Source organism: Onychostruthus taczanowskii, unplaced genomic scaffold (genome assembly GCF_017590055.1).
Source record: "Onychostruthus taczanowskii isolate IOZ18803 unplaced genomic scaffold, ASM1759005v1 scaffold32, whole genome shotgun sequence".
NCBI lineage: Eukaryota > Metazoa > Chordata > Aves > Passeriformes > Passeridae > Onychostruthus > Onychostruthus taczanowskii.
The window spans coordinates 1-66,589 of NW_024500572.1; the positions used below are offsets into that span (position 1 = coordinate 1).

General features: G+C 47.1%; 1 protein-coding gene across 1 annotated transcript; it reads right to left on the reverse strand.

The window, feature by feature from the left end:
* Positions 1-2,291: 2,291 nt before the first annotated feature.
* On the reverse strand, positions 2,292-52,964 carry MMP17 (matrix metallopeptidase 17). Its single transcript, XM_041410422.1, has 10 exons — positions 52,834-52,964; positions 23,547-23,679; positions 21,736-21,862; positions 15,427-15,710; positions 12,425-12,601; positions 12,198-12,297; positions 10,504-10,586; positions 6,861-7,013; positions 4,457-4,714; positions 2,292-3,259 (listed from the first exon to the last, which is right to left on the reverse strand). The coding sequence occupies exons 1-10, from the start codon at positions 52,960-52,962 to the stop codon at positions 2,934-2,936; spliced, it is 1,770 nt and encodes a 589-aa protein (XP_041266356.1). The 5' UTR covers positions 52,963-52,964; the 3' UTR covers positions 2,292-2,933.
* Positions 52,965-66,589: the final 13,625 nt, after the last annotated feature.

Below are 66,589 nucleotides of genomic sequence, written 5' to 3' on the forward strand. Positions count from 1 at the left end.
CTCTCTAACCTGCAGATGTTGTCCCTAGGTTTTTGCAGTGGGTCTTGCTGTCCTCTGAGGGTTCTGTACTTGTCCTGGTGTGAGGGTTGCTCTCTTGTCCCACCGGGAGGGTTTGGCTCTGCTCTCGCTGTTAGGATTGCTGGGTTGTGCTGCTGCTGGGGGAAAAGGCTGTTGTTAGAGGGGCTGGTTAGGGTGAGGCTAGGGCTAGGCTGAGGGGTGCAGCACCTGAACCCTAACTTGCCTCCTAAACTGTACCCTGTAGTCCTAATCTCCACTGGACTGTCCAGCCCTCAAGCCCTCTCCCTTCACCCCTCAACCCCTCCCTCTGCTCCCAGCCCTCACTCAGGCTCTGTCACCCTCAAGCCCCCTCTCTGCTGCCCCTCAGCTCCTGTGTGTCACCCTTAATCCCTCTCCTTTGCCCCTCAGCTCCCAGCTTCTCTGTGTCACCCTCCAGCTGCCCCTGCCGCCCTCAGCATCTCTGTGCGTCACCCGCTGTCCCCTCTCGCTGTTCCTCCCTAGGCTCCCAGCCTCTGACACCCTCAAGCCCCCACAGGGCCCCTCAAGCTGTCCCTCAGCCTCACTGTGTGACGTACCATGAAAAGACCCTAAAAATTCCCTAAAAGACCCCTAGTCTTCAAATTGTCCTAAAACCTCCAAAAAACCCTAAAAATAGCCTCAGAATACCCTTAAAATACATTAAAAATAACCTACTCTTTAAAAACACCTAAAATTCCCCAAAGAACCCTTAAAAATCCCTAAGTATACCCTCAATAGTCCTAAAAGGGCTCTAAAAATACTCCAAAAATCCTTAAAATGCTCTGATAAGACCCTAAATAAACCTAAAAATTCTCTCAAATACCTTAAAAATACCCTAGTCCCAGAAAAGTCCTCCACATATCCTCAATAGTCCTAAAAAAGCCCCAAGAACACCCAACCCCCACCCCTGTTGTGATAAGGCACGAAATGATGACACAGACACTGCTGCTCTCGAGTGGAACAAAAAAGAAGCACCTTTATTTTCTGACTCCAACATTTATAGTTTTCCAAAGGTGACAGTGGATTGGAGGGTGACAGTGCCACTTCTCCAATGCCACTGGACAGACCAAGGGTCCATCAATTCTCTCCACCTCCATAAAGAATGCAAAACATAGGTTATTTACAGAACTGTGTGTGAGAAAGTTTGTTGAAAGAATGCAAACATCAGAAGGCTTAACAAAGTCTTACAAAATCAGGGCGACAAATAAAACCAAAGGGAATGAGGAGTTAGTATTATTTGTGAGGATAGCACAGCAGGCAAATGGCTGCTTCCCACAGGATCACCATAAAAAGCCACATAGAACAGCTGCTCCAAAATATACCCAACAGGAGCAAAAGAAAAAGTGATCCATGGCAACTTTGGGGGCAGCTCCACATTCAGGTGAAGGATGAGCAGGCCGTGGTACAGATCCAGCATTGCTCACCCTCCAGGCTGCTCTCTGCTCCTGATGAAAGACCCTTGCAGGACTGTGGCCCCTCTCAGGGCAGTGTCAGTCACTCCCAGAGCTCTCAGCTGAGCCACTGGCATTTCCAGAGTGACATCCAGGCACAATCCTACTGCCTGCTGAGCATCTGAGGAAGGTCACCCCGAGTCCCCCGACATTATCCCTTGGCCCCCTAACTTCCACCGTGCACTCTCCACCCAGGTAGGGGTGGTTTTTAGGGTGAGGTTAGGGGTGGCGTAAGGGATGGTTCACCTGCCACCCTCATGTATCCCCCACTTTGCCCCTCACGGCACCTGCTCCCCCCCAACCTCTTCTTGTCACCCTCGAGTTCCCTAGAGTAGCCTCTCGGCTTCACTGTGCCACCCTGGAGCCCCCCAGTTGCTCCTAAAGACCCCTTCTGCCTCTCAGCTGCCCCCATCCTCTGTGTCACCCTCCACCCCCTCCCCTCAGCCCCTTGTGACACCCTGCAGCCCAGTGATGCTGTCCCTCCAAACTCCTGTCAGATGCATCAAAAGGAATTTGGGCTGATCACACAGCATCTTCCCTGATCCACCCCATCCTATGCAGCACAGGTATGGCAGAGTCACAGACCAATGGAATACATCTTGATTCCTCCCAAAACATAAGCCAACCCGACACAGGAATTCTGTGAGACCAGGAGTTTGTGTGCACATATTAGTCTGGGGCAGTGGTTGTAACTGTATCTCATTTGGCTCACCTCATCCAGAGGTGAGAGGCTGCTAAGAGCCTCAGCAGACAGTACCTTGCTGCAGGTATCAGGCTTGATCTGGCACAGGACTGGGAGATCTCCATGTAGGCGGCCAAGGTTTATTAGAGAAATTGTTAAATTACAATGACTTGTATACAAAGATAAGCTGCAGTGCCTTCTGAAAGGCAAAGGTGTTTCTGACGCATAGAAACTGATACAGGTTACCCAGACACCAGTGACAGGCTTGACAGTAAATAACAATCACCTTGCAGTTCATCTTAGTGGAGTCAGTGTCTTCTACCTAGTACATCCAATGGGATGTGTACATTGTATCCGCACATAACTACTACCTCCTGCTGGCTGCCTTTCTGTCACCATCCATCTCAGCAGCACCTCTTCTGTCCCCGCTCCATCCCGGGAGCTCTCCCCTCCCTCGTTTGCTGTGTTTAAAAATCCAGAGCAACACATCTCTATGAAGCATTTCTAAATTCAACACGAGGCTGCTCTCATCTTTAACTGAATGGGGGAATAGGAAGATGCAGAACTCAACTCTGTTATTAGACCTTTAAACTAAAATTAAGAAAGAAAACCCCAAAACAAAAATCACTGTTCATTTCTCATGGAGAATTCAAATCTTTCACTGGTATGTTCCTAGGACTGTTTTTTTTCTGCTTGCACCAGTTAGCAATCACAGAGCTGTATCCCGGAGCACCGTGGCACTGTCCTGCTGGTGAGATGAGCCGTCAGAGGGCCACACAGACCAGTGCTGCTGTCCACACAGCCAGCATGAGGCTGGCAGTCAGTCTGGGTATGGGGTGAGGGTGCAGGGATTGGGTGCCTGAAGTGCAGGAGCAGACCTCGTAGCCGTTCTTCGAGCGGCTCTCGTTGTGCTGTCCTGGCCTGGAGCGCGCTCCTGTCCTGCTGCTCCCGGCTGCCTCGGGGGCGTCAGCCTGCATGTCGCTGCACACCAGCCAGTCCCTGGCGATGGACTGTGGGTATCTGGGCTGCACCTCCAGCTCACTGTCCAGCACCTTCCAGTACTCCTTGCCCTTGAAAAAGTAACTTGCACCTGCAAAGAGACCAAGACCCAAACAGGAGGTGAGTAGCGGTGGATGCCATCCTAGAGGAAGGTCAAAGGAGCACTTGGAGCAGTAGAGGAGCATTCCCACCCCAGCTGAGGCCCAGGGAGCAGATATCACTGCTTGTTGTCAATATCCCCTCTCGCTGCAGGAGGGATGCTCCAAAAGGGAAGGTAATGCTGTGCCTGCCCAGAATCTCTTACGTCAGCAAGCAGCCACCAGTGGATGGAGGTGGATGGTGAGCTGCCACCTGTTCTGTGCCGAGGCCCGGAGCAGATATGCCTCCCAGTGCTGTGGGTGTGTAGGATCAAGGCCCTGTGAACCCACAGCTGGACACATCATGCACTACTCTTCTTCTTGTAATAGGGCATGGTAAAGCTGGAGACCCCACTATCCATTAATGACCTGGGGTGTGTGCTTCTGACCCTGGGCTCAGAAAAATAACCTGAGCCTGCCAGGGCCCTGGGAACCTTCTGCTTTCAGGTGCGTGTTTTCCACTCTGAACCAGGAGGCTGTGAATTCTCTAAGCAGGCCCCATGTTCAGGAGGACTCCTACCTATGGGAATGTCACTCTCAATAGCTTTGGAAATTCAGCTTCAAAAGTCTTTGGAAGTGGCCTTCCCCTCTGCCTGGTTTAGTGATTGCCATTACACTGTTAGGTAGCCAGTAAATAAACCTTCAAAGTGCCACTTTGTTGTGAGTGAATAGGTGATTGTAAATATCTCCTGTGACAAAATTTTTGTGGTCTTTTCAGGGGGAAGAAACCACTGAGAAATCTCAACAGAAAAAAAGTTGTAACTCTGGGAAAACATCTTTAAAAGTATTTTCTGTCTGCATCCTCATATATGCAGCTAAAAATCCAATGATTACAAGACCGGTGAGGAACAAATCAGCCCATACTAGGACAAAACTCACTGCGAAACAGTGCATGTCAACTGTGTTCTTTTAACAAAGTGCAATAATTATCCCCCCACAATATTTTTGTTGCTCATTTAAAATAACAAAGTCCTCTAGTGAGCAATATGGGGAGCTCTGCCTGGAATCACACCTCTCTCTTCAGCTTCCAGTCACCAGGAACATCCCATCGGGCTCAGCATTTGCATTGGCAGGCAGGGTAGAAGGGGCTACAGCTCAATAGAGCACTGATTTTCTTTGCTGTGCTTTTTTAAACTGCCATACAGACTCACCGTCTGACCACCTCATGGCATCATCTAAAGGGCTGGGTATTCCCTTCCACGGAATGGCCTCTGAAGGATAGCCGGGATCCATCCTCCGCTCATGGTCATCATAGCACCAGTAGAGACTGTCCTTAAAGAAATAAGTCTTGTCATTGTGAGCCCAGGAGAAAGCAGCATCAATTCCTCCCAGAGGCAGGCCGAAGTCTGAGATGGGCCGTGGGTACCCTTCCTCCACATTGTTGTCTTTGAAGACCCAGTATCTGTCTCCTGTGGAAAGGAAACAAGCACAGAAAAAAAACCCCATTTGTTTCACAGCCTAAATGAGTATTTCCACACAGATGAGGTGAGCTAATATTTTGTTATCTACTGCGGTACAAAGTCTCGGGGTTGAGCTCTGGGCATTTAAGGATGGAAATAAGAAGGGGTCAGCCCGTGGGGGTTTCTGGTTTCCACCCCCCCTCCATGGGGGAACCTCTGGCTTTGAATAACTTTTTGTCAGGCTGTCCATGGACATAGCCCTGCTTTGCTGCTGAAAGCGTGACTGTCCCAGGACAAGAACACACTGACAACATCAGTACAGCTGTCACTTTTATATATTTCATGGAGGCATTTGATTTTCTGCCCCTTGGATTTCTGCCTGATATCCAAAGAAACAAAGCAGCTTTTGTGGGCAAATTGGGCAATTTCTGCAGACTATATGGCTCCTGAGAAGCCAAGTGTAGTCCACTCTGGAAGAGAAATAACCACTTTCTAGGGCCAGATGGGCTGAGAGACCTGTGCATTATGAGGATGCACAGGGACTGGATACATCCCATACAAGCAGCTCACTGCTCTTCAAGGGTCTTACACAGCTGCCCCTTTGGCCTGACTTTGGACAAGAAAGAACAAGCAAATGAACCCAGATGTCTCAATTTGTTCATAGTTCTCTAACCACTGGGACAGTCTTTCTTCTTTTACAACACCTATTTAGGAACATGCAGTGCCCTTTTGGGTATCGCATAGCCTATTTTAAGGAACAGAGTTTCTCCTTCCTTGGTTTTCTAAAATATCTGAGGAGGCCCTTAAATGGATGCCCATGTATCAGCAGCAGGACCTTAGAGGCTAAGGTAATTTGTGTTCTTTGGTTTCAGTCCAGGGATCAATGAAACAGCACTGGAGGGAGAGAATGAGTCATATTTTATAGCTGGAAAGAAAATTCTGAGATTATGTTGGGAGCCAGGCAGGACTAACACACACAGAGAATGCATGTCTTGGAACAAGATGTCAGCTGTGGCACATCTGGAATTCCAGCCTCCTGAGCAGCTTGGAGGAGCCCCCAGGAGACCTGTGCTCCTGCTTGGTTGTATGTTCATTCCCAGCAGGGAGAGAAGGAAGTGACTGAGGACCGCTGTGGTCTGCAGACCTGACTGGGAGGATCTAGAGCCAGGCATAAAGGGTGGCACACTCCTTAAGGTGGCCCCATTCCCTCTGGGAAAGCAGAGTAGGGCAGGCTGCCTGAGGCAGACCCTTCCATAGGCTGTTCCACGGAGAGATGCAGGGCTCAGTGTGCCGGTGGTCCAGGAGGGTGTTGGCTGCACTTGGAAAGGCCTTCTGCAAGCCTAGGGGCTTGTGTGGGACATGAGCCATCTCTCTGGCCTGGCTGGGGGAACTGAAATCAAATTACTGCTTCCAGAAGTGCTTGGTTCAGCAGTTCTGAAACCGATAATTGCACCATGTTTCAAGCAGAACGGTCGGGAGACAAAAAGCAATTTCCAAATGGGAAGAATAGACGGCTGGGATGTGTTTAGCACTTCAAGTGCACAACCTTGGTGAAACGAGAGTCAGGGCTTGCCAGGGTCTTGGGTGACACTGAGTGCATGGGTGGCATCTAACCAGCACAGGTAGATGGTCTCGGACATTTGTATAGAAACCAAGAGCTAAACTGTTCCTCCAGCTCTTCTGAAATCAAAGCTTGCAAGTTTTTTTAAATAAAAAAAGAGATAATTATACTAGTAATTTTAAGAAAAAAACCACAGTAACAGAAATATAATTATTAAAACTGAAGGTCTTCTGTTTCATTTTTATTCCCTCTCTGGCTTTTTCTTTTCTCAGCAACAAATACTGAAAAGAGAAAAAGACAAAGGAGGAATGCACCACCTGTTAGTGTGTGTAGGGGTGGTTCCTGCTTCTGTTTCATTCTCGAAAAGCTCAGATTTTTGTTACATTTGGCTGAACTTTATCTTCAATGACATTTCCCTCATTTTCTGGGGAACATGACCGTTACCTTTTGCTTGCCCTCCCTGCCAGCTCATTTCTCCTGGCCTTGCACACGGACAACAGGATTCAGACCGGCACTCGAGTTGTTTAACATGTGGCACTGGTGTCTCCTGCCTAGCACCACATTCTATATCTCCAGCACCATGTTTGCTCTCACCTTTGAAAAAGACAATCTTGTGGTCACTAGTTCTCTCGTAGACTGCGTCCAGGCTGTCCAGGTTGAGCGGCAAGCCCCGCCAGAAACGGTGAATCTGAGCCGGCTGGAGGGAGACCAAGTGCTTATTGCGAGTCAGTCTCCAGAAGTACTTGCCTGGAGGGACAGACTGGACATTACTGAACCACACTCAACCCACCTTCCCCGGGGGGGTGAATGTCAGGTGGGTGGCAGCAGCAGGAAGCAAAGCATGTGACATGGGAGCCAAGATTTAGAGTCATCCTACTTTCCAGCAGCAGCTGCAACTGCTTTCTATTTCTGGCAGTCATTAGAAGAAATCCCTTTCTTTTTTGGATTAAAATAATCCTCTGGACATTGAGCTGGAGCTCTTATACCCCTGGCCACAGCATGCGGGTCCTCCCTCCCTCTCTGCTCGGGACCTCCTGCAAGCTGGTGGGGCCAGGCACTGACAGCCTTAAGCAAGAGCTTCCAAAAAAAAAAATCCCTGTTCCTCCTCTCCTGGAGCAGCCACAGCTTCCTGCACACAGGATGTCCAGCTGCTTTCATGTTTGGAAATGTCTAGGATGTTACAAAGAAACACAAATACCAGACAGGTTGTTTTGTAATGAAGAAAAGGAGTGAGAAAATAAAGGAGGAGGAAAACATCTGAATAGATCTGGCAGGGTTGAGGTGGGGAAGGAGGCAGTTAAGGACTTTAGTACCATCTAGAGGTGCAGGATACTAAACAGAGACTGCAGTCCTGTGGAGCTTTGTCCAGGACAAATGTACTGGTGGTGCCACCAAATGCATTTCAACACCTGCAGCAGCACTGCCCCAGCTAGGAAAGAGTATTTTGGGGATTTCTGAAATGTTTTGGATAGTGTAAAAGAAAACAGATTTAGTGGGAAGGATGACAAACATCCTTCCTTTGTGGGAAGGATGACAAACTTTTTCCTGCTAAAAGAGCCTTATACGGGATTTCCCGAGGAGTCTTCGTGGTTTTCAGGGGCAACTCCAAACCCAATTCTGTGTTGGCTCTGGGATTCTCAGCCTTTCTGCAGCACATTTCATGCTGTATTGTCTCCAGAGAGCTCCACAGAGTGACATGAGCCAGAGCAAGATGTTTAGGAGGCAACTCTCAACTTTGTCTTGTATTTGTTATTGTCCATTAGAAATTATTGCACATTATTTGAGTCTGGTCTTGCATGAATTTCTGGGGGGAGATAAGCAATAGAAACCAAAGATGCATCTTCAGATTTCTATGCCCCACACACTCAGGTTTGTTTTCTCCAGGGCTGGCAGATTGTGACACCAGCTTTTAAAATTTTACAGAAATTGGGTCTTAGCCTAATAATGCAGGATGCAAAACACTTTAACATCTGCAGAGAGGGAGTTTTATTCTAATTATAAGGCTTTCTATCATAGTCTCGTTCTTCTGCTCCAGTGTGCTTATTTGCTCTGTCTTACTGAAACAGAAATTAATAATATATTCCAATATGGTAGGAATTGCCATAATTACGGATTCTTTTTAAGTATATAAAAATATCCCGAGGATTCAAATTTGGTGGCCTTTTTACATCAATGGAAACATATGTAATTAAATAAAGATAATTGCTGCATCTGTAATTAGCAAGGCACTAGACAAGGTCAGATTTCCACTTTTTTAGCAAGAAATACAGCTCAACTTAATTCCTTCTTTAGCAGATCAACACCTAAACTTCCAAGTGCCCTGGGCTCATTGCAGACACAAAGGGAAGCCTCAGTACTTTTGACACTTTGTCCCTTTGTAAGTGATGGGCTCAGCTGGTTAGCCACTGCAGCAGAGAAACCTTAAATCTACCCCAAAAGTCAGGAATAAATAGCCTGAGCTGTTGGTGACTTTGGTTGGGTTTTTATAAGCTATCAGAAAGAAGAAAGAAAATAAAGCACTTAAGTAGCAAGGAATTCTGAATGAGAAAGCCCCAGTCTGCCTGGGCTCATGATCTGCCACGGCCCAGCCTGCTCACCAAAGTGCTGCTGTTGCATGGATGATCATCAGCCGAAGCCAGCTCCATTGGAGAACTGCTGCCATTAGCATGCAGGAATAATTTAAAAACCAAAAGCCCAACCCCATATTAGTTTAAAAAGCTCAATTTAAACCCTTCTCTGAGCTGAAAAACTGAACACGATGAAAGCCAAGTGTGAGGTCCTGCCGCACCAAGATGTGGACGATGTGCTTCCTGTAGTTTCAAGTTATTTTGATCCCAGCTGTGTTCCACACTCTCCAGACTTTGGCAAGACTGCTGCACACACCATGCAGATGCACACACAGGCCAAAGGTTTTTAAAACTTTGTGAGTCTGTGGTGAGGCACCTTCATCAAAGTAAGCGGTGATTCCAAAGAGCAGAGAACCACCGTTGCCTTCGAAACAACAAGCCTGTGAGGTCTGGGGAGCTCCAGTCCCGGTGCCTTTGCGGTGGCTTCTTTCCATCTAGGGAGCCAGCAGGACCAGCTCATAACAAAATGCCTATTGAGGGGCAAAGCTCAGCACTAGAGATTATTTACTCTGCCCTAAAGGTGACATCCCCTCTCCTTGGTGCACAGGATAGTTCGGGGGGGCAACAATGTGGGCTGCAAGTAAAGTGCTGGTGGCAAATGTGCAGTTGGCATCCGCTGACCCAGTGCTCTTTACATCTGCTTTTTGGCCTGCAATAAATATATCCAAAAATAGACACAGAGATGTATTTCTCTTTACTTCATCAATTTTTCTCCTCTGAGGGACAGACAGCCGTTTATCCTGACACCAGTTCATGTCTTTGAGTTTCCCTTCTTCACTGTGTCTTTTTGGAGCTGGCATCTGAACAAATAATGTCGTGGAACAGTCCCCATATTGTGCTTCAGAGCACAGGCGACAACAAATTCTCTGGAGCACTTTTGCTGTTCTTGCTTGTGACCCAAGGCTCACGCTGTGATACCCAGATGCCAGGACACTGCTGCTCATCCCTGGAGATGAAAATACTTCTGCTTACCTGGTGGATGGCTTTGGGGTGGCCAAACAGTGGCCAGGGATGCAAAGAAACTCCCATGGGCATGTTTGCATCTTGGAAATATGAGAAAACAAGCCCAGAGAGTCCAGCCTACACAGGCTCTGCTGAGCTCAGAAGGCACAGATGGGATCCTCATCAACAGCTGGGCATCTCAGGAACACAGTGCCAGCAAGTGTTCACTGGTACAAAACCAGATGGTCCTCAATTGTGTGTACACTGTCTTTGAGAGATGTGCAGCAAGCAGAATTAGGGAAGGTGAAGCGTGGGAGGAAAGGAAGGCTGGAGGTATCCAGGAAGAAAGCAGTGGAGTGTTGTTGCTGCTCTGCTCATCCTTGGTTCAGCCTCAATTTTGACTTTTTGATAGCACAAATATCAGATTTTAGTCCTTCACTGAGCAGTCCAGTGTGATGAATCGGAGTAAAAACTGCTGTGCTGGATTGTCACTAGTCCGGCCACACACTCAGGTATGAGATGCCTCCCTGGGTCTGTGGAAGCAGCCCACAAACCCCAGCCAGCTCATTCTCACCACCCACTCCAGCCCATCCCACACTGCACTGCCTCTGGTGCTGCCACATCAAAGCCACCACAGCGTGGCACAGGCAGAGACCCCTGGCGCTCACCTTTGAAGAAGAAAGCCTCTCCCCGGATCTGGGCCACTGCATCGAAATGTGTGTTACACCTGTTGGGCACGTCCCGCCTGAGCCTGTGGAGAGATGCCCAGGTGAGCAGGGCCCAGGCAGGCAGTGAGGCATCGTGTCCCCCCTCCATGCCTCCCATCCCAGAGACTTAATCACCCCTGCTCCTGGAGAAGTCTACAGGCTGTGCCCATCTGTCACTCCTCATGCTCAAGCCCAGCCATGTGCACAAGGATTTCCAAGGCGAGGTCAGCCAAACCTCAGCCTGAAGACAGCTTGGGTTGACAACCCTGAGCCACTGGACACCATTGCTGGGAGTCGAGTGAGGACACGCTCTGCATCCACCAGCTCGTGTAGCTGGTGAGGGCTGAGCTGGCTTCCTGCTCCCGGTGGCACAGCGTAGCTGGGCCAGCTGCCCCAGGGCAGCAGGACATGGAAAACAGCCAAGCAGCCTCTCACTCCATCAGCTCAGGATGCCACTGCTCCAGGGCTGAGCTCCAAAGTGCCAGTGAGAGGTGACAGAGTTGCAAAGGAGAAAGCAGCTGAGCTTAAACAGAGGGACCTGGAGGAGCCATGTGATGTCCCGTGAAATCTACCGGGTGAAAGCCAGCTGGCAAGTGGCAGCTGAGATATTGAGCAGCTTTAACAAGATGGGTGGGGAAGGCACAGAGTACGAAGGACTGAGAGAGCCACAAAGCCCACATAAGAAATTATGACTGACGGAGGAACAAGGAGAGGATGCTGGGAATACTCATGGAAAAGCTGCTGTGGGTGACAAGGAAGCATGAATCTATTCTGCTGATAGAAAAATTGTGCTGGGCTGCCAGCAGCAGCTTCTTTGCTCTTTGACCACAAAATGACAGATGTGGAGGCAAACCCCATCCACTCTCCCAGCATACAAGGCAGGAACAAGGGGATAGCATGAGCAAGTGTCCTGCTGCTCCTGCTGCTGGTATGAGGTGGTGGCCTCTTACAACAGCAGGGAGAAAGGCTCTCGTATATCTGGGTCCAAACATGGCCATAAGGAGCCTGGTGGACAAGCGTCTTTAGAAGCTACGTGCGGAGAAATGTAACTAGTGGCATTTGGCATGTTCAAACAAAAGGAGCACGAGGTGAAGGTGACATGCTCCATCTCTGCCGCTCTCAATTGGAACGCTTTTGGTGTCTGGCAAAAAATGTGTGTGACCATCACCTCCTGCCTTTTTGTCCAGTGTCCCTTCTTCTCTTAACTGTCCTGCTGTCTTGGTCAACATTAAGGAGCTATGTCCTACAATTCCCTTAATGAGGCCATGCTGGTTACTTGATGACACTCAGTGTAAGCAGCCCTTTGCCAATGCTAACCTGCATTGGAATAGGGCTATCGGTCCACTTGTTCCAATATTCACTCCCTCAGGTACATTAGGCAGTTGCTCTATGTGGTACAGTTCAGGTAAGTTATGTTTGTGCAATTCAGGATACTGCCGAGGAAGTTTGTTTAAAATTCCAGCAAGGATGAATTTACCTAAGGGTGATGGTGACAACTTTCCACTAATATTGAATTTTCCACTAAAATTGAATTTTAGCAAAATATCCAGAGATCCAGAGAGGAATATCAAAGCCAGAATGAGCAGGCAAGACACGGATGAAGCAGAGCTTCACTACTATACATCCTTTGCAGGAAAGGAAGAAATTTGACTTACGGGACAGTGGAGCGGTTCTCTGGCAGCTCTGGCAGGATTGGATGGTCATCTATTTTGCTTACTTCAGGCTTGGCTGTGGGGGACACAGATTCCCTGACTCCTGTGCAGAAAAGAAGCAGTAATGGGGAACACCATCCTCCCTACCAGCTCCACTCACCCCAGAGAACAGCTATTCCAGTGCGTCCTACCAGGAACAGGCTGTAGCCAGTTGAGGGACACAAACTTACCATAGAGTTGCCAGATCCGGACTTTGTCCTCGTAAGGCAGGTCATACTTCAGAGGATCCCCCACTGGACCTTGGTAGTAGGGTCTCATGATAGACTCTATGGCAGAGATGTGGGTCAAGCCGATGGCATGGCCAAACTCATGGACAGCTACAGCAAATAGGTCCATCCCATGAGTGTCTGGAGATAAGGATAAAATTGAAGTAAAAGTCACTAAGTGCGGAGAGTAATTTGGGTGGGCTGCAGGGGCAGTAAGAGAAAGTGTAGGTTTATCTCACATAAACTGCAAAGAAGAGCTTTTGAATAGGTAAAGTTTGAAAAAGATATTTTTTTACAGTTGGAGATCATATGAAAATGGAAAGCAAGCCAGACTTCAGCCTACACCCCTCTTATTTCCAGATCACTGTCGGCACCTGAGAAAAAGCTGGACAAAGGGCTGAGACAGCAACCGCATCGCCACCATCTGCTGAGCGGCACTGCAGAAGCTGGGCCAGAGCAGTCACTCCCTGCGTCTCATGCCTGCTGCAGCTGCTGACATAGCCTTTGCATTGGCCAGAATACTAGATTTCTGCAGCCACCAGCCAGGAGCTCATCACATCCTGTGACAATGAGCCAAGCCATGAGCCAAGGAGCCCACGGCGCTCTGCGGGGCTTTCCCTGCCTGGCCTCGCACGATGCTGCCCCGGCCAAATCCATCCCTCAGCCTTCCTGTATGCACACAAACGCAGGAATGTTCATCTGCTTATCGACCACCAACCTGCTCATCTCACTGCTGCCCTGACACAAGTAGGTGACTGTGTTCAGCTTGTTTTTAGAGGATTTACCATCTTCTCCTGTTACACATCTTGTGCTGATGGGACTGCAGCTCTTGTGTCTGCTGCCTTTGGCAAACACTTTGATCCTCACACACTACAATGGGTGTTAGGGAGACACTGTTCAACATCAATATCTCGAGACTTTGGTGGCTTTTTTCTTTCAGTCTGGGCTATCTCTACTATATTCTCTTTCCCCAAATTTCCTTATTTGCAGTCCAACCCCCAGTGCCTCACACCACACCCCACATACAGACCAATCCAGACCTCTCCAGAGTGAGACAGTCATGTAAGGGATTAATGCTCATTTCCAAACACACGCCACTGCTACCAAAGCAAAGGAGGAGCTGCTCCCGGGAACTGTATAGGACTGAGCCTGCTTGGTGCATTCTCACCACCCAGACAGGCTGGGCCATATGCCCATGCAATTTCTGCCCCTCTCTGCACAGCAATGTCCTGCAGGGCGATACCAGAAGGCAGCAATGATTTTAAGTGTGGTTCTTATAAAGATCATGATGTCAAGTATTGTAATAAAGAAGCAGTGAGTTGTAAAGATCCCTGTGGAGCTTGGGGGAGTGTCACATTCCCTGAGAATGACTGGAGACGAAAGATATGAGATGGCTGCTTTTTTGCACAAAAGTAGCCATAGCTGATCCTGGCCAGTCCTTAGTGCTCCTCACCCAGCTCAGGGTGCTGGAGCAGGGAGGAGATAGTCTTTGCTGAATTTTGCCTTTTCCTTCATGACTATTATTTACAGTGTCTGTAACCAGACGAGATTTTTATAACCTGTGCTGTTTTTCCTGGCAGTAAGAGAGAACAAGACATATGCTGTCTGACATTTTAATGCCAGACTGACAACCTTGGGGATATTTTTATTGTTGTTGTTTTTGAATCAGTGGAGAGAACAAAATAAATAAAAGATGAAGCTTGGATAGCTCCAAGATCTTCAAAATAGAGGGCATCTTTTTGCTGGCAGGCTCATCCCCTCATCCCTTGGTGGAGCTTGGAGGGGCACTCCCTACAGGAGCGCTGGCTCTGAGCTCGCTCCTTCACTGGAGTTTGTTTCACAGTGAGCACTCCCAACCACTAACTGCAAAACTGACTCCATCACTAAGACATTCCCTGTGGCAAACTACTGACCGCAATGCTTGCCTCTGCGCTGTATGTCTGCAGATCAAAATTGCTGTTTTTTTTTTTCCTTCCTGATAAGAGCCACCAGTTGGGGCTAGAAAGATGAAACAAGGAGCATGAAACAAGGAGCAGGTGTAATTCTCAAGAATCAGCCTGTCCAGACCTTTAACCTTCATCTCAAGACCTCTTACGGCACCCCTGGTGAACACTCCTGCCCATGAACACTCAGGGGGACGGATGCAGGTCAACCGGTGGGCAGGAAGAAGGTATTAGCTTGTTTCAGAGAAGACAGTTAGGTTTAAACAAAGCCATTAAGCTGAAGCAGCAGGATCCCACTAGGAGGCTGGTGGAGGAGGTGGCATGACACGTAAATTAGCAGCTGGTGGCTGCAGAGAAGACTTTCTGTCAAAACACGCCTGACACAAAGGCTGGGGACCTGATCCCCACAGACGGTTTTGCAACTGAGGAGCACTTGCCTCTGATACTCTCTCTGCTAATTAAAATTCTGCTTTGGCCAGATGAGATGAAGATAAAAAAGAAAAGAAATGTAGCTTGTAACCATCCTGATGCTAGGTAATGGACAGGAGATGGCAGGAAAAAACTAGGCCTTTTTCCCAGCACAACACAGAGCCCTTTACACGTAGGTCAGCTAACAGTACACTTTAAAAACAGGAAAGTGGGACATGTGGCAGTGAAGGCACCCATAAGGTGTCAAAGGCAGAGAATGCAGTCCCCATCCAAGAGTTCCAGCAACCGCATACCTAACCTACAACCTTCCAGGTCTCAGAAGAGATGGGGACTGTGGCTGGGTGATGGTGAGCTCTGCAATTGCTGACAGGATGAGAAATATGGAGATGCCATTGAGGCTTCCAGGAACATAAGAGTGTCCTTAACACTGCCTGGGTTGATTTTGCTTGCAAGAGGAATCAGATGACTTCAGGGATCCTGAAGCCTAGGGTGAAGGTGGGGCAGAGGCTAAACCGCTCTGAGCCACCAGAGCAGAGCAGAAGAGGGAAACGATGAGCCCTTGAGCTTGGCTGCAGCTCTCCCACCCTGACCTACCTGATGATCGGAAGGTCCAATATTCGTCATCATCAAAATGAGTGTCCCCTGCTGTGTGATGGTCTCCGGGGAAGAAAGCATGTGCCACCGTCCCACCAGGCCCATCAAAGGGATAGCCGTCATTGTGATCTGCCTTGGAGAAGTCTATCTGGATGTCAGCATTGTTTCCGGCCACTTCATGGAAATTCAGCGGAGTGATGTCACTCCAGACCTTCAGGGCATAGTACATTAGGGCTCGGACAGTGTCATGGCCCAGGTGGGACTCTTTTGGGAAGGTGCGAACTCTGAAACAAAGAGGGCAAAAAAGAGTATGAGTCAGTAGCACAAAAGATCTCCAAGAACAACCAGAACTGCAGGTGCCTGGTGCCTCAGAGCAACAGTGAGGGCTTCAGAGTTTTTTGCGGTTTTGGGCTGAGCTGGAATAGAAGAAAAGTCAATGTTTCTTGTATAACCCAACTTTGAAAAAGAATTCCTAATATTGTTGATTTACTAGAGGAGATGAAAAGACAAAGATGCAACAAGGCACCTTGGCTTCTAAAGGAGTATATTTAGATAATCTTTCGTTGGCAATTTTGACAAAAATATACACACTTTCCAAGCAAATGTACTGTTGACTGAGTAATGATTGACAAAAGCCTGTTTGGATGGATAACTGCTGGCCAGCTCTACCCCAGTAATAACAGATACTTTCTTTTTTGTGCACCAGCATACCAGCCAAAGTGTTTTCATGGTTTGACAGATTTTTAAAGGCTGAAGCAACAATTATGACCACATCACTTACCCTGCTGCGTAATACGGCTGTGACAGCATCACTCAGTACCACACCACTTCCCGTCACCAACGGGCAGTGATGACCTGACTGCACTTCACGAGGTAATTACAAGCATCAGAAGGGGATGTCACACCACTCGAGCTCTTCCTGAACAGTGATTTGAGTGCTGGGAGACAGCATGGATGTGAAAAAGGGAGTAGGAGCAACTTGCTTGCTGAGGTTGGGAACACATCCCACACCCTCAAGAGACAGGCAGCCCAAAGTAGGCACCACCTTCGGGCTAGCGCAAAACTAGTCAGGGTTGACTCTCTGATAGAGCAAAAAAGGATTCATGAAAATAAGCAGAAATCTCACTAACAGTTCCTCTGAAGCACTTGGGAAGCTCATCCTAGAGACAGTGGGAATGAGTGGGTGAATCAGGAAAAACACATCATAGCCAAATGAGAAAAAATCATTCTTATCTTTGCCTTTGCTACCCCTTGACTCTTAGGGCAAAGAAAAACCTTATTGACTAATCTAAAGGAGTTACATGCATGTAACACCAGATGATTGTAGGGCTTCAAAGAAAACACATTTGTAAAGGAGACAGCACAGAGGTATGAACAGTATTAGCGTGGGATTAGAAAAGACAATTTTCAGGCAATTTTTAATTTATAGAAGACATTGTGCCAGGATGTAATCCTCTATAGTACAGAGAAAAAGGCCACCTGGATTCCAGATATTCATTAAATAGCTGTCTTCATCTTTCATAACACTCCTTGGGACTTAGGTAAAACCTTTGCTGCTTCAATTTATACTAAGTAAGTTATTATACATGTAACACACACCATGTTTAGCCCAGGAATTATGACCTTTCTCCAGGATCATGGTGCCTAAGGCAGAGTGCCAGAGTCACATTTAGGGACATTATCTGCTCTTTCCTCCCTAAGCCCTGTTCACCATGTGAGCTATTTTCCTTTCCTTTTCTTTCCAGCTGTAGAATGAAGATGATAAATCAGATCTCCCTTGTACAAGGTTGGTGGATAAAAAACCCTGTCTAAAGAAACAAATATTATTAATATTCATCCCAAGGTCTGACCCCAGAAGCATTAGATTAAGGCAGAAAGAGAATCAATACCTACTTTACTTCTTCTAAAAAGTCCTACACCTCTGAGCTGATCCACATTTTATTCATATGCTGCAGGTGTAAGTGAAAAGTCCCTCATCCTTTATTCATTATCACTGTCATTTTTTAAGATAATCCCATCAGGGTTTTTTTAATTCACCATCTAATTTGATTGCTGGAGCTCTGCTAATTGTTTTCAATGAGATTAGGAAAACACTATTATGCTGATAATAGTTTGTTGGCCTTGCGTCACCCAATTTCACTGAAAAGGAGGCACATTTCTAACACCATGCAGATAAAAAAAGCTTCCTCCTACCTTAAATTATTACTATTTCTAGTAGTAGTAAATGGTGCTTAGGTTTCCATTGAAGAGAAATACTCCTTCTTCTTGGATGTCAATCGCTTCTGAGATTCCTCTTACAGAACTCAGATCTTGGGCAAAAGCCTGATGTGAGTAATTGGAGAGAAAGCTCTCTGCTCCAAACAGCCTCTGCCAGCCAGAGGGAGGATGATAAGGACTGGACTGCTCAGTCCCTCCAGCTACCCCACCAACACTGCCCTAAACTGTAGGGTCAGTCACATCCCTCTGCAAATCACACTCTGGGGCCTCCTGAGGAGTGTCCATCCCTGTGGCGGATGGGGCTGCAGGAGGGAGCATCAACCACAACACTGGAACTGGCAGCTGCCGAGCAGGATGTGGTGCTCAGGGACATGACTGGATACCAAGGAGAAAATTTCCCCTCTGTGTTTAGTGCTCAGCGAGGCAGCAGCACTGCCATGCAAAGAATGCTGACTCTCACACAGCGCTGCCAGTCCTTCGTGTGTCCCCTGAGTCACCTCCTTTGCTTGATCCATTCCAAACAGACTGAATGGTTAATAAGTAGAATGGTTAATAAGTAGAGACTATAAGAAGAGACTATAAATACTATAAGCAGAGACTATCTAGAATGGTTAATAAGTAGAGACCAGAGAGGACTGATCTGCCTCTCTTTGCCACTGAGGGGCGCTCCGACCTATTTTGATTTCTGGGCTCCTTATTGGTTTTTGTCCTCCAAAAGACAAAAGTGGGAAAGCATCAGTGATGGATGAGAAATCAATAGCTCATTAATGAAGGCACTCCTTTACTTTCCCAGCCCTGAAACCACAGACAAATAAAAAAAATGCACAGAACTACCAAATATGGCAAGCTAAGGAGTGCTTGATAAACCCACACTGATTTTTCTTGGAAGGGGAAGGAAGAGGGGAAAGTTGAAAGGTAGATACTTGCTGCCTTGGCAAAGGTGCTTTTCCAGCTGCCTAGAGGCATCCACGGCACAGCAGCCCTGATCCAGTGGTATCCTGGCAGTGCTGCAACACTGCCATTGTCTGCAGGAAGAAGGCAGCACGTGTTGGAACCCTCCATCAACCCTCTCCCAGCACTTAGGCTATCAACCAAAAATGTTCAGTTTTTCATTCTCCTGCCCTTTATCACAGACAGAACACCAGTCACCCCCAAGCCACTGTGCCTCCACACACCTGCCTGCTCTCTGCCTCAACTGCTCGGGGATTTTCCTATGAGGGTCTGAGTTGCCTGTGTCAGGGGCATTACAATAACCTAAGGAAGCCTGACACTGACAGGTGACAGTCTGCCCACCTTGGGCACCTGTCAGCCCCAGACATGGGGGACAAAGCAGTCTGGGCTTTGGATGGGAGGCCCCCATGGCAGGATGCCACTGATTAAAGGAGGAAAGCAGGAGGATCAGAACCGTTGTGGGGATGGGAGAGCAGAACTGGGGGTTGCACCACCTTTCTCTTGACTGCCACCCCTCCACGCCTGAGTAAATCCACCTGGGCTCAGGCAGTGGCTCCTCTCCTTGGGGGATGGCTAAGGACACTCACAGCAATGGTGGGCACTGACTGACTGGTGTCACTGCTCCTCTGCCAGTGGGCTCTGCTCCCAATCCGGCAGCCCACGGCCTGAGCATCAGTGTCAAAGACTGCAGCTCTGATCAGATGGCACAAGGGAGTAGTCTTTAACTACACACAGATGAAAGCCAGCTCAGTTCAGCACTGAAAGGAAAAAACTGGGCAATTTTAAAAGCTGAGCTTCCATGGCTCCCCGTTCCCCAGGGAGCTCGAAGCGTGCAGAGATGGGGCATGGCCCTGCTGCTGCACTTCCCAGGACTGTGGAGAAACAGCAAGCACTGGGAAGAAATGGAGATGTGCCAGCTATGAACTCCCCTTCTGTGGGGCGTAACCAGAAGCAATAAAGCAAAATCAGCAACTGAAAAACAAGGCTGCTAACATGAGGGGGAAGTGGCTGGGGGCAGCTCCGGTGCTGCTGCTGGGAGAGGGCATCCGCAGCACGCCACTCTCTCAGCAGCTGCCTAGGCACCTGGGGAGAGCACAGGGAAAATAAAATAATAACAAAAACAATCCTGTGAAAAGAAAATTTATACGCTGTAATATCCCAGAAACTCTACATGGAGATGAATCACAGAAAACCATCTATTTCTGATGAAGTAATGGGATACTACAAGGCTGTACTGTGAGCTGTGTAGGATGCAGCCTGTATCGTTTTGCTCCTTGGGCCCTCCAGTCCCACGGGTTGATTGTACTCAAAGGTAAAAAGAACCCTGAATGACCTGTATACCTATACAATTTTGTTTGCCCAAAACTGCATTCTCAATCAGTGCATGTGCCTGTTTTGAGGCCCTCCTTTCCTACAGCTCTGCTTACCTGTTTATTTCAGCCTTGCAGCTGTTCAGGTTTTTCATCAACTTTTAAATCCATGTAATAGTAGCATTTAGTTTTGTTTTCCCCTTTTAAAATCTTCAAACAATGTGTAAAAGGTAAGCGAGTAAAACTTTTGTGCCTCTATTGGCCGACTTTCAGGGCAGTTTCCAAAAAGCCAGTTTAATCTCAAGTGTTGGATATAAATACTACATTGGAGTTTCTGTAATGCTATAGTGTTCTGCTGGCTACAACCTACCATTGTAAAATACAGCCCTTTCTTGGACAAAAGACAAGATTCTTGACAGGATCGAAGAATAAAAAGCAGAAATTATGTTGTCAGGAGATGGATTTTTTTATGCCTTACATATAATATCGTCTCAGACCTCAACCCCTTTTTATGGCAATCCTTGCTGCAGCATCAGTTTCCAAGGGGGTGGGAGGTGGGGGATATGCCAGGGCTGCATCCACCAGAACAGCTGGACCCCATTTCACCTCCGCATTTCTCTCCAGCCAGAATTTGGGGATACTTTATCAGCACATCTGAAGTCCTGATGGCACCTGCAGTGCCAGTTCCCTGACCATGCTGCCCAGCCACAGGATGTCATTCAGATTTGTCAGGAGCTGCTGGGGTCAGCTGCTGTGCACAAGCTGTGCCCCTGCACTGGCTCTGGCAGCTCCCAGAACACCAGGGCAGGTTTTCTTTTTATCCCCAAAGGATTTTTCTCCTTTCTGAAATGTGAAGTTCTTCCTCTTTCCCCATAAAATCAGGCCTGGGCAACAGGGAGACAGACTGAGTTTTAATAACACAGTCACTTCACGACATGAAACCATTTATGAACCAAAGTTGCTTCTTACTGAAACTGAATTATGTTTATCTTTTCTCAAAATTAAGTCTCAAAGGAATCTGGAACATAGACCGAATCTCTGCTAAGTTTCAACATGTGTCGACAGTAACAACCAGGCTGAGATTTGCTACTGCAGTAGGAAGAGGACTCTCTCCAGGGGCTATGCCACGATCAAAAGAAAAACTTATTATTAATAAGGAGAACTTTTCGCAAGATCCACATGTGTTTTCAGGATGGTACAAGAACCTCGTGCTGCACACTGTTCTTAAAGGAAAAATCACTGCAGCACACAGTATATTTGAGGAAGGAAAAATGAGTCCCAAAAAGCACAAATCTTGGTGGGACAGGGATCAGTTTGCTTGCCAACCCTGACCTGCAGCACATTTCTGAAAGCTGGACCTGAACTTCTGTGTGTCAAAAGTGCAGAGGGAACCTGACACTGAGGGAAAAGTACTCACCTGTGGCAAGAATTAGGAGGAAAAAAAATTACTTTATTACCCAGAAAATGCTCCTACCCTTGGACTCAGATGGGGCAAGAGAAGAAGCTTCAGGCTTGGCAGCTGTCTGAGAAATCACAGAACTAATGAACTCAAGAAAAAAGATGCTCTAATAATCATTGCAACCCATCAAAAAGCTCCCAGCTAATTAACCAGCCAAATCTGTATCATTCTCAGGCACTGCCAAGTGGGTCTAAGTCACTGTGGAGACTGTCAGGAGAAAAGTTAAAATAAATAGTCTGTGGGGTCTTGAGAGGCCATAGGGACATGTTTTAACCATCACCCTAAAACTCATCTCAAAGCCATATTTAACAAAGGTGACTGTGGAATTGGTCTTTTGCTGCAAGATTTCAGCAGGGGTAGATGAATTCCTACCTCCAGGACAAGTTCCTTTTGCTCCACTTGGTGACAGCCTGGGCAAATCTTTTCCTCCTGGTCTCTTCAATGGTGAGGTCAGGCAGAGAACAGCGAGGGGTCTTCATAAGCTCCAGGGTGGCTTCATCTAGGGTTAGAGAAAAAACAAGAAATCATGGGAATGGTGGGTTAAGAAATCCCAGGGGGACAAAGAGATGGGAAGTGAAGTGCTAAGACTGAACCAGAAGAGCAAAAGTGGATACTCTGGAGCCCACTGGGGCATGTCACCAGCCCCAGCATGTTGTGGTGACACCCACAAAACACTGATCCCCTATGTCCCACAGCTGCTTCCACCACTGGACAGCAATTCCTGCTGGAAGCCCACCTTTGGCCAGCTTTGATCATGTTTTTAAACATATTTTTTCAAATATTCTGTTTTGGTCTCTCTTGATGGATTTCCAAGTATTCCTCTGTCAAGGAGAAACATTCACATATAAATAAACTCCCTATCTGTTCAGCTAGGAGCTTATTTGAAGAATGTCCATGCTCCTTCTTAATAATTTTTTTAATGAATGAAAGCTTGAAGTGTCTATTCTTACCAGCTGAAATGCAGAAAAGTTGTTTCATTCACTCATTTCCCTGCTGACTTTACCTCTCAAACTCTGTTTCCATGAACAAACTCACAACTAAGTCCTGCGCAGGGCAGCCATCCCTCCCACCCCCAGACTGTTTTGCACACCCCCTCTGAAAATACAATTTGAATGGCCACTCCTGTTCTGGGGTCTCCCGCAGCTTGTGGTTCAGTGGAAGAGAAATTATTGCGCAAGCTCAATTAAGACCAGACAAAGGAAGTCCCTGTGTTGGGATGTAGCTGTGCCTTCAGGGGACCAGCAGAGGGATGCTGGGGTGCTGGGATGGATAGAGACTCGGCTGCTAATAAGCTACTTAATTGTGTCCCGAGCAGCAGAAGTATGCTGGGCCAATGGCAGGAGGGTCACGGAGGGAAGGAGAGCAGAGAGGCACCCTTCTGCAGGCCGGGATAATGCTGGTTTTCTCCTTCCCTCAATGACAGCTTTGAGAGGAATTACCCCAACCACACTGGTGAACTTGCGCTGCTTCAGCCTGCCCTTGGACTTCTCCCTCCCAGGCAGATGCGCCTGCCACACAGATGCCACTGCCTGCCTCTGCTGGCCTACGGAGCTGCTGGAGCCGGTGATGGGCTCCCAGCTGGCTGGGCATGACTGGGGAGTACGTGGAGCTGCTGTGGCTCAGTGAGATCCCAGGAGAGCCCCAAAGAGCCTCCTGGCTCTATGCACTGTGGGCAGGAGCAAACAGAGCTGGGGTGATGCAACATCATCCTTCTCCCTTCCTTGCCTGTGCCCCAGCAGCAAGGAACCCAAAATATCTACGCATACAAATTGGGAGGTTTAATCAGGATTTTTGTTCAATTCAATTTGATGCTGCAAGTAAGGCTTTGAACAGGACAACTTTTTCCCCTTTTTTCCCCTTGTCTTTTTAAAATTTTTTGTGGGTTTACTTTTTTTTTTTGAACACACCAAGAGCTATTTTAATCACACTGAGAACCCCAAGGGTCTGTGGGTCTGTTGAAATAATTGCTTGCCTCAGGTTCTTGAAAACACAAGGCAACAGAACACCTGAGCCATGTAATTACTCTTACAGCTGCAAACTGGGCCGTATGTTCCACCCACGGTGGAGCTTTTCCTGCTGCTGCTCCAGAACACAACACCAAGTCCCTTCTCCCTCACGGATCTGCAAGAAGCCATCCCTGCCTTGCTCTGCACCAAGGAGAGGAGGGGTCATGAGCCACTGACCTAGGACTCCTGTGGCCTCAAGCCCCCCGAACCTCTGCATGGCAGTGATGGCCTTGGTGAGCTCCTCCTGCGTCTGCAGCTGCCCCGTGACAGGGTCCGGAGGAGGCAGATACCCAAATTTTGTCAGCCAGTCCTGTGAAACAAGGCGAAGGGGAAATGAGAAAAGGAAAGGAAGGAAATATAGACACAGGGAATGACGCTCTGAAGGTTCTCTCCCTTCACTGCACCCTGATGGTTTGAGAGCATTAGCTTAATGGTTGGATTTGATAATCTCAAGGGTCTTTTCCAACTTAAATGATTCTGTGGGGGTGGCTTGTTTTACCTTGCTTGGTTCATCCCCCTGGGCGGAGCATCTCTCAATGGGATGATGTAATTTTATCAGTCATGCAGTGAGTCTCAATGGCCCTTTAGTGGAAGAGATAAAGAAAACTGCCTCACCCGGTTTTAACAGGCGGCCTGATTAACAGAAGATAACTGCCCTACCTCTAACAGATAGCAACAGAATACCCACCCTCAGCCACATCTTGCATTTGCAACCCAAGACACTTGACCTTCACAACACTAGGATTTTGTTTGGAAATAAACTCAGCCATGAAGTCTGGGAGCCCACTTTGTGCCACACAGTCATCCAAGCCCTGAGGCAGATGACCTCAGTACTGACACAAAACAGCCCTTGTCTCCAGCATTTCCACACTCCCTGGTTTAATCATCTTCCTGCCATTTGACCTAAAGTACTTACAGCCAGGTGTGGGTCTCTCTACCACCAGAAAGCAGCAGAGACCTGTGGAACCTCTGGGCATCCCTCTTTCCCAAAGCTTAGGCAAGCACAGCCATGTGCCACAGGCATCTCATGAAACCCAAACCCACTGTTCAATCGGCATTTGTCTTTCAAAGGACAATATACCTTTATGAAGATTTTTCTCTTTCTTCAGGCTAAAATTGATGAGGAAAAATGCTATAAATCTCCTTCTTACAACTGCTTTTTAAAGCGAATTACCTTTCTAAATCCTTTCTTACCTTTCTTCTCTCTCCTTCCCTTCCCTTGGCAGAAGGATGAGCAAGGAATAGTAATACTGCACGCAGGGGATGCCATAAACACCTGCTCTCTATTTTCTTTATCTGTATCAAACATTGATCTGTTGAGCCTCTTGAAGACTGATATTGATCCAGACTTCCACTGCAGCCAATACACCACAAATTGATAGTAGCCAGATTAGTGCCAGAAGCCAGTAGCTACTTACGGCTACATTCTGAATGTCTCATAGTTTGGTGTAACCTGCAGCTGCCGCCCTAAATGCCACAGAAGCCCCAGCCTCTCTCTGCAAAGTTCTGTTAAACAGATTCACACTTCCAGAGCTTTATGACAGATCTCCCCAGGCTTGGTGTGACTCTCCATTGGGGAACATGGCCTGCTGTGCTGGGTTTCTCACTAGCATTTCACTTCCTTCCCAACCCTCCTTCACAGTTGCCTTATTTCAGTGGGATGGTGTGCTCAGGAAACAGCTTATCTGGCCGTTTCTTGTTGATTAATGCAACTCCATTAGCCACCACCTCGCTGGGAATGTGTGAGCATCATCACAGCCCTTTCCTGCCATCGGGCTGATGGCCAGGCGCAGTGCCATCCCCTCTACTCCCCTGCTACTATTTGTCCTTTTGCATAGCCAAGCCATTTGCGACAGAAATTAGAGATACATTTCATCTTTGATTCTTTGTGAGAAATTGGCTGTGACATGGAGGTCAGCAGCTGGCCCATCAATTGCTGAGGATGGTGGAGTTTAATTTGGTTTCTTCCCTGGCCACGGAGAGAGTGTCATTTATCCTCTCATGATAGTGGAGACACTGCCACACCGGAGACAGGCACAACTCGGCTGTCCTTAGGGGCTCCTGGGGATGGAGGTGGCAGCAAAAGGCTGCAAAAAGCAACAGCACAGGGATATCCAACAAAAGTTGTGCGGGTTTTCCTTCCTTCCTAAACCCAAAGGACAGAGAAAGCACAAACACGAACGGACGCAAAGCAAATCGGGGGCTCTCTACATAAAAGATGGAATGAGTGGCCAAAGATCACAAATCCTTCATCTGATCTACCTTTCAAGCACCTATTTCCCTTCATGTGATTTTTTATCTAGACCGTCAAGTTTATCCTGCTTTACTCAGATCCTCCTTTAGTTTTATAGACCTCTGTGATCTTGCTCTCATTCAGCTCTTTTCTATGTAGGGGTTTTGACTGGTTTCCTCTCTTCTTGTAAGCAAAACTGATTCATAACATTGAACTTTAATATTTAACATTCTACTTTTGCTGTGGCAGAAAATTTCATGAGGGAGACCGAAGCTCGCTTGGAGATGAGAAAGACCATCAGCAATTGTCTGGCTAATTATCTGTGTGCCCCATGAAAGCTTCTCAGATATTTTCTTGTCCTTAATAATGACAAAGGCTAAATTTACATGCTTCCATAAATAAGAATATGAAAACATTTTCCATTGAGATAACTTCAACACATGCCCTTCTTATTTCCACCTTAATAAAAAGCACTTTTTTGCCAACTCTCATTAGCTTAAAATGTTTAAATGAAATGGTGATTTCAGCTGAAAGCTAAAATTTATTGAACATATTTCTTGCCTGAGCTGGCACTATAAAAACTTTCCCTTAAGTGTGCTGTGCTAAATGAATTGACCTACTCCCATGAGAAGATTCAGCTTCAACAACTATTTCAAAAGTTAAAAAATTGCTTCATGAGAAAAATCAGATTAACCCAATGTCTAACCATCTTCTGGCTCTGAGAGGAGCTGGGAACAAGTGAGGCTGCACTTCATGGCTCATGCCATGCCCCAGGGTAGGTACCTTGGTATGAGGCTTACACGATCCCGGCTCAATTTTTGTGGGAATCACCACCAGCAAAGATGGGTCTGGGAGCCAAGTCCAGAATGAATCTTCTGATCCAGCTCCACCCCTGAGCAATACAGAATTAAAGGCACTGGCTCAGGTCCAGGAAAAGGAAAAAAAAAAAAAAAAAAAAGGCAAAAAGGAAGAACTTCATGCCTAGCAGAAAGGTCCAAAAACACCCACCCATCTGCCCCTCCTCTCCATCAGCTAAACACAGCTGTCAGCAAGAGCCCTGGTGCTGCCCACTGCAGAGCAGCAGTAACACATTTCCTACAAACCACAGCTGGGATGTTTATGGACAAAACGACATCCCTTCTGGCGGCTGGAGGGCCCCCTTGCCCCATTTCAGGTCGTGGGACTTGCACCATGTCCTCAGCAGTGGGGAAAAAGCCACTGCAATTGTCTCAGGACAGCGGTACTAGGAAAAGCAAAAAAAAATGAAAAAAAAAAATTTCCATTTCCCCATCCTACCGTGGGCAGCATGCAATAAAAGATTTACAAACTCTTAAACCAACTGCTCCAAACCAGAGTATGCCTTTGCAAAGGGACTCTGTTAGCAAGGCCACAGTGTCGTTCCTTCATGGAGTAGTTCCACATGTTGAGAAAAATAGTAATACAGTCCTCCCCTCTGCAAACAAGCTCTGCTTCAATTTTTGACTTTTTTTTTTGCTCCTAAGGCCACCTGAATGGAATACCAGGTAGCAGCCTGGGACTGGAGCTTTCCAGGGTCAAGCGATCACCCAGAGCAAAGCCTTGGCTCCTGCAGTAGTGAGGCCTCTGGTATTACTTAAGCAGAGACAATTTTCAGATTAAAATGGTAATTTCATTTCTTTCATCTCTCCACTTCCTTTGTATCAATATCCTTTTGTTCTAGAACCTACTTACCCGCTTCATTTTAAAATAGACGTAGATATTGCCCCTCTTTTATGGAAGATTTATGAGCTCTGTAGGTCTGCTTTTACAAATATTAATACTATATAAGATGATGGGCTTATACTGCCACAGGCAAAGGAACTGCCACAGGCAAAGGAAAGACTCAGTCAGCAAGTTTTCTTCCTGACAATTTCTTTTTAAGGGTGGTAAGTTGGCATTTACAAGAAGACAAACCAGTTCGAGAGGATAAACAGGATAAACAGCCACAGAGAAATCAGGATAAGCAGGAAAATTATACTCAAGCCGGCTCCACTAATTAATTCTGCCTGCTCCTGTAGTATAAAAATGACCATCCATCTAAAGCTTAGCCCCAAACAATCAGGATTTTTTTTCTCTTGGAGAAAAACAGCCTTAATCCTGTAGAGGTCATAACATTCCCTTTGCTCAGGGACAGACATCATTATCCTCAGTGCCCCCAGTCTGTTGCCAAGCTGAGAGAAGAGCAGAGCTTTACCACAGTCCCTCACTCCTTGGCAGATTCATGAACTGGACCCTGAACTTTGCACCACTATCCCAGACCGTCTCCATACCCATCCCATCAAAGCTAGATGAAGAAACTGGGGTAACTGGGGTTAAATTGAGGACACTGCTGGCAGGGGTACAAGCAGCGCCCTCAGTGCTCTGCCTGAGGGTGTTGGTGGTGATACCCATGGGCTCTTCTCCCTGGTCCATGTCATGGCCACCAACATTTCTCCAGGCACCTCTTTGCAGCCAGTGACTAACACAGCTCCAAAGACAATCTGGATGTGCTACATGCACTGAGAAGATCCTAGTACGTTACAATTTCCAAATCTTTGGGGCAGTCCAAGGCTTGAGCAGAAGCAAGTTGTTTTCCATTGAAAAGATCCCTTTTATTAATAGTCTTTGAGAAGTTTTACAGAACTGCACCTTTTCTCATTAATCAAATGACAAGTTGGTTTTATTCATTTAAAAAGGGTGTTTTTATGGCTAGGAGGTTAAACCCTTACCCTCACCTGAACCTTTCTGGCAGGTGCACCCCGCTCCCTACCCACCTTGCCCCATGCCCCGGGCTGCAGCAGGAGAACAAACCACCCCACCACGCTCCTCCATGGCTCATCTCCTGCCTTCCATTCTGAATAACCACAGAGAAACAGGTTTTGTTTCAGTGGAGCTGCCCAGGGACAAGAGGATTTTGAAAGCTGCCTTTCCTGCTGGAAGTCCCGTTGTACCCTGCAACCATGCTTCACACACGCAAGGGAAGAAAATCCAAACATACTAGTCAACAAAATTAATGACCAGATTAGTAAAACAAAGCTACAACTCAAACATTTGGAACTGATTTCCAAATTATACTTTGCTTTATCTCTGCAGCTACCATTAAACAGGGTGGAAGCTTTTAAAATAATAATAATAATGATTAAAAAACATCCCCAACACCACAAGCTAGATTAAAGGAAATTGCTTTGAGCTGTTTGAGGTTTTATTCCAAGTTATCCAAGATTTACAGTATTACAATTTTTACAGTCATTTTCCTGAGATCAAAAGACCTCAGGAACAACACCCGTTAATTAGAGCAACACATATGGTGCTGCAGTACTCAAAGGATCATGTTTCTGCAATGGAACGGCCTCTGGGCCCCAGAGAGCCAACACTTCCCTTCCAAAGGTTGCCACACACCTCCCTAATGAACTACCGCACGCACGCAATCAGCTGATTAATTCATTAGGAGAAAAAAACTGCAGTTTGATTACAACCAGGATTTTGGCTGATGCCAGTGCTGAACTGCAGGACCAGTTTCATTAGCTGCCATGAGAGGAGTTGCTTGAATCCAAACAGCTCTCTTTAATTTGAGCAACCGTTGCGCATGGAATCCAGGGTGGAAGTTAATGCAGCTGCTAATGACTTCCTCTCCCTAACCCCTTGCTTCAAATGTTCCATTAGTGGAACAGCCAGCAACTGGATGCTAACGTGGCCGCCTGTGGGTCCTGTCAGATGTGGTCAGGTCTAGAATGTAATTTAATGCTCATTAGAACCGTTCTGCTCATGTTACCACTCTCCTGGGTGTTGGGGGAAGGATGTCCTTTGCCTGGCAAGGTGGACACAGAAGAGGGCGGTGGTGACTTGGAGACAAGCTTCATCCGCCATGCAAGAGCTGTTACACAAGGTGTAAGCATCTCTTTGGTTGGATGGATACCCAGAGCCTTCCCAGAAACACAGACTTAATCAGGAGATGTTGCAGAAGCAGAAGAAAATTCTCTGCAGACCACAGAAACAGCTTTATCAACCCCTTTGAACTGAAGATCAAAGAACCAATTCCCACCCATAGAAGGGGGGCAGGGCAGTGCAGCACAACACAGTATTTACTACGGATGGCTTAGATTTCTTTTCAGAGTACCAAAGAGTGACAAAACATAGAAACAAGATACAGTTTATTCTGCATTTTCAACATAAATATGTCTTTTTCTTGGTGGAGATTTAATACACTAGGGCTTTAGGGAGTCCTTCAATCACTGGATGTTTTCCAGCACATCCTAAAAATTTCCATTTGAAGTCAGTGAACAATGCCAAAAAAAAAATCTGTGTCTAACTGAAATCCCACATGAACATCAAAAAGCGGTTTCAACAGTAATAGTTTTCTGTTTCTACATCAGTCCTAGTTTTGCACTATGCTGCCTGTCATGGTCAACATGTCAACATTGAGTTATCTAGGAAAGAAAAGAAGAAATGCCTGGTGTATAATGGTCTCTTGAACTGTGATAGGAAGTTAGGTAAGTGACCAAATTAGCATGCTTTTATCTTGCTACAGAAATAGCTCTAAATCACATAACTCATGGCTGGTTTATGAAAACAGCCCTGCTATTGAGCAAGTGCATTGAGCAAGTGCAGTTGGAGGCTGGCTGTGGCAAGCACAGGAGGCTCTCATGGTCAGATCCTGTGTTGCTGAACAGCAACCTTGGGACCTTGGCTCACCCCAAGTAACCTCAGCACCACTCACTACAAAGGAAAATGTAGTGGAAAATAAAGCCACAATGAGTTCTAGTCCTCTGGTGGGCACAGAGGCCAGTAACGTCACTGGAGGGGAGCTAAACAACCCCTGTGCTCTATTCTATTGAGAAGCACAATAAGTAACTACCATTGCAACATATGGCTCATAAATTCTGGCATCAGTTTGAATGTGCTTTCAAAGTCACTTTAGAGCATGTGTGCTGCTGGTACCCAGGCTGTACCCAGATTTGCATTCTTCAGTGTGGTAGCTGTTGGGTTAATTCAAAGGCTTGCTCCACCTCCATTTACACAGGATGAACCATGAATATAGTCTTGATAAATCCAGTGGCTAAGCGGAGTAGAGGAAAACTCAACTCCTGTGTTAAGAGATGGAGCAACAGGAATCCACAAGACCTGTTAGTCACCACTCTCAAAGCAGCTGCAGATGATGATCTTGTAATGTTCACAGCTCACACAAAACCCCGGGACAGGCAGTTCTGGATGTTGGCTCCTTCTGTGCTGGAGACCAGAAGCCAGCACGTGCCCAGATCTGGGAAATCCTTTTCCCTGGCATCTCCCTTCTCCACCAGCATCACCCACTGTTGTGCTCTGAGCAGGTATGACAGGATCAAATCTAACCTCAGATCCACTGTGACAGGGCTATATTAAATGTTACCAGATCCAGTTCTGACATCATTTTGTATGCCCAGAACTCCTCTCTGCACGTGCCCAGCTGCAATCCACATGCAGCCAGGGAAGAGGTTTCCCTGCCTGACACGACACAATAAATCACAGTGAGTGACTGCCTCATCTATGAAATCACATACTCTCTGTATGACAAAAAGTGAAAGCCAAGACTTTGTAAATTTGGGGTTTTCTGGGCACAGGACAGGACTACCCACAGTTTCCTGGAGAATTTTGTGCAAGGGTCATCAGAGTCCAAAGCTGCCTGGGAGCTGCTGTGAGCAGAGCCAGCTGGACAGGGCTCCTCAAAAAACATCTGCTGAAGATGGACTGAGAGAACAGAACGTGCCTTGACCTTCCTCTCACCATGCTCCTCCACCCTGTCCCTCCATACACCAGGGAGGGCAGCTGCTGTGGCCCAAGTCCAAGGGAATTCCAGCATCAGGAGGCTCCCTGAACCCTCTCAATCACTAGAGTGAGGACACCTACCCTGCACACAGTTGGGAGGCTCTGTCAGCACACAGATGTTTGGATTTTTACTTAAAATCTCCAAGTCTCCCCAGCATCTGACATAGGGCTATTGACATCACCCAAAAAGACTGTGCAGAGAAGTTCTGAACACTCCTATCTTCCTGCTGGATTGAGACCAAGATGAGCAAGAGAATGATGCATTCTTTTAAAATAAGTACTAATTGAGCTTTACCAAAAGCTCAATTATGAGAATACACATGGAGGTTCTCCACGGTTAAGGGGCGACATGAGAGGTTCTGATTTTGCTTAATAAGTTTAATGAGCCTGGCCATCTCACCAGACCTGAACAGCACATGGCTCACAGTATGTAGGAAAGCTGAGTGCCACACAGAGAGCACAATGCAATTAATCTATACTCTTTCCCAGTCTCACAGAGATGAGCTCCTACTCCTTTGGTTTCAGTTACTAAACAAAGCATATCTGGCAGCAAACTCAACAGACTGCTATACATCAAAACAAATCCTTGCTAACTCCACTTACCAGATCCTTTGTTAGGACAGTGTCTTCTCCAGGAGACTCCAGACCTGTCTCCCTGCAGTATGACCAGGAAAACCAGAGTTTGCCTTGGCCTGTTCATGTCCTTGTTCAGAGCTCTCAGTCTCCATCGCAGCCTTTAGAGTTGCACCTCCAGCATGGCTTAGCTTAGCTTACTCCCCATTTACAACTTCCAACAACATTTTACCTCACTGAATCAGCTCAGCAGCACATTTTTCTTCCCCTCATTAGTTCGCATATCAGTGCCTTCCTGCCTTCCTTTCTTGCCCTCATAGCATCACACTTCTCTTCAGCCAGCTAAGCTTGGTAGCCTAGCACAAGATAACCTCAGGACACAGTCTGCCTGTTTAAATTTGCTTGCAGCACGGCTCAATATCCCTCTCAAGAGGTTGTAGAAATTCTCCAGTCCTCTACAAACTGGGAATTCAAAAGCTGTTATCACCAAACTTGGTGCTAGGACTGGTCCAAGGACTGGTAACAGCAGGTACTGTCCCTGTATTTATATAAGGCTTTTAGATAGGACTTAGCTGCATCTTCCCATTTAGTTTTTAGCAATGAAAATATTGTGATGTTAAGAAATACGTAAATTAGAAGCTATGCTGGGGTGTGAAATAGAACATCCATCTGGGAGTGAATTAAGCTCTACTTATGTCTCCTGTCCCCAGATCTATGTGACTACAGGAACAACACATTTACTTTCTGGTCGGCTTTGTTGCTTTCCCCAGTCTCTTTAAAGCAGTGGTATTACAATGAGCTTTTCTTGTTGACAGGTTCTTTCTATTAGCTGTACAAGTGTCTCAAACAATTATTGATGCTGTGGGCAGCTGGTGAACAGAACAAAAAGGATCCCTCTGGCAAGTCTATTAAACCAGAGGAAGCAATAATATCACAATTCTCAGGTGACCAGCCCTCAGGTGAAAGTACCAGGAGCTCTGCAGAAGTACTTCAGAAACACCCCGCAGACTGCATGAGCTGGAAGAAATTACACATAGATAGAAAAAGGAGCCCTGCATCACCACAATGTGTTGGACAATTTTCAAAATGTGACAAAAAGAAAAAAAAAATTCTTTCATTATTAAAACAAACTAACTGAAATTAATAATGTAACCCATTATGACCAGTCCAGAGCATTTTCCTGTGACTACCAGATGATTCTGCTTTCAGTGAGAACAGGTGTTGATCCATAACCCAGGACCAAAACTCAGGTTGTTTGCAGAAAACAACCAGAACAGAGCAGAGACCAAACAAATCCTCATATTACACTTCTCCTCAGAAGGATTCAAATTATACAGTGCCTGACTTTGGCATATGAGCTGAAACATTCAATACAGAACTTGGTTTTACTGGTACTTATCTCACCCCAAATGCTAATTTAAGGAATAATAAATCTGCCCATCTGTAAACAGTGTTATTTCATTAGATATTAAAAGTCATGCTGAACTACGCAGCATCAGTCATGTATGTACCAGACCATCAGAGCTTGGCAAACAGCAACAGCCACTCCCGCAAGAGATTTAGAGCCAAGGACACAGGTCCCAGCCCCTCTCCTCACCAAGGACCTGGGAATCCCTCCAGTTGTGTAAGTCTCTGTTTTGGCAGCCAGGTAAAAGGATCCCATCTGACTGCCCCAGCACTGCTGGTCTCCCAAACCTTTCCCTGGCTTGGTTTGACTTTTGCTTCATAACCCCTATAGCATAAACAGTAAAGGAAGATGAATGTTTTTATCTTGCTGAATCCTTGCTAAAAGTACATTTCCCCTCTGTAAGGGCTGTGTGTGTCGGTGGTGACGGCAGGATGAGCAGATGGCTCTAGTTATGGCCAGCCACTACTCCGTGCTTGGAAGATTTATGCAAAAATTCAACTTCTGGTCCCATCCATTCCAGCAAGAACAATTCTAGACTATGTTTTGATACCAATCAAACTCATTGAGTGGAGAGAACTCACATTCCTACATAAGCAGAATATGAAATGCAGAGAAACTCCTGGAAGAAAGCATCCTGTGCAGCAAAGCAGAAATCCATCTGGTAAATTGGATACACTTAATCACATCAGGTTTGTTTTGTCCTTTTTCTTTTTTTTTTTTTAAAGGACCATATATATTTTTACTTTTACAGCTTCATGCCACAAGGCCTGTCAACACATTTGATTGAAAATGTCAAAGTGGCCATCTGTATCACAACACAAGCAGACACCTTCCCCTTGCAACACCAGGACAGCTCTTCATCAGGAGCAGAAACATGCCCGGGCATGTTGAGTGGGCCACTGCTCTCTTTGGCTATATCTATCAAGTACCATTTATTAACTATATGGGAGCCAACTGCCCAGACATGCTGTCTCCTTCCCTAAATACCACAAGAACAATCTCATCTCCTACTAAACCTTGTTCAGAAATGCAATCAGCATCACCCTGACACTGCAGAGTCTATAGATACTGTCACATAGGCATGTGGCTTCTTGCTCCCTTGCCTTTGCACCCACCACACCCATCCTCTCACCTGTGCCCAGAACACTAGAGATGATCCCTGCCAACTTGAGCATCCTGAGCAAAGCATTTCCAACAATAAATCATTCACTACAGCAAACTGAAACTATTAGGGGAAAGCAAGCAAAGTCTTCGGACAAGAAAAGTTCAAACTTCAGGGAGAGTAAATTCAAGACGTATTTGATCTGAACAGCAAGAAGAATAATTCAAGTGTGTGGCCTCAGCCTCCTTTTGCTGCTGGAGCCTCCACTCGCTCCCTGCCCACAGCCCCAGAAAACAGGACTGAGCACCCTCCTGGCCAATGCAGGCAGGATCTGGGCATGCATCAGCTATCACAACACCAGGGACGTGAGGACAGCAGAGGTAAAGCCAAAATTCCGCACTACTTGGGCAGGTGAAGCTGCAGGGAATGAGGCAGTACATAAACAAAGAGCATCCAGGGATAGGAGCCCTCCTGAGAGCCCCAGTGATTAAGTTCATTTTAATGTTACGTAGAGGTGAACTTTACAGCAAGGCTCCCTCAGACACACATCTTGTAAGGGAAGGTTAAAGCTTAAATTATTCTTTGTGAATAATTTAAGGTTCACAAGTCTTTTACGTGTCTTGAAGTACTGGAAGCCAGACGTGCAGCCCTGCTTGGGGTCTGGCACTGGTAGGACTTTGGGCTTCAGGGGAAAATAGAAAGTTTGGAGGAAATTATATTTCTTTGTATTTACACACTTACCACAGTGCTGGCTCCAGCTGGGACCAGCTAGAGAAGTGGTTAAACCACATTTTTTTAATTAAAGAGCTGGCTGACTATGCTGTTATTCAAGCTCATTTTGTGGCCATCAGTCTCCAAGGCACGCCAGGGCAAATCAAAGCTGCATTCTCAGGCACTGCCCCTCCCTGTCCCCTTGGTTTGTTAGGAGGGACTGAGCAGGTCCAGTGTGGCCAAATGCTCCCCGGGGCTCTTTACCCAAGGAAGGTACCTGTGGGGCCATGATCTCTCCCTCACCACTCACAGAAAACCTGCCCCACAGGAGGAGGAAATTGCATTTTCCACTATAGGATGCTCCAGAGTAGTGTTTAAGGAGGTTTTTGGTCCAGTTTCTTCCAACAGCCACTGCCCATCAACTACATGCCTGCAGGGAGAGCACCCTATCCTAAGAAAATTACTCCCAGTCTAGCCTCCTGCAGTTCAGTGTCTGAGCTCTACATCATGCCAAGAAATAGACAAGGAGAAAAGATTTACTGCTTCTCATAAGGGGATGTCTGAATCGCTTAGTGCACACTCAGAAGGCTCTGAGCATCTTGACGCCTGAAAACACACTAGTGAAGTGATATGATAAAAATAGCTCCTTGAGCAAATTGAAGACTTCTTCTGCCTTGTTGTATGATGTCTCACTCTCCAAGCCCAGAAACTGGGGAAAAAGGGTAAGACGGGACCACTGTCCCCAAGGGACCATGTAGGGCCCTACTCAGGGCAGCTCTGCAGCATCCTTAGCAACAGCAGGAACCAAACTCAGACAGGGGGAAGATTCAGGGACTGATTACTCAGCCTAATGAGTTAGTTGAGATACTGAAGCAGCTACATAAAGAAGATACACTTATGTATAATTTTAATTATGCATATAATGGCTTTATCTTTTTGTTACCTTATTTCATTACTGAAAACCTTTTCTCACATATACTTTTTTATTCTCAAATCCAGTCACCAACAGAAAAAATTATAAATAATTTAATGCAAAAACAAGACACCAAATCTTCTAAAAGCAGCAGTTCTAGAATGAGGCCACTGAAAACTCTCAGCATCTGATACTTTAATGTCATACCACCAGTATTGCACCCAGAGGGTAGCAATACACAGCTCCTCCAAGCTATACAGGCTCATTTAGAAGCTGCAGCTGAGGAGCTTGTGCAAGAAAAACATCTCTCAGTGATCATCAAAATAAAAGAGAAGTCTTTGGCATGCACCAAGGCAAGGAGAGCCTGCCACTGAGTTTGTAATACCAGCTTGTGAGCTGCACAGAGAGAAAGGAAAGAAACCTCCATCTGCAGAGTCCTCTCTGCCCTGGAGACCCATAAACAGCTCAAAGATTGGGCTGGGCAGGAACATTCCCCTATCAAAGCCCTTTGGGGCCACAATACCGTATTTAGGATGGAGAAATTGTTACAGCACATCAAACGACATCAACAAAAGAAGTTCTTAAGCACTGAGAGCAGCTGCTTAGTACCAGCATCCCTGCAAAATAAACCCAGGCGAGCTGAAGCGAGACCCTCACCTCCAGCTGTTCTTGGAGGAAACACTGCTAGTCATCCTCACCCACAATCAGTATTTGCTTTACAGACAACTTTTCTAATTTTGTTTGTCAGCTTTGCTAATTACACAAGATATGAAGCATAACACCTTAATTTTTCTTGTATCTGCCTCCTTGTTTTTCCTTCCAATAAAATTAAATTAAAAACAAATTCATCCATACAGCCTCCACCCCAGTGGAAGTCAGACTTTCACCACAGCTATCCACACAGCTGAGCTTTTATGTAGTAGTTTTTCATTGCATTTATTCCTCCCAGTGAAGCTGTATTAAAAATGTATCCATTAAAAGAACACATACCTGGAGATGGAAGTCTGTGCTGTGTTGTCCTGGGTTATTTTCCTCTCTCTTGGTCCTGCTACAGTGAGCATTTGTGTCTGAAGCCCAGTGAGGTCAATGGGAATAAGCAGGTCCTTAAGTTTTATGCATGTGACTAAATTAGCTGTTATCAAAGAGAGTGCATATTTTACTGATTGCTGAATCAAGCTACCAAATAGGATCAGCCCAATTGCCGTCACAAAGAACCTTTTTGCTTCTTCATCACTGAGGCAAGACATCCTTAAACTGATAATTTTTACATTACTCAGTGGAAGGGGAGAGATGTGGAGAGCTTCCCTGAGCCCCTGCTTCCACCAACCCTTCCCCTAGACCCCAGTGCTCTGTCTTTGGCTCAGGTAAGAGGCAGATGTAAAAGGAGCTGCTGAGACAGCTCTGTAGTACTGCAAATGGGAGGTAAGTGCATCCACTTGCCATGGGCTCACTCTGCATTTGCTGCTTTTCTATGTGTGTGGTGCAAGGAGCATGGGCAAGCCTTTTGCTCTACAGTAAGATGGGAAATTAGGACATATTCCAAAGTACCACTGGGTTTTGCCATTAATGCTAATGAAAACACAGCTGGCATTAAGCAGAGTGCAGAAAACAGTCTAAACTGGTACTGCAACATGGTGACAAAACATTTGCTGCTAGTGGTGTCAAATGAGCTGCAGGGAAAACTTCACTTGAATGACCACCTGGATGATAAGTTTCCTCTAAATCCCTCCCACAGACAAACCCAGAGCATTTGCTAATATCAGTAAGGGGGAATGCTGTGGATCATCCTGGCACTGCCTGTGCCAGCTTGCTCCATGATGACCCAATTCTACAACCTGCAGGCAGGAGCCTGCTCTAGGTGCTGTGGGCAGGCTCCACCCTTACCTGCTGAAAACTTCCTGTCCCCAAAAAAAAATGGGCTGGCTAGTTTTGCCAAAGATATCCCAAATCACAGCCCCCATCCTTCCAACCCCATTTATACACAACTAGGAGGTGTTGCTGCAGGGTTAATTCCCGGTTTTGGAATCCTCAGGACCTTCAGGCAAAGGTCCCATTGCTGTGGCAGGCATTGCTCTCTGTTCCTCTCCCTGCTTTTATCTGGTGTGGGAGCAAACAGGAGCAAACAGCCTCTACAAAGGGACTTTATCTTTGCTGGCAGGAAACCTTGAAGGTTAGAAGGCAGCAAGGGAAATCTGCGCTGTCAAAATCAAAGCCGCAGTAATTAAACAGGCGTTTCTTCTGTCCCGGGGAGGTGGTTGGCAGAGCAGTAGTTGTGAGCAGGGACTCTAGGGACTGCATACATACAACAGGAAATCTCAACACAGCGCACCGTCTCGGCCCCAGGGCTCTGGCTGGCGCCAGAGCAGGGTCACCAGGCTGCTGAGCCTGTCCCACTCCTCCGTACCAGTGCAGTCTGAGGACCCTCACCCTGCTGTTCAAAGTTCATCTTCACCCTGCAACTCAAAACTCACCCCTTCTTTCTTCAAACCTAAGAAAATCTCCCAGAAAGAAGAAGTGGGGGAAGAAAAGGAGCAGCTTGTAGAGCACTTCTCAGTCTGATGTGCAAAAGCCAATTACCCAAAACAGAGGTGAATCAATGGAAAAGGCCCTTGGGTGTGAGGGAAGGCAGCAGCTGGCTTTTCCCACAGCCTGGATCGATGCTGCTCTGCGCTAGCATCTGCTTGCCAGATTTCTATTTGTTCCAGTGATAGGTTGCCAAGGTGTTAAAGTCAAATAATTCACATTGCTCACAGAGTGAAAGATACTCAAGATTCAAAATTACACCTTGACCCAGGTGGGTCATTTTGCAACAATTATCACCAGTTTCTATGGTGGAAGACTGTAAGAGTTCAGAGGAGGCAAATAAAAAAGTCTCGTCCTTTCTTCACCTTGCATACAAATGAAAAACAAAAAGTGATCTTGCTCTTGGCCTAAGCATGCTTTAAAGAGCTTCACAAGCACCCATTTCCTCATTTGAGCTCACACAGAAGACATATTATCTCTTTCAAATATGACTTCTCCTTGGCAGTGCACAGCCTGTTCTCTGTCTGTAACACTTTAAGAAGCCAACAAGTGGTTATTTGCAAAACTGATGGTAGGAGATGGATATAATCTATTATAAACCTCAGAAAAATCAGCCAATTTCATGAGTTTTGAACATACAGCCAAATTAATCAAGTCACACAGATTATGTAATGTGAAATACAGGCCCCTGAGGTTTCCACCCATGGGAATGATTTGGAAAATGCCCAACCATATCAAGGAATAGCAAGAAGAGAAAATAATAATAATAATAATAATAATAATAATAATAATAATAATAATAATAGTAAAGCAAACAGTTTTCAACACACAATGGTTTCTCAAGCACTGATGCTCTCCCTATCAGAACTTCTCTGTCCCACGAGTTACACTTCAACTTAGCTTTCTGTCATTGCCAGGCTCTGCTCTTCCAGTAATGAAGCCCAAGGAAATTGAGAGTGCTGTCTTTGGGCTCTGGACCCACTCACTTCTGCCTCTTTTGCTGTGGGGCTGGATCCAACCCTTTCTTCCCAGACGCTTGGGCTACCTTCTGCCTTTCCCTGTTGCCTTCCACACAGATACTGGCACCACAGGTTCTGCTCTCCAGGAAAGCTGGCCCTGTTCTGTCTGGAAACAACTTCACTCTTTACAGGAGAAAGAAACCCAGGAAAAGGCATTTCCTTCAACATCAAAATTACAGATTCCTCTGATTTACTTGATCTTGTTTGTGAGGTCTTGTAGCCAGTCATTGGGAGACTGTATATTGCCTCATTTTCGCCTTTTTTTTTTTAATGGTTGAAATCTGTTTTAACAAAGAATGAGGAAAAATTATCTGTTTCCAGGCAAAACTGCCTGGAGCTGGCTGCAGCTTCCATCTTTGCTAAAGATAGGGCATCACACACTGAATGCGCCGTCCGGTGTAGATCACTGGGTTGGAGGGACATCAGCAGAGCAAGGCCATGTTGCGCTGCTGCTACTGAGGGAGCTGCTCACTGGATCTGGATGTGTTGTTTTTGAGGGTGCAGACAGTAAGCTCTCTCCTATGGACACCTTCTCTCAGGTATCTGCACTCAGAGGGGATTTTCAACAGTGACAAACACGGAACACACGGAGTTGGACGGAGCATTTCCTTGCTCCTGGGACAGGCAGCATCTGCCAGTAGCTGTGCAAATCCAGGGAAGGCTGGATGTGGCAGGAATGCAGACAGGCTGGGATAAGAAGACAAATGGCTTTGGGGGAAGTATGATGACCTTCCCAGCAGTGTCAGGAAACATTTCTCAAATGGAAGAAGGCATTAGCTGTTTCTCTGCTCACCTATCAGGAACGTCACCAGCTGCTTCATGCAGACCTGACAGGGTTGCTTCTACTGGGATCGAGGTCAGCTCCCTGCTCTGGGTGGCAACCATCTTTTCCTGACACAGGCTTAGCCACTGGTCCAGGCATCACTGACTGACTCTGCCTCTGCCTTGCTGATGAGCACAGCAAATTGAGCCATGACAGAAAAAAACCAACTGGCTCCTGAAGTAACTCCCAGTGCTCATTCCTCTATAAAATCGTAAGATTTTGCTAAAGGTGGAAGGCTACTGCAAGCCTGTCACAATGGGTGGGAAGCCAAAGACCTGAGCAGGTAAAGGACTTTCTTAAACTCCACAAACAGTCAGTGCATGTGTATGGGTTTACACAAATACTTAAATACGCATTCACTCGGTGCAATCTAATACATTGCAAATAACATTCCATCACATCTCAACCAGGGCACCAATTATTTTCCAGTGCTACCAGCAGCACCCCAAGGTCCCAAATTAGCAGCTCCAGCATAGGGAGCATGGCTCAGCAGGGTATTAGAGCCCACCCGTGCTGCAGCCAAGCGCTCTCTTGAGAGGCTTTTGCCCTGCAATTGCCTTAGAGTAAAGGAATTCAAATACATGCACTCATCACCTGGCAAAGAAATGTCACCATCAAGGGTCTTTCTGAGACAGTCAGACACACCTCCTCTCTTAGCAAAAATGGTACATATATCTGAATCAGTCAAAAAGGGTGGAGTGAGAAATGAAGGAGGCTAATCCAAACCTGGGTGTCACCAAGGGATGCTGAGATAAAAAATGAACTCATGCATTGGGCCACCCCAACAAGGTGAGCTTTAAATTTAGCATGACTGAATCAAGATGCGTTCAAGATAAGATAATCTTCTGCATTATTTCTTAATCGTGAAGACGAGGTGGTACACCCAGGAAGGGCAGCCATGGTGGAGGTGAACTAGAGGTGTGCAGCAGCATCAGGCCACTGCTGAACTGCCTCTTTCAGTGGGATCACCAGGAGACCCTGCATGAGTGGAAAGCGTCCTCCAGCCCTCACTCCACAAACTGTGGACGTTTTTGGTCCTCCCCTCTGCTCAGAGCTGTCCCTGTAGACAAGGGGACAGTGGTGGGGAAGCCCTGCGAGAGCCTCTCAGCCACAGCATGTCTGTGCATGCCATGCTGGGCACCCTCCTTCCCCCACCCCAGCGCAGGGCTGGCACACTACCAGGGAAATCAAGCAGGCAATTTCTAAAGCTGAGAGAAAAGCAGCCACCTGGGCCCTAGTAGCCAGGTCTCTTAATGACCAAAAGGAATTTTCTAGAGAAGCCAGAGAAATGCAACAGTGAATAAAAGAAACGCTAACTGCTCTGATGCATTCAGAGATTGCAGTAAAAGAGAAGCTTTCAGGGAGCTCTGAATACTGGGTAATGCCCAGTCCTGTCTAATTAAAAGATGAAGCAGGAGATAGCTGGAGTAGTGGGAAGCAGGAAAGAGCAGAGTGGGCTGGAGCTGAAGTTCAAGGTTTTCTGTGCCACAAAGAGCCAGGACAGCTGCCCGTGAATGACAGCAGCAGCCCCCTGCAGCCCCTCTGCCCACACAACTACTGCTGCACCTATAGGAATGGCATTTACATCACCAAATCTCCCAGGAGACTTCATATTGTAATTCACGGCATATTCCCCTACACAAAACAATCAATGCTCATATGACAAAATAAAAGCACAGGTGACTTCCCCAGGTCACAGCTCCAGAGTTCAGGATGCAAACCTGGCACCCTTGCCCTCCCCCTTTCACACCCACCATCAACAGACACCAACTCTCCTTTCTACTCTTTCTCACAGGAAAACCATCATCACTCATAATTCAATTTATAAATACTTTCGCACTGTACAGCTTCATGCTCTACCACATGTCCTAACCTCCTTTACATGCTTCCAGGCAGCACTCTCCCTTCTCCTGGGGCTGGCAAGCTGGTTTGTCCTCAAGCTCTTCCAGGTTATTGAACTACTTTGTTAATGCACCTTGTTTCCCATCAGTTAAGGGCAGAGTGCCGGGGACATAATTTATTCTCCATGTTTATTTATGTCAGGAGAGTCTTTAAAGGATTTGTTTGCCATTGCCTCAGTTGCTGCTCATGCTGAGGTTACTTCCTGCCCTGCTGCATTATCAGCAAGTCAGGCTTGGGGAGACTGGAGTCCACCAGCTTCCTTCTGCTGTTTTGACATTATGGAAATAACTAATTTCCCTTATGCTTCTTAATTAGGAGCAGAATCACCCTTTTCACTGGCCAATAGGCCTTTATGCCCCATGAAAAAAAGATAAGCTGAGAACCAGCAGTGGTTCCTCAGCTGAGCAGCTCTGTTTCTGCACAGTTGCCAAAGATGGGCCAGTCCTGGTCACCTCCTTTTAGGATGGCTTGAGCATGTCCTGTCTGGACTGTGATAATACAATGACAGCAGAAAGTGCTGTTGCTCCCACAATGGAGTGGCCCAGGAATGAGTTCCTTCTCCAGAACAATGTGGATGGAGACCTGAAGCCCTTGAAAAATTGAGGTATTGCGATTTTCTCAAAAGAGCAATTCCCCCTGCCCTCATCCTCATAAGGGAATCAGCTGGGTCATATTTTACTCCAGCTGCCACTGCCTTTATCACTACAATTTTACAATTTCTCAAAGCTCAGTCACAGCTGCAGCAGTCACTTTTTTTTTTTTTTTTTTTTTTTTGCTATAAACAATCTATGGCCACTTTACAAACTGAGATGTCCTCCTCTGCACCATCCCACACTCAGGGCTCCCCACCAGCCCAGCTTCATCATCCACAGATGGCAGTGAGACCCTGCAGCCTTCCCCAGGTTGTCCAAGCCAACAAGTCACCTCACTCCTGCTGCTGTCCAGCAACTTCCAGTTCTGTGGAACATCCCAAGGTGATGTGCTGTGGACCTGGCTGCCAATTAGTTTGCTCCTTAAGGTTCAAGGCTACCTGGGGAAGAGGAGCATGCCATATTGATTTTCTCTGGTCGCTGTTCTTGCAACCATCCAGGTAAAGAAAGATTTGCTATTCTGTAACAGATCCCTATGGAAGCCATTCAAGCATCCTACCTGCTGCAGAGCAGAGCTGGCAATTTTGCCAGAAACTCTGTTTTGAAGGGGTTTGCAATGTTAATTAAATTTTTGCAGTTATATCTCTTGGCTCTGAATAAGATCATAGCCTCTCTGAGAAGGTGAGCTCAGCTCCTTGTCCCCGTTCAGGCCTGGTTCTGAACAAGTCTGGCTCCCAACGCTGAATTCCCTCACCACAACATCAGAAACATATCATTGTTCCTCCACAAAAGGAAATGAATTCAGGACTGTCAGGGCTCAGACACAGTATTGGCCTAGATAACCTACAGGCTGAGAGATGATTGCAGAGCTACAAAAAAATAGCAGATGTCCTTGCCCAAAGAACTGATTCCTCTAAACACACAAGCAAAATGAGTATCTGTGATCACACAGACAGGCACGATGCAGGAGGGACAGCAAGTCTCCGCGAGGACTCTGTATGAATTCCACACAAAGTTCCCAGAACTCTGGCTTCCTTTCACCTCTGATGATGCACAGCCCCTTCCTGGGCTGGTACTGGTGAACTACCCAACACAGATAGGCTTTTATAGACTCTGCTTTCCAGGAAAACATGGAAGGGAGAGGAGCTGCCAAGTCTGGAAAATACAGGAGACAAGTTGGTTTTAACAGTTAAATTCTTTAGACATTTAAAAGAGGCAGCTTTTTAAGGGTATTAATAAATTAAATAGAAGAGAAACATGGAGAAGATAAGGAGAGCTTGAACTCAGGGGAGCTGTGGGAATGGGGCTCCTGGGCAGCAGAGTCAGATCTATTGCCAGGGTTGCAGGGCTGCTCTGCAGCAGCAATGGGACACCAGCACATGGCTCACCAATGCCCCACAGGGCTGGAAAACCAGAACAGAGGATGGAAAACACTGACGGTGCTGGGCTGGTGTTTCCTACCCAGCACAGCACCATTTCCGCCAGCTCTTACAAAGAGGCTCCTTGGGAGCGAGGTGGGTGGCAGAGTCAGAAGCCACTTGGCACCTGCAGGTTTGCTCCAGAGCCGCTATTGATCACCACCCTTTGCAGCCAGAGCTGCTGCGTATGACTCAGGGCTGGGGTTTGTAAGGGCAAGAGCCAACGCGTCGGGCCTGTGGTCTCCTGGGTAGATACACCCACTGACGTTTTCAGAAGATGACCAAAACAGCGTGATGTTTTCTCAAGAAAACAGCAGAGCTGCTGCAGTTGGCAGGCTCAGTGCTTGTTCAAGAAGAAAGTTTGTACTGCCGTTAATAAAGGTGTTTGCTATGAGGGAGATGGGAATTACTGCAGAACAACAGCAAGGAAGTCCAGAGGCACTTGGGGAACTTCACCCATTTAAAGCACAGACAGCTGTCACCATACAGGGATTCAGCCACCAAAGGTGAGCATAAGATGCAGGATTTGAGACCTGGGAGCCCCCACCCCCAGACTCAGTTAATAGCATCTCCTACAGTGTCAGTACCATTAACAGCAGTGACAAAGGCTCTTGGGCTGCAGCTGAAGGGGGCACGGTGCAGCCCCAGGGGACCACCCAGCACTTCTCCCTGCTCCCACGCGTGGGCTTCTAACCACCGCTTCCAGCCCAGCACCAGCACATTTTCTCGGCTATTTTCCCAGTTTCCACAAGAGGGCATCGGAACGACACCGACGAGACGCTCCGATGTCCCCCGAGCGACGCCGCCCGGTCCGGTCCCCGTGGCGGCGGGAGCCGGGGCCGGGGTCTCGCCCAGGGTTTGGCCGCAGAAGGAAAGCGGCTGATGCCCATCTCCCAGGAGATCTCTACTCTGGTGCCGTGACTCACCACGACGTTTGCTATTGCAGAAATAAACTCCTTTTGCTCAAAAAAGCATCAAGACAGAGAACAAACAAGAAAAATAACAGCCAGCTTAATGCAGAGTGTTTATCAAAGGAGAAAAATAGTTCTTCAGCATCATCACTGATTGTCCTGCTGTGGCAGATGCACCAGAGGGACACTGTCAGCATGACAGCGGGACAGAAATGACAAAGTAAACACAAGTTACAAGGTGGGAACAAGCCTAAGCATGGGTGGGAGCTCCCATGCTTCCCACCACAAGCCTTCTCAAAGGCACAACCTTGACCAAGCACCAGCCAGGACATGACTAACGTGGAATGGATGTACTATCTCCAGAGGAGATAGCATGTGGTAGACTCAGGAAAAACATGAGAGACTGCTGGCTTTTTCTTGCTCGGTGATAAATGAGACCTAACACCCTTTCCCAATGACCAAATACATCAACTCCAGTGCTGCAGGTAATTAGGTCTGGAGTCACGGTGAGATTGTCTCTAGCAGTCATGGTATCATTTTGTTCCTTGTACTTCTGTTGGGATCTAGTCACTAAACCTGCCAGTAGCTACAGAAAGACTAAAGGAGCATTTTCTTGTGTTACACCTTTAATCCCAGCAGTCATCCAAGTTTTTGGTAATTATACCTGTGGAGGAGCCCAGCAGTCACCCAGCAGCTCAGTGAAGTCACAGCTTCTATTTTGAGGAAAGCAGGAGAATCTGTCTCCTGAGATGCACTTCAACCACACTATCAGCAGTAGCACTTTTGCATGACAGTATCTCACTGAGAAAAGCAAATCTTCATGAAGGGTTAACTGATACGTGGACAGTCAAGAACAAGACCTATAGCCCAGAACTTGCAGTATTTTGTAAAGTCTACAGCTGCCAATCGAGTGGATGTTTCCTCAGAAGAGCGTTTCCAGGTTTTCCTCTCAAAAGAGAACCCGTGGGAACCCTTTCCTCACACACTGGTCTTTTTCACCTTTTTATCCCACTTGGGACCCCTCCTGGGTTCAGCCGCTCCCTTGGTCCCAACACCATTCTCAGATCTTCTTCCTCAGCCCTTGGACAGTGAAATCTCCCCAAGTCTGCAAGCAGCCCCTGAAGTTTCCTTTTGATCTCTTGATAGTCTGCCATCTCCAGCCAGAGGCGTTTGGTCTAAAGCGAAAAAGTCCAGAGCCAGGTGGTTTTGGATGCAAGCCCCAGGGAAGCTGCATGGAGGTTAAGTGCCCCTACCACAGTGCATGACAGGCAACCTCTACAAATGAAGACAAACCTGTGAGTAAAGCAGTCCACTTATCTCCCACTTCTGTTTTGGATGAGGAAGACTTTTGTCCTGTACCCTTAAAGAAGGATGTGTATAGCAGGCTGTGTAGAACACACTTGGATTTCAGAGCAAACCCAGGATGTAACAGCAGCACCGGCACTGTTGGATGATCTTCAGCAGCTGGGAGCTGAACCACAGAGATGCCAGCTGGGGTTTGTTATATGACAATATAATCTAAACATGTACATCACCTTAGAGCAAGGGCCCCATGACACAGGTAAAATTGCTTTTGTTCACTCAAAAGATCAATATTGTCAGGATGAAATAGAATGTGAGTTGGTGTGAAGAACTCTGCCTGACCACTGACTGTCAGAAACAGGCAGAAACTCCCTCTTGTAAAAATAATATGAAAAAAAAGTCCAGAATATACTGCCACTTCCCAAGTCACTGTATTTGGACTGCTGTCACCAGGAGCTGTAGGTCATCTCTAGATTTCTTGGAACAACAATTTTTGGTGCACATGGTGTATTCTGATGCAGGAAATTCCTCAGATTTAATTGGGTTCTTTTCTATTAAATCATCATGGCTAATTAAAAAGCCGGAATCCCATCTGAAGACCACATTCTTCGGTGAACGTTGGCAATTATCCATGTCAGGTCTTCCCTCAGAACAAACCTGTTGTGAAATGCAGTTTCTCTTTCTGATCTAAAATTCTCTGGTCCTCCAGTAGCTCCTTCCCCTCACCCCTGGCGTGTCTGCTTTGTTTTGCATTGGATTTAACTTTGCATATGTGGTTTGGTGCAGGTCTTTTTAATATAACATCAAATCTCTTAATTCTCTGACCCAGAAAACAGAGACAATCCTCATAAAAATCTGGGACAAAGAAGATGCAGCTGGCACGTGTGCAGCAGCAAAAGATTCCGAAACTCCCAAATCTACCCATTTAAAGTGATTTTGATAAAAGAAAGAATTTTGAGAACTGTTGCTGTCAGATCACAGGTTATTTTGAAAGCAAATCCTAAGCTTTCAAGTGCTGCTCTAGTCTGAGCAAGACCCTTTAAAAAGTGACAATGTGGTGACCCGTGTTCATCATCAGCCGAGATGTGACAGCTTTTCCCTTCCACGTTGTCACCTCCACAGGGCCAGCCAGGACACAAGACCTACACAGGGTACACAGCTACTTCCACAGCATCCAGAAATTCCAGAAATAAAGGTTCCCTCAACCACAGCATGACCTTTCCCAGAGCCACAGAGCCCCATTCCTGCAGCACTTTTGACAATGAGTAAATAATGAGAAATTAGTGCATGGCCCTGATGAGTCACAGCGAGCCGCCACTGGCAGTTATGAACCTGTCAGGACAAACAGGGTGTCAGAGACAGCCCTGTCCTCCAGTCTCATGGATACATCACCCATGTCACCCCTTGCCCTCCACAGAGCCAACACACACTGGTCCCACTGGTGAGTCACACCCAACACCAAAACAGGAGAGTCCTGGCCAGTGCCGGGCAGGGATGGAAACGCATTGCATTTGGGGCTGCCTCTTTGCATGTTTAATTTAACGAGGAAGAATAACTAAATACCCAAGCTGAGTCACACATGCAGCAATCTCCCTTCGCTCCAGGAGATTTTAGGGGCAAAAGGAGAAGACGGAGGTACAGCCCCACTACATGGTGCCCCCAGAGAAGGGGGGGCCTGCTAGCCAGGAACTTCTACCCCCAACACAGCATCAAGGATGAAGAGTGAGGCCAGTGCAGGAGCTCACTGCTCCATCCCCAGCACCAACTCTAGGGAAGTCCCTGGTGACAGCAGGGTTTCATCCACTGGCTCTGAACACTTCCCGATTTCATTAAAGTGGGTAATTTAACCTGACTACCCCGGCTAGTTCCCACGGCTGGGACCACAATAGCAGCCAAGCCCAGGAGGAAATTGCATTACTGTACATGGAGGTCTCAAATCTGAAAGGGAAGGAGCAGCTCACACCAACTAGGGCTTTAATACCAGATTAAATGCTTTCACAGCAGCCTGGCTGTTTGAAAGCTTCCAGACAGTCTTTTGTCAATTTGGTTTGCATTGTACTTTGGCTTCAAGAGGTACTTTAAAATGTAACCAACTTTATTTTATTATTTTTTTAATATGGTAGCTTAGCTTTCTTGAAGGGAATTCATGGACCTGGGATGGGCACTGCTCCATATGGGAAGGCATGAAGTACTTTAATGGTAGAGGGGCCAAGCAAAGCTCCTGTCTCCAAGGCTGTTTTGGGACTCTATTAAGTATTCTGTCCTTGAAGACTCGCCATTTTAGAAGGCTGAATGAAGCTCCAACTGAAATTATCAATTTTTAATTTTGCCATTAGCAGAAACAGAAGAAGTACAGTACTTTCTCCCGGATACAGGGAACAGCCTACATTTGTACAAGGATTTTACTTTGAGAGGCTGATTACCCCAAGCCTTGAACCAGGAGCTAAGCAATGTCTCAGGGACAATGCCCCACTGGGTACTTAAATGCAGGACTTTAGGGGAGTTCTTGGCTAACTCTGGGCAGATGGGAGCAAGAGGGCAGCTGGACCAGGATGCGGCCACGTGGATGGTCCTACCCTACTCAGGGCTGGGAAAGCATCCCAGAAACAGCAAGGATGTGTTTTGGGCTGGCTTCTACTCTGAAATTTGGCACTTAGGAGAGGCAGGGCACACGCTCATAGGAAACTGCTGGTCCTCCTGTCCCGCACCTCCCTGACATGGGGACACAGAGGAACCTCTGTCTCTCCCCTGGCCCACCACAGCCAGTGGAGGAAGGGGGCGGGGGAGAGGGAGGCACAGCCTCGAAGGGCTCTGTGCCACCACTCTGCCCACAAATGCATCCTTGTCATTCAAATGAGAAGCGGCCACAAAGGCGAGGGCCCTGCCCTAAACAAAGAGCCACTTGGGATAACGGCAGAGAGGGACAGCGGGTCCCGGTCTCCACCGATGAATGCAAATGCCTCCAAACCCTGGAAGCAACTTTTCTGGGAATACAGACAGGGCTTTGTGAGCAGGAGGCTGTGCATACGAAAGCCCCCAGGAATGCCCAGCAATCCCCAGCTGGAGAAGCCTTGGGGGCATGCACAGACCTTCCCTCTCACCCCCGGCCACAAAGTCAAGAGAAAGCAGCTCACAGTCTTCTTTTTTTCACCCATGCTCTTGTAACCAAACTAAAACTTTCCTGGCACTCCTGCATCCCTCAGCCACTGATGCCAGAGCCCATGTTCACACAGGATGACCTCAGTGATGCCATCATCACCACCCCACTGTCAACCCCTCTCTGGCAACCTCTGTGCCAGGCAAAGCAAACTCCCTAAGGCAAAACATCTCCCTTGGGGCCAAGCTAGCCCAGCCTCAGGCATCAGTCCATCGCCAAGCCACTGGTTTTGCCCTGCATAGCCATGTGCCCACAACAGCAGCAACGCAGCCCAGTGAGCAGGAGCTGCCGGCAGGAACAGCCGGCTCGCTTACAAACCAGCCAATCTCCACGTCAGCACCTTCAGTGTTCAGGCTCCACACGCCAGCTATTCTGAAAAGCACAGCTTGAAGGTAGACCTCCCCCCAGACCTGGTACAAAGCCCAGTGAAATGAGAGCTCTCATTACTAAGTTACTACTAGTGTATAGGAAGTTTTTGCTGCCTGCACCCCTGAGACGTCCGAGCTCAACAGCCATAAAAAGATGCAATTTGCGAATGCCGTGGTGAGGAGGGGTTGGGGGTTTACTGTAGAGGCAGCAGTGCAAAATGCAAAGTCATAAATCTCAAAAGCAGTGTACTAAAATTCAATGAAATCACTCAAGTCAAGCTCTGTTCCATCAGCTATTTTATGTTCTCTTTGTCAGGGCAGCTAATGGAGAACAATAAAAACATTAATAAGTTCGACTTATAAACTGGGCAGGATATTCCACTAGTAATGAAATCTGGAGAATCATTCCATTCCATGAGCATGCTTTGGGCAGCATGCTAACAAGAACTGCCTTAGAATTTTAGCCCTTTTTCATTTTGCTGAACTTTAATCTGGCCCACCATCACTGTTTCATTTAAAACAGACTCCAAGCAGGAGTGGAGCAGAAGACAGAGCTCAGAGGCACAGTCCAGTTCAGCACTGAAAACCTCTAGAAAAACCTCAAGGGGTAAGCATTTGGGATATAAAAGCTTTGTTGACATTGTGCTGTTTACTGCAGAGAATTGCTGGATATAATTTTCCAAGGTTAGCAGAGCTTTCTATTGGCATGGTGTCATGTTTCCTAGATTTCAAATATTTGATTGAAATGCCTCACAGATCTTTAATTTCGTAGTTGCTTCATAAAGTGGATGTCAAATAATTCTTTAGGCTCTCACTTCCCTGAAAGTGGTAGTTTTCTAACAAGACCTCTGAAAATATCTGGCTTCTGTGCTCCCTGCTGCTCAGTAGAGGGCATAAGCATAAACCTGATTTACATTCAACCCCTTTGGAAACCCACCAATGCTATCTCAAGCTGGAGAGATTCTTTGCCCCATCAAGACCATCAACAGGAGGAAGACAGCACCCTGACATCAATCATACATCCTAAATGTCAGATTCCCAGCCTAAATAAGTATTGGTTTAATGTAACTCCTGTCTCCCACAGTTCACTTCTGCTCTATTACCACCATCCCCAGCACCTTCTGCTTTGCCAGGCAGCCCCAGGTCTTCAGCAGGGTTTGGAGAGAGTGCTCAAATCTACTTCAGGTCTAAAAAAGTACCTTAATGCCTGAAAGTTGTCATCAGTAACTAAAAAGCCCCTCGAGTATTAACATTTACCCTGTAAAAGCTGAGTGCAGCTTATTCGGTAGCGAGAGTAAAAGCAGGTCAAAGACAAAGTTTGAGTTAAATTGACTGGGGCAGAATACATCAATCTGTGTGCTGTTTGCATGAAATATTAATTCCAGCTTTAACATCTGATTACAGAAGAAAATGAATGCACCATAATGATGCAGGTATACTTAATATTCACCACATTTTCTATTCTCCTAGGAACAGATGGGGAACGATAGGCTTTGTCTTCCCCGGCAGGTGTCTGAGCCGGAGCCTGTGAGCCGAAGCACAGGCTTGGAGCCGGAGCCTGGGCGGCGGAGCCAGCGTCCTGGCGCACTGCTCTAAGCGAGCCCTGCTCGTTAGATAACCCTACCGTGCGGCAAACGCTTCCTCCCTCCCGCCTTCGCAGCAATGCACCGGCAGCATTTCGAAATGCACTAAATTTCAGGGAATTTCTACAAACTGGCGGGTCCAGCCCAGGACTGCTCGCCCACACCCAGCCACAGATGTCTTTCCGACACGCAGGTATGATATAGTCGCAGGGCGTCTATGAGCTACACCTGGTATGAGCTACACCTGGTATAAGCTACAAGAAACTTCTCCTCCTTCAGGAGAAAATCCTTAATTTCTTCGCTGTCAGAGGGGTGAAGCTGTATAGACCTGCTGGCACCGCGACCTGGCAGAGACATGACCTACGCTCTCCATGCCTGCTGAAACCTGTTATATCCCTGCAGATTAAGCAGGCACCTGTGAGGGGAGAAGCAGGACCACAAAGATGCCCGCGCTGTGCAGATCCTCGCAATGAAGCCAACTCTCCACCTGCTGCCGGTACAGAGCAGCCCTTAACACATTCCCGAGGCATGTCTCAGTCCTAGGGGATTGCTCAGACTCCAAACGTGCCGTTTTACCCTGCTTGCTGCTGGAGTTTGTGCGGCTCCACGGCAGGCAGGGAGCCCTCGAGACAGGCCAGCCCTTTCCCAGAGCCTGAGAAATCACCATCCATGTGTGAAAGCTGGTGAGGCCATCGCCCCACGATGCTCGGCTGGGGGAAAGTTAGGTCACCAGGCTGGGGTGCAGAAGAGGCACCATGCACTGGGTGCTAGGAAGGGAGACTGGCTTCCAGAGGGCTCGGTACAGAGGGTATGGGGTGGGGGGCACTGGGTGCGGGGGGAAAAAACAGACCCTTCCGTCTGCGCGGGGGGGGCACCAGCTGCAGCGAGCGGCACCACGTAGATAATGCTGGAGGGACACCAGGTGTAAAAGGGCTCGATCAGCGGGAGCAGGACGGAGGGCACTGGCGCAAAGGGGGTACTGGGCAGCGGGACGCGCCAGGGAGCGTTTCCAGCCCCCGAAGCTCGCCCAGCGCCGCCTGAGCCCGCGATGCCCGAAGGTGGGGAGTACCCGGCGAGTCGGGTGGCGGGGAAGGGGGGAGCGGAAAGGAGCGGGGGGGCGCGGGTAACTCACAACTCCCCGAGTGATGTCCTCCGCCGCGGGGGTCGGCGCCGCGGGCGCTTCTTGCCACGCCAGCCACAGAGCGAGCACGAGGAGCATCTCCCGGAGGCGGCCGCGGTGCCGGGCGGCGGGGCTCAGCATGCCCCCGCTCTTCGCGGCGCCCGACCCCGGCCCCGGCCCCGCGATGGGCTCCGCCGGGCTCCGCGCCGCATCCGCGCTCCCGCCCCGGGCTGCGGCGGCCGTCGGGGAGGGAAGGAGGAAAAGAGGCGGGGAGCTCCACTCCGTTCCGTGCTGCTCCGCCGAGGGTGGAGGGGGGGCGAGCGGGTGGGCTCCGCTCCGCCCCACCGCGAAAGGAGGCTGGGGGGACTCTGCTCCGCGCTGTTTCGCGCTGCCGGGTGCGCCGTTACATCGCCCCACTTCCGCAGCCTTCGGAGCAGCAAAGTTGCTGCGGGCGCTGGCACGGAGCAGAGCGCGGCTCGGTAGCGGTAGCTGCCGCTGCCGCGAGTCGCCGCGGCTCCGGCGCCGCTGTCGCACACCGCTCTGCGGCCGGCCGGCGGAGCAGGCGGAGGAGGAGGGGATGCTAACGAGGGGGGCGGTGTCAGGGCTCAGCTGGTGTTGGGGGGCGCTCGCAAGCGCGGTCTGCTCGCGGCGCGGCGCGGTAGCGATCAATGCCCGCGGCTTCTGCGCCGCGCGGGCAGGAGCGGGCTCGGTCTCTTCCCGTTTTAGTATCTGTGTCTGGCTGAAATCCCTCAGGGTTCCCACTCGATTTTTTTCTAAACATTAACATTTCTGTAAGTACCGGCTTCATCTCCGAGTTTTTAAGGGGCTGTGGGAAAGACCGCGTGGTTGTAGCATCCCCCATTGACATCCTGATCCTGTCTCAGCGAGACGAATGTCTGGCTTGTCCCCATAAACAGCATAATGGGATCCTATGGCCTCTACAGCGTGTCGTCCCTCGAGAGCTGTGAATCTGCCACATGCTCTGACAGGCCATATGGCAGGGGACACCCTGACAGCTCGAGCTCCTGCTAGTTCAGGATGAACATGTACTTCCTACTCCGCATCTGCCTTCCCCGATTCCTACTGGCATGTTAATACATTCAACAGCTTTGCAAATGATTTTTAAATTTGGGAGCTTTTAAAATAAAATTGGAGTTTCTGTTTTAAGATAAATAATAAGTGGAGGTAATGAAGAATGGACAGAGATGAAAAACACCCACACTCACATTCTTCCATGCTGCCCCTTCTGCATGGAAATCTTTCCTTCTCAGCAAGCTCAAGGCAGCCATACTATCCTCCCTTTACCTCTTATAAATACACTGTACGCCAGGACACCACCACCCAATCCCAGTACAACTCTTTTCCAAGAATTTGAACTATATTTTTCTGTAATTTCCTCTATCTCTCTTGTTTGCAGACATGTCTCATTTTCCATCTTCTTCTCTTTATTCCAGGTTTGTGATGCACCTAGCACGAGGTCATCTCAGTCTGCTGCTGGAATTCCTTGGCACTACAGAAATGTTGGTGGCAACCCAACAACACCCACAGACTCAGCTCAAGGCCATGTTGCTACTGAGCAGACATCAGCACAGACCATCTGGAGCAACACTGGCCACTTCTGCCTCCCTGCTGTATCATGTTCTTCTCACAGAACAGTGTTTAAGGCATTAACACCCATGAATTATAAAACAATACAAAAGAAGCTCATGTTCTGCAGGCTTAGCTTTGCTGCAGTGTCCCCAGTACAGAAAAGCCTCCATCAAGGTCTTGTAATAATGAGCCAGGCAGAAGGATGGGTCAGAACTGCCATGTTAATGCAAACCAAAGTGTAATTTTCTCTTTACTAGTAGCATTCCTATCCTCGTTCCCATCACTTTTCAGTAACACTCCATGAAAGGATGTTGATGTCTTGTTTAAGCAATGATGAGAAGTTCAGAGGTTAATTAATGAGAAGTAGAGCACAGTCACTTTACTGAGAAAAAGACCAAGAAAAAAAACCAAAAAAATTTAAAGCTATAAGGTATCATTAGATTGCCTTTTCCAGTACGAATTTTAACACTACTTAGACACTACAGACTGCCCTTTGGCCAGGGAGAACCACAAGTCCTCTGACCTGTATTTTAATGCTTTAATACATGTTTGTGCTTTCTGTCAGTCAGGAAGACACCAAATTATGTGGCCTATGTCAAAAGCCAGCAATCTGTTATAAGCACACATACTCTGTACCCTACAGAGGCAGATACCCACTTTAGCAATGTCAGAACAGCTTGTCAATTAAATCTGGCCCTATATTCTTCTTTCAGCTTGTGACATGTTGATTGACAACCTATCTGGAGGCCTGGCCCAGACAACTGGGGGATTTTGCCAGCAAGGTCAGGAAAGCTTCTTCTGCAATGCAATTTTCATCATGGAGCCCCAGGGGACAGATCTCACCTGCACTCTGTGCTGTGGGACCCTCCTGCAAACAGCACATCCCTAGCATTGGCTTCTTGCTCTGTTCGTTCTGCTTTACTTCCAAAATCTTCCTCTGCCCAGCCCTTCTTATATATATATCCTGCCACTTCTGTGAAGTCCCTCTTAAATGGTTTTTTGACCATACTCTGCTCCCCACTGAGTTTAGTTTTTTGGAGGGCAACAACACTTTAGGGTGCTGAGAGCCCTGGGTTTGAACTCTGGATAAATTCTGGTGTCCTTCCCCTTCCAGTTCTGTGAATCTCTCTGAGGCAAGGATTACTTGGTGTTGACAGAGAGCAACGAAAAGCATTCAGACATTTTATGGGAAAGAACTTCAGACTGACCATTCCCACCATTCTCAGGGAAAATGTTATCAGAAAAGGGGCAGAAACCATGCATGAAGATGGGAGGCAGAGAGGAGGTTAAAACAGAAGATGTGAGATAAATGTTATGGAAAGCTAACATATGGAAAGCTAACAAAGCTAAAAATAGTAAAGTACTTAACCAAATTGCCTGGAAGGGCTGTGCAATCCCCATGAGCAGACCAAGAGGCTCTCAGGACCAGCTCAGGCAAATCTGATGTAGGAACAGAGAACAGTCTCCTGATGGCCTTCCTAATCTTGTTTTACATTTAATTTATTCTGTTCCTCATCTGACCTGTATCTTCTTGCATTTAAGATTTTCATTAAGAAGTTCAAAAGGTGAAGAAAATCAGCCATTAGGCTAAAGCCATTACTGCACTCACAGATACAGTCCAAGCTGCTTCCCCCATATAATAGGATTTTGGAGCCTGAGTTTATAAATTCAACTTTTTCTTCAGTAAGCAAACAACCTTTAAGATATGTCTGAGCCACAGGTCTGCATTCAGAGCTAAACACTTACCAAATTACTTGTCCAGGTGTTTTTCCCAGACCAGTTGCTTACAAAGCCCAGTTGGCAACCATGGAACCTGTTTTGAAACATCAGCAAAAACCCAGGGATATTTTGGAGCTAGTGTGGCAAATTCAGGGCTTTTTCTTGCTATAAACAATTAATGTATTGGAAATACAGTGTCCATGAAGTTAATGTGGCCCTTAGCAGAGCTAAGCACAGCCTAAGGACAGCTGCCACTGCTGCCCAGTTTCCCTAATGGGAAAACCCTGCATTTCTGAGACAAAGATATTTCAATGCATCAAATCCAGACAAATCATTACCTGTCTTCTTAGCAAAGCTACAACCAAAGGAACGTTTCACACCCTTGATCAGTCCTTCCTGCTTGAAGCCTGAAGGAAGAACATCACTTAAACCCTTACTATGAAAACTGTTCTTGGTGGCAAAAGTCATTTTGCCTTTGCAGCTATTCTCACCCCAGTAGTTTCCACTTAACTTGAAAGTTAAGTGGATTCTCTTGGAAGAGGAACGATTCACTAGTGAAAATTTGAGACCAAGTCCCAGGAGGAACGTCGTTATCTTACTTTGCTCTCCCCTGGACTAAAGAATGTGAAGAATGAATCCTTCCATTTGGACTGGAAGGATTATGCTTCTGTATGTCAAAGTCATGTAAAATAAGCAACGTAATTTGTGGAGCAACCATGAGAATTTAATTCTTTCTCAGGATACACTTTTAATGACTCCTCTCTACTCTTAGGATCTTAGGCAGCTACTGCTGTCGTGCTGCATTAGAAGCTGAAGTTGCAGCAGGCAGAATGGCAGCATGACAAGAGAGAAAAATAAACTTCTGAATGGTTTTCCCAAGAACAAACATGTGGTAGCACAGTGCTTTGCTTTGGAAGTAAATTGCTCATGAACCTTCTGGCTTGAAGCTACCAGTAAATATCACTGTTTGCAATGGTGGCCAGTTATATACAGCACCAAATCTCACTGCTCTATTAAAGGTCTTACTGAAAAGTTTCCCTGTTTTACAGAAAAGCTCTTATTTGCCCCGTGTGCTAAGAAAAACAGATTACCACAGCTCCTGTCACTCACAGCACAGCTCAGCTCTGTGTCTATACCACAGACTAAAGTGCATCATATACATGGAAAGCTGTTACATAAACCAAAATTTTATTATTATTTGAACACGAGGTATTCAAAGGGATGGTTTATATACAGCCTCTCTCTTAATCAAAGCACAACCAAATGCCTTTTTAAAAATTAAAGCTTCACTAGAGAAATGTTTTATTATTTTTAAGTAATCCAATACTTTACCTACTAATTCCCTGTGTTATTAAAGCTTGAACAAGGAGACTAGGGTCTAGCTCCTGCAAATCCTCAGTCAGTTAGAGGTGGGTGGCAAGAGAGACTGAAGGAAAAGTCAAAGGAATAATAAAAAACTGGGAAAAGCTGACAAAAGAAACCTGACACAGACAACGCCGTGGCAACGAGCCCAGGGGCCCCCACCCAAGAGGTTTGCTGGCCTACAAGACTCAGGTGACTCTTTTTATGTCTTGTGGGATCAGGAACATCTTAGGTACCAGTTCTTGACTAAATAAGATCTCCTGACATCTTTTGCATCCTTTGCTCTGCACACAGATAATATTATATCCCTCTCACAAGCTTTTCATATGGAAAAAAATTACACTATTTCCTTAGGCTTCAAAAAACCCCAATGTAGCTATGATATTTTATTAAAAATCCTTTCCTAGGATTTTTCCTCTCCTGAGGAGCTGGGAGCCTCAGGAAAGAAATGTAAACAATAACTATCTGCTGCTGTGGAATGCTACAGGTGCATCTTCCATTGGTCCATGTGGATTGTTTTCAGCTGATGACCAACCACAGCCACCTGTGCTGAGGCTGTGAGCAGTCACAGGATTTTGTTATGCATTCTATTCTATTCTTGTTCTTTGTAGCCTTCTGATCTCTCTGTTCTTTTAGTATGGTTTTAATGTAGTATTTTAGTATAATATAAAATATAATATAATAAATCAGCCTTCTGACAAAAATGGAGTCAAACCTTATGTTTCCAAACACAGAGTTCACCTCAACACCCCACCCCAAACTATTAGCAAAACAAGAGACATGTGGAGGGCTGATTTAAAATTCAACACACCATCTCACCTCCTGATCCAGAGATATGCATAAAGACACATACTTCAGAACATATAAAAATATTCTCAAGCTTAGTCATGTCCTGCCTCTTTTACTCTGGTATTTGCTTCAAGAGCCAAGGATCACAGGGGAATCTGCAGACTTTAAAGGTAAAAAAGACCCCTTTGGTGCCTAGTTGTAAGTGGTCCCTTGAAGGGAGAAAGGCACAGCATCTACAGTGAATAAGACAGTGTTTTATTTGTAGAAACTAGCAAAAATAACCCCAAACAACCCACCATCCACAATAATTAGAGAAATTAAAATAATAAATTACATTTCCCCTCCATTTAAATTATCTTACCAAAACAAAACACTTTTCTTTCATTCTGATACTGAAAGGACAGCCATGAAGATTTAAAAGTTACAATAGACCCATTTCTTTCAAAAGGTTGCAGTAACAATCTATATTGTTATATCTGTAATTTCATCAGTAATGGCCAGTGGGCAGTGGGAAGAGCTGCTGAATGTGCCATCAGCTGAGAGACTGAGGAGAGGTTAAAGGGGAGAGCTAGAAGACAACGTTCACCTTCCCAAATGGACCATAAACTGAAGTGACTGACTGCAGCCAACTAAAAAGCAAGTCTTTTCCTTGTGTAGCAAAATAGGAAGTAGGAGGCTCACTGGAGCCCTAAGGACGCTTTAGAGGAACAGATAACTTGAAGTGCTGTTTTACAGAGAAGCAGCACAGTTACCACACACCTCAGTCTTACTGACTAGCCCCATACTGGAAGCTGACACCAGCACAAGCTTTGGCCTCCTTAGGCAGTGCTGGGTGAGTAAATTTAGATCTCCAGCACCAAAACCCATACAGTTTGCCTAAATATTAGCCTTTCATGCTAATTTCCCCCTTCTCCCTCTTAAATCACTCCCTGGCAAACATGTGGTGTCTGGATACGCCAGACCAGCTGATTTGCAGGGGTTGGTTTTTTTTGCCCACCTGAGCCCAGGAGCTCCCAGGGACCTGGCTGAGTCTTATCAGCCTGTTTCAGCTGGACAGCAAGTGAAACACTTGGAAAAACTTACACCAGCCAACTAGGAGCAGAGGCATTATCACACCCCAAAATATCAATATTGTGCCTTTAGCCAGCACGTGACCAGGAGACAGGATGAACAGTGTCACTGAGGAAAGGGAAGGGACAGCCTGTCCCAGCAATGGGAGTGTGGCTGGGTTACAGCCAGGCACTTTGAGCAAAGATTTTGTGCCCTACCAAATGCCACAGGGCTGGCATTCATCAGGTGATGCCCCCAAAACCACCCCACAGCTCCCATGGCTTGGGGACAGAGGCACTTCCTATCTACTCAGGGGCAGTGTGGTTATTTGGTACCAAACCCTCACTGAGCACAATAAATTTTCTGTTCTCAAACACTGCACCAAGGGAAGAGAGGTGCACACAACAGACACAGCCGAGTGGGCTCCTTGGGCAGCACAAGTCAAAAATCGTGGCCCCATGGGTGCCCCCCACCCAGCTGGAAAGGGGCTGCTGCCCGTCCCAGTCAACGCCAGGTGGGAAGACACCCTCACGTGACCCAAGCACAAGGTGGTGAGAGCAACTCTGGGGCTTCAGGTAATTCTGCCACAAGGAGGAAATTTAGATAAGAAGACAAGCCAAGGACATTTTCAGCATTAATAAAACATTTTGGAATCAGGCAGGTGACCGCACATTTGACATGGTTAACACACCCATTCTCCCCAAGCTTAGCCCAGGTGAAAAGTAGATTTTGGTTGTGCCAGTCTGTGTTGGATGCTCAAATCTGCCCCCAGAACTCTCTCAAATCCATCTTATTCCCATACTTGAACTCCAAGAAATCCATGTAGGAGGGAGGAAAGGATGGAGGCAGGATTTGGAGGTGGCAGTGTCCCAGAGGAGCAAGTAGCAGCAGTCCCACATGCTGCCAGAGAAGCAGAAGGAACAGCAGGGAGGTTGAGCACACAAAGGCTTTGGCTCATGGCTGTGGACATGCCCAAGGCTGTTCTTTGTGGGGAGATGGAGCCAAAGAAAGACCAGGGCCTTTCCCCAAGCAGTGACCAGATGAAGAGGGAAATGCAGCTCCAACATTTATGGAAGCCATAAAGAGGAGGCACTCTCTGAACTAGCTCATTGCACTGCCTGTCGTGAGACCAGCTGTGATTAAACTGCACAAGTGGGGCCCCAAGGCAGCTGTGTGCACTTTATGAGGGTCAGGAGCCAAAGAGCAGCCCCGTGCTTGCAGATTAACACCACCACAGATTTACAGCACCTTTCATGACTCACCCAGAAAGCCACTCCAGGACATGCCACACCACTGTACACCCCCAGCCTCCACATCTCCATGGCCAGAGCCACCCAGCCGGGGACACAGGAACATCTTTCATCCAAGGGCAACTTGGTCCTGCCAAGATCCTGCTCCGCACCTATAACTGCAGTGCTGCTTCACTTGTTGGATGTTTTTCATTTTTCTCTTCACCCCACCATAAGATTTTTGCTTTTCCTCACAGGCCTCAGGACCTTTACAGCTACAATTAAGGGGACAGAAAAATTTTGTCATTTTATAAGAGCTGGGAATTCTTTCAAAGGTAGCAGAGAGGTCTCCTTTTATTGGCACCGGTAACCAAAAGGAGGGAAACAGTCCCGCTGCTTTATAGAACATTTATGTACATAAATTGTGCAGAAACACAGCAGAAGCCTCACTCAGCCCTTGTTCAACTCTGCACAGGGAATAGCCTGGAGAGCCTTCCTGCTGTTCTACAGCTCCCAGCTGGGCTCTCCTGCAACCCTCAGCATGCAGCTAGCATCAGGCTTTCCCTCCCAGCTGCCTGCAAGAGTTTTGACATCCTAAGGAAGCCAAAGAAATGGCAGTTATCCAGACTGGTAATGGGACACAGCACTGGCTGCTCTAGAGTGGTGTCAGGGAGGCAGCGTGTCACACACGTGGGGATACCCTGTGTTACACACCTAGGAACATCCTGCAGCACCTGATGGCTCACAAGAAAAGCTGCCCTCATAGGATTTTTCTAGTTTACCAGAACTGAATGAGGAGGCAGTGGTGAAATAATGAGGTTTCTGCAACTCCTTAGCACTCAGGTGTGTGTCCCTTTGCTTGGGTAGAGCTGTGGCCCTATCACTCCAGCCCAGTTCTGCCCGGTTCCCAAACAAGATACATCTTGCTTCAAGCACCACAAATCCCCAGCAGAGGGAAGAGGCTCCACTGCTATGGAGTGCTCCAGGGAAGGAGCTGTCAGGTGTGTCACCACCATAGCAGCCAGTGACCAGCCCCAGAAAGGACCAAGTGACAAAACAATGGGAAACACAGCCGTGAAAACCCTGTGCAGAGTTTACAGAAAAGAAGTATCTGACATGCTAAGAACCTAGTTTAAAGTTTTTGTTTTATCCGAGAGTGTTAGATGCTTGAGAAAAACCTCATTTGAAAAAAAAAAAAAAAAAAAAAAAGGTTTTTTTAGCTTTAGTAATTTTATTAAAAGTTTCCTTCAAAGGACAATTCCATACATCTAGAAAAAAAAAATTCCACCCTGAAAAAGCAGAGTTACTTACCACTACTTCATTTTCTGGTCCCTTCCTAACTGGTCTTCCAGATTACTTGTCCCCCTTCCCATGTAACTTTGACCTTGACCCTCGCACTTCACACACCTGTAGAAATTACACAACACACATGTTCAGTTTTACCTGCACCATTTCCCTGAGACACATTTCCACACCTGCATCATGCCTCCCCTCTCCTGTTGTGCAGGGTCCAACCAGTCAAGGCAGAGAAGGGAGAGAGCCATCAGTCACATAATGTGCTCTCAGCAGTTTACTGGGAATTCTCAGAGTGTTTTCCCTCTGCCCCAGAGCAGCTGAGCTCCATCATGATCCCTGAACTTCCAGCCCCAGCTGCACAGGTACAGCAAGAGCACACAAACTCTGAGATGCTGAGCACTTTTTTTTTTTTTTTTAATTTTTTTTTTAAATATTTTAAAAATATTTTTAATTTTCTTTTTTTTTTCAAAATAAATAAGAGAGTTGAATCGAGCTTTATCATTTTTCTTTTAAAGTTTGGCTTTCTAAATGATTTCATTTGGGAGAGGAAAGAAGCACCTCCTGAGCAGGGGAAGGCTGGAGACATCAGTACCTGGGGCATCAGCTGTGATGGGATCCCATCCATCAGGTGCAGAGCAGCCAGTGGCAAAGGCAGCTGGGAAAAAAAAGCTGCATATCTCAAATGCAAAGACTAATTCAAGAACCACATTTTGTCCACCAACGCTGAAAGATAGGAAATGCCTCCAAGGACATCTCAGCCCTGGTGTTCCAGTTGGTTGTGGCAGCTTTCTCCTGGGGTAATGACTCCCAGTGAGAGTCCCAGGCTGGGGTGAACCTGCTGGGTCTGATCCTGACAGATTGAATTAAGTCTTGTGTTTTGAGCTGGAATGTATAAAAGGAGCTGAGGAAAATGAACTGTGGGAGTAAGTGATAAGGTGAGAAACATGCTCAGCAAAACCAACTGCCTCAGGGGTCTCCTTCACATGAAAGGACTTGAGATGGTGCCATAGCAATGGAGAAACAGTGGAGTTCCAGGAGAAATCCCAGAGAAACCTTGTTAAAACTTGGTCTACTTTAAACAGCAATAGGAAAAGTAGTACAGAGAGCTTTGTGCCCTTTGGGCCTTCTGCCATTCTTACAGGTCCCTGTCCCCTCCCAGGGTCCTGCTGCTCCCATAGGGGTTGTGTGTGTGTAAACATGTGCACGGCCTATGCTGGGACTGGGATGCTGTGATATCTAAAAATGCTAAAATGCTCAGGAACTGCTTGAAAGCTCCTGGAAAGCTCCTGCCTCCATTCTGCCTGGAGTTGTGTGGTGGGTGCCTGTCACTGCTGTGTTACAAAGGCTAAATGCACCTGTGGAAACCTGTGGGTGTGTGTGAATTTTGGTGCATTTCTGTTGGAGGAGACATCTAGGCCTATTCTTCCCACTGCCTCTGCAGTATCCCCAGGCTGGTGGCAAGGCTGGGACCTTGGCTGTGCAAAGCTGTCAGTCTGGTGGCCATGGGAAGGGGCCACCCTGGCTGGGCTGTCCCAGTTCTCCTGCCTGCTGAGCATGAGCTATGCATGTCTTTCCCATGTGCATAGTCAGTGATGCCAATGCATCCAGCTGCTGTTGGATTTCCCACAGGATGCACACTGAGTGCTTGACATGATGTTCACAGCCAGGCATGGCACAATAATCTGAGCAGGAGATGTTCAGGGCTCTTGGAAATGTCAGCCTTGTACAGCTCAGGCATGCTGGGGCTGCATTTTCCTGTCTGCAGAGCAGGTAGGGAGTTAAAGGTCAGTACTTGTAAGTCTTTCTTGGCAAGCATCCAGACCTTTCAGCACATGGATACGCACCTGTTCTTCCCTAAAGCTGGACACTGCAGTCCCCATGCTTAGGAAGGAGGAGGCAACCTGAAGGTTTCCAGGATGCTGGAGGCACCTGGGCAGTCACTCTAGGCTTCTTGGCTCTATAAGCAGCTCAAATCTAGCTAGATGTGCCTGAGTGTTTAGTCAAGGTTTGTCCTGCAAGGGATGTGCCCTGGGCTTTGAGAAGCATATCCCTGCCATGGGACAGGCAGTTCCAAGGAAGTAAGGGATGGCAGGCACATCATGCTGGTACTTGGCTCCCACCCAGCATCCCATTGAAACCAGTCCCCAGCTGCCCTGACCATCACTGTAAGTCTGGCCTCGCTGTCAGAGGTCCATGGAGCATGGGATGCCAGAGCCTGTAGGGTAGCACAGCAAATGTCCCAACCCCCAGCAGCCTGCCTCTCCAAGCAGGGGCTGTGCAGAGCTCAGCATGTCCTAAGCTTCAAGTTTGTGTCAAATACAGGGCTAGAGGTCTGAGGATCAGGTCTTCTGACAGCTCATTCTCCTTCAGGCTGGAGAGCGGTGTGAACACAAGGAAAGGCGCCTGATCCCCATTATAATGCTAATCTCCTCCAACTCCCAGTAGGAGCCGAGTAGCATCCTGTTAATGAAATTATAACCACGGCTCACACGGTGCATTTCTGCTGAACACATCTGAAATCTCTTTCCCTCAGAGGCTACATAACCAACGCCTGGGAGTTATCTTGCTGCTGTTATAGTAGCAACACGATTAGAGTGCTGAAGCTAATTTAAATCCTGTTGAATGCTGTTGTAATGCAGTGAGAAAAACTGGTATGTGACAGGTTTAGATATCCTTAGAGTGGGCACATCAGGCTGACCCCCAAAAGTTTAAGGGCTACATTCAGAGTCTTCAACATAAATTGCAAATCCTTCATGAGCAGGTTCTGTTTGATGAGACTTGCAGGTGCTTAAGGTCCAAGTCTCATTTAATTGTGTGATGACTCCAGGACTCAGCTGGCCCCATACTAAAGTACCTTCCTCTATCTTCAGTTATCCTGAACATCTTCCAAGTACTGCAATATCTCTGCTCCCACTGTGAGCAAGGGGTGTGGAACTGTGGGAAATTACTCTGCTAAACTTCAGCACTGGCAGTGGGGCAAAAATGGAGCTTAACTGTATAATATAAGTGTGGGGAGGGGAAGAAGAAAGAGAAATGTCTACAAGGAGGGATCCCAAACTTTGTGAGGAGATCATCTGTCACCTGTCTTTATGGCAGATTTAGAAGAAGATATAGCAGACTTAGAAGCAGCAGCTGTATTTTTACCAGGGTAAAGCAGCTGAGCTCTTTGCCCCAGCACAGGTGTCCTGTAGCCTTTGCAGCCCCAGACTTGTCTTGGCTGCCCACACAGCAGGGTCAGCTCTGGGAGCCTCTGTGTTCCTCTGAGCCAGATGTTCCCTTCCTGCAGCCATTGCCTGCAGAACACAAGAGTCCTCAAAACTGAGGTATCAACCCAGGCTTGTGTAGCAGAGCTGGAAACTGAGTTCTCCTGTTCTTTTGAGTCCCTCCATTGCTCTTCATCTTGGCCATCAACATCACCCTGCTCTCTGAGGCTTGCTGGGGCCAAACGTACCTGCTGTGATTAGAAACAGGTAGTGAAGTATTTCAGGAGGGGAGGTAACACTCCCCAAATGAACTCATCCTTTCAGTTCAAGTGTAAGCAGCACAGGCTGTCACAGCTTTATTTTTAAACGGCCTTTCCCTTTATCACCAGAAAAATTTCTTCCTATGACCCGAAGAGCACCAGCAAAGTCAAGTGGAATATATATCTTCTTTCCTACCCACTGAACATGGTCATTGTTAATCTGAGCATGTTAAAACCAAAAGGGACAAGACGTGGAAGGTGTTTAACACTAACTTGATGGGAGCAAAGGGGAAGGGGTGAAGACCAACCTCACTGAAGGTAGAATTAGATGTTCAAAATGGAAGTGAAGTGAGTACCTGTCTTAGATATGTGGTACCTGCCTCCATATCCCAGAACACAACTGTGGCACATAGACTCTTGACTGAGAACACATAGACAGCCACTGGTCTGGTGGAGTTAACAGCAACCTGAGAAACATGGCAACATGTTCACATAGGTAAAACTGGGAGATTCAGAGTAAAAACCCAGCGAATGAGGCTTGCACAGTACTGTCAGGTCACTGGGAAAACTCTTTCTAGCCTCTTTGAGTCAAGACAACAGTCACTCAGGGACTCTTACCATCTTTTTAAGTTAGACTTTAAGGATAAATTCAAGGCCAGGGGAAGGCAATACAGTTTCAATAATCGCACAAACCTTGAGCTGCGCCAAGAGAGGAGCCTGAGGAATGATGCCGATTTACTGCCGAACCTGCGACTCTCCTGCCATAGTGTGAGCAGGTCAGGGCCACTGGCGGGGACACCTGTTAAATGTAGGGACATCTGTTACATAAGCACACATCCAGAGCTGCTGTAAATAAAGCAGAGCATTACACAGGAGTTAATCCAGCACTGTTCTGCTGATCATGTCAAAGATACCGACCTGTTTATGCTCTGCACATCTCTTATTGAGAATAATGGAGCAGATTTCACCTCAGCAGTATCCCCCCACAGAGCCAGCCTCTGTGCCCTCAGTGAATGATAATAGATGCTGTGCCATTGTCATTCCCATGCAGTAAAGCATGTTGGAAGCTGTTCCCTCCTGTTTGTTCTCAACATGGATCATTGCTCCTTCCAGCACTGTGAGAGCCAGACCAAAAGAAAAGCCAGTGGTTTCCCAGCAGATGTGTTTCCTAAATTTACCACTCTGCTGTGAGGAGATGCAGGCACAAACTGGCATCAAAGGTTCTCAAAGGCTTCAGGACTTCCTGTTGCTGGTGTGGAATGATCCCCAG

What these genes read in the sequence shown, in the direction of transcription:
- MMP17 (XM_041410422.1), bottom strand. Translation starts at nt 52,962, where the DNA reads ATGCTGAGCCCCGCCGCCCGGCACCGCGGCCGCCTCCGGGAGATGCTC. An exon ending in TTGGACCTTCCGATCATCAG is followed by an intron (nt 12,602 to 15,426) that starts GTAGGTCAGGGT and finishes CCTTATCTCCAG; the next exon opens with ACACTCATGGGATGGACCTA. An exon ending in CCGGATCTGGCAACTCTATG is followed by an intron (nt 12,298 to 12,424) that starts GTAAGTTTGTGT and finishes TTTTCTGCACAG; the next exon opens with GAGTCAGGGAATCTGTGTCC.